Below are 72,089 nucleotides of genomic sequence, written 5' to 3'. Positions count from 1 at the left end.
AAAAAATTGCACTTCAAATGAACATTTCTGAGAAAAATGTTTAATCTTTACTAGTCTTTAATAATTAATATATGTCCAAATTAAAAACTTAATACATGCAAGTAATTATGACTGAAAACATCCAGCAACTAGGGAATACACAGCCATGGATATATGTTTATATATAGGGCTATACAGCCATCTACTGGTTACACAACAGTATTACAGATGATAAATGCTGCATGACTCCGAGGTAAATTTTTAGTACTGTAAAATCTCTTAAAACATTTATATAATTTGTTTGAAATAAATATTTTAAGTCTGCAACTTGTTACTGTATGTGGGAGTTCAAAGCAGTTTGTATTGTTAGATTATAATACATTTCCTCTCATTTTCCAGGGAGTGGATCAACTTTTCCATAAACAAAATTCTGATGCTGACATAGAGGATGGAGTGATAGTACCAGAGATCCACTGTCCCTATCAGACAATAATCTTACTTTGTTCAGACACATCACCTTTGAATGACTGGGATCTTGATCTTCAGACACCTGATTTATTTTATTTTAATATAAAATGGCAAATATTTTCATTTCCTATAGATTAAAACAAACACAGTTCACAAGTACACAAGAGGTTACACTTTATTCTTATTAGTCTATGCTAATCTTTGATTAGCATAATTGCATCCAAGACCTTCACTTTGATACTTGTGTATATGCTTTAGTGACAATAAAGAATGTAAATTTATTTGAAATCATATTTTCAATTACATTCATTTAACTGGTTGTATAAGTCACAATTGAAACTGTTGATGATTGTTAAAATATATTTACAATTTTAAATGTTAGAAGATAATATTAACTAAAGGAAATAACTAAATAAAATTATCAGCATGATAATTTTTTTTTTTTTTTTAAATGGCAACAAGAACATTCTTTGGGTGACATTTGTAATGAAATGCCCTTAGAGGTATGTATCATCTGACAGCAGGCCACGACTGAAATTTTCATATTGTTTAAATTCCTCTTATTTAAGTGATCATTAATTTTAATGGTGTAAATGCATATGCTAGCAATGAGTAGTGTGATGGCCATGGTTGCCTGGTTAAAGTGAAACTTTCTTGACGGCTGAATATATCACACACGTTTGTTAGTATTCTCTTTAAATTGTAACAGCTCAACCTAATCAGAGTCTAACATGCAAAAGAATCATCAGGAATAAACAAATATTCTCCGAAAACATTGGACACTATATATTTTAAGTATTATATACAGTACTTTAATGTACAATTACACCTGAATAGACTGAATAGATCACTTGCGCTCCTAAAAGCTTCTGTCGACAAAGTAGTAGCAGCAGGTAAATACAGATAAAATTAAAAAACAAACATAACTTAATATCACTAAAATGAAATAGAAAGCTGCGCTTACATACGCTCAAATCCACACATGTAAACACAACACTGACGTCTTAACTTTCAGGTCAAGAAGCTGTCAATAAAAAACTATGTGTCAGAACGGCGAATGAAAACTTCAGAAGCATAAATGAAAACTCTGGAAGCGCATTTGTAAGTTCAGATCAGCGATAGAATATGAGAAAACAGTTAGCAAAACATGCAGTGTATTAAAAACGAAGAAAAAAAGAAATTTTCCTGCGATTTATTCTTTTTCAGTTTCAAAGATATGTTTTTCAGTTTCAATTTATATTTTCATAAGTTTCTTGAAAAGTTACGTTCATTATTATTGGCCCAAAAGTAATTCCATACGTTTTGGCCTTACGTCCACACTGGGATGGCGTTTTTATTAATGAAAACGAAGGTTTTTGAAAACGCACTCCAAAGTGGATACATTTGAAAGCGCCGTTTTCACATTGAATTGTAGACTGTGAAACCAGTGGTATTTAAAAACGATGATGTAAATTTAGTCATGTAAGATATTTGTAATTTGTAGTGATTACAATTTAGCTCAAAGGAATTATTAATTAATTTATAGGGAATTCAAAAGAGTCACTTATTACAACCGAGCAAATGACTCGTTCGCGGTTCATTTGAACTGGCTGTAACTATCAACTCTGCAACGGATATAAATATCCGAACTATAGTGAAACACTATATAGTTAGCAAGGTAACTTAGATCAGAAGTTTAAGACATTAAATTTGTAAGCACAATAACACAAGTAATATTTCTCTTTAAAATACAAACAAGACTTTATTGATTATTCTAACACATACAACTAATATCTAACACAGACACACACATTCATACGCGTTGCAGAAAGAAAGAGAGTAAGGAAAGATTAAGTTTTAAGAGTGAGTTTAAGAGTGAGATGATGTAATCCCAAGTTTCTATGCACTTATAAAACACAACCTGAATGAACCATCAATCATTAGTTTAACCCTTTTATCGTTTCCTAGGTTATTAAATCTGTATCAACTACACCAGTTCAGCTTAAGAGTCTGGAGGCAGTACTTGCTTGTCTTTGCTTTTGGGGATTCCCTTTTGTTGCGTGTAAGGGGTTTTCCCGGTCCGTTCTTGGCTGGTCTCCTCGTGCCTGATGTCTGGGTCACGTGGTCAGTCACGTGGCGTGCTGGCGGAATGAAAGTCTTTGTTTGAAGCTGGCTTTGCAGAAGAAACGTGGCTCGAAATCTTGTCGCAAAACTTAACTTAGCACCGAGACTCACAACGGAAAAGAAAGGAAACTAAGAAAAGAAAGGAAATTGAGAGGAGTAGATGATGGCTTGAATGAAGCTGTTTAACCCATGTTCTTCAGATCTTGATTTGGGTTATTTCGTCTGCGCGTTTACATTGTTCCTAGTCTGAGAGAGCGAGAGCAGCGAGAGAGAGAGAGAGAGAGCTTTGTTTTTGGGTCTAAGGTTTTTAAACTAAAAGTTTGTCCCCCCTCCTGAAGAGATCGGACCAATTAGATACTGGCTTTGTTTGTCTCATCGTAAATCATGCATTATCTGGGGGGGGGGGGGGGGGTCTGTTCTCTAGCTCTTAAGCAGAGAGAACAGAGGCCACAGTTTAGACATGATTTCTAATTAAAAGAAGATCAAAACATATTACACAGATATCATTCAAGCCATCTTTTGAATCTCGGGCATACGATCATACTGATATGAAACACAACACACTTTCATTCAAACATCTAACAGTTATACCCATTAAAGGACTTACATGGGATATAATCTTATTAAACATGCATATAAGTGGTAGAAACAACACAGAATTATGTAGTTGCATGATGTTTGAGTATAAGTCCATCGAAACTGTTCTGGATGATTTTATGTATTGTTATAGGAAAAATCTCAGTCTTCTGGTTTGAAAAGAAGAGAATTGGTTTGTTCGTTCAGAAGTCCTTAAGGAGGAGGGGGTCTGGAATGTTGTGGGCTCGAGTTGTGTCATCTCTGAACCAATCATTCTTTTCCAAGCTATCTCACATTGACAAGTTCTTCCTTTAGCTGGGCTCATAAAAGTTCTTAGTTGGGGTTTTTCGCTGGCTGGCGTAGACTAGCTGGAGCCTGATTTTATGGCCCTGGATTGGTGATTTGGGTTCTGGAATGTTGAGTTCTGTGTGGGACCTTGGTCTCTGCCTTTCTCTTAACCAGTCAGTATTCAAAGCTAGAATTAACCAGTATACAAAGGTAGCATTGACCAGTTATTTTGTTGGTGCTGGGGCTCTTTTAATTAGTCAGACCGGTGATGCCGGACCCGATGACCAGATGGATGAGGATCATGAGACATTCTGAACAACCCCCCCCCCCCCATAGAATATCATCAAAAAGTTGATTTATTTCAAGAATTCAACTTATCAGGTGAAACTAATATATTATATAGACTCATTACATGCAAAGTGAGATATTTCAAGCCTTTATTTGTTATAATTTTGATGATTATGGCTAACAGCTTATGAAACCCACAAAATCAAAATCCCAGAAAATTAGTTTATTACATGAAATCACACAGTAATTACACAGTAATACCATGGTCATTGAACCAGGTTTTGGTTATTTTGGCAGTGTGGGCAGGTGCAAATCCTGCTGGAAAATGAAGGAAGCATGGAGTGCTCTGAAAATGTCCTGGTAGACGGCTGCGTTGACTCTGGATTTAATAAAGCACAGTGGACCAAAGTCCTCTTTTCTGATGAGAGCAAATTTTGCATATCATTTGGAAACCAAGGCCCCAGAGTCTGGAGGAAGAATGGAGGCACACAATCCAAGATGCTTGAAGTCCAGTGTGAAGTTTCCACAGTCTGTGTTGGTTTGGGGAGCCATGTCATCGGCTGGTGTTGGTCCACTGTGCTGTCCACTTAACGCAGCCGTCTACCAGGACATTTCCAGAGCACTTCATGCTTCCTTCAGCAGACAAGCTTTATGGAGATGCTGACTTCATTTTCCAGCAGGATTTGCACCTGCCCACACTGCCAAAAGAACCAAAACCTGGTTCAATGACCATGGTATCACTGTGTAATTACTGTGTGATTTCATGTAATATTCAAATTTTCTGGGATTTTGATTTTGTGGGTTACATAAGCTGTAAGCCATAATCATCAAATTATAACAAATAAAGGCTTGAAATATCTCACTTTGCATGTAATGAGTCTATATAATATATTAGTTTCACCTGTTAAGTTGAATTCTTGAAATAAATCAACTTTTTGATGATATTCTAATTTTATGACCAGCACCTGTACTATTCACTTTCACACTGTTGCTAAAATATTCTACATTGCACACTCTTCATATCACAGTCCTGCAAAGATGACAGAATTTATTCACATTTGCTGTCCTGCGGCAATACATGAGAGCAGTTGTGTTTTAGACCAAACATATGGTGACTGCGTGCGACCTGGACTGCATCAGTGAATGGTGAGATATTTTACGAAATAAAATTATCCTGTCAGAAGAATTGCGCGATAACTTCATTATTTATTTTTCCATTTGAATCATATCAGTGATCTTTTGTGGGGTTTTACGCATGCGCAGTAAGGTGAATTTAGCATTTTCAGGCGTTTTTCAAAAGTTTTTCATCCACACTGAAACGTCCGAAAACTCTAGTGTGGACGGAGAGTGTTTATAAACGAAAACGGCGTTTTCAAATGTATCCGGATTAATGTAGACGCAGCCTTAGTGAACTCTGTATTGTATGGTTCCGGCTGTAGTAGAGCCCGTGCAGCAGGGCGCTGTGAGACGCTGTAGTCGCGGGACAAAACACCGCTCTTCCGTTCCGATTACAACTTCAAATAGATTCTCCCCTCTCAGGGAAACACCCACTGTGAATACTGTTGAATGTTCCCTAGTTATTGGCGATTCTATTACACGGAACGTGAAAATAGAGACACCAGCAACCATAGTCACATGTTTTCCGGGAGCCAGAGCGCCTGACATCAAAGCAAATTTAAAAGTGCTGGCTAATGCTAATCGTAAATTCTCTAAGATTATTATTCACGTCGGCACAAATGATGTTCGACTCCTCCAGTCGGAGATCACCAAAATTAAAGTAAAAGAGGTGTTTGAACTCACAAGTACGATGTCAGGCACTGTAATTTGCTCTAGCCCCCTTCCTGTTCGCAGGAGTGATGAGATACTTAGTAGATTGTCCTCACTCAATGGCTGACTGTCTAAGTGGTGTCCGCAAAATAATATAGAATTCATAGACAATTGGAAAAGTTTTTGGGGCAGACTATCCAGTGTCCACAGATCTGCAACATTTACCATGGATTTACTGTAGTAAAACTAACTGCAACCATGGAAGTTTGGCAGGAATAGTAGGCTATAATGCTTTCAAGTAACATTATGTTGGTTTTATTTTGACATTATGAATAAAATTGCTGCCCTTAAATGTTAATCTGAACTAAAAATAGACCTTTGTTTATAACTACTACAATATTAGACTACATTTCATTTTTTCCAAGGAGCTGTTTTGTTTTATATGCTCAAAGTAAATCATACTTTATTATGTTAGTTTTAATAAAAAATAAAAAAACTGGCATTTCTTCACAAGTTCTTTTAAAGACTTTGTATTTAAGAAACACGTGCCCTTTAGTCATTATTTGGGTAGCACACACATATTCTGAATGCCTTCGGCAGAATTCAAATGAGCCATTTTAATCTAGATTAATCTAGATTAATTCCAAGATTACAGTGAGATTAATATAGATTTAAAAAAATAATCTATGCCCACCACTAGATATAATACAAATGAGCAAATGATAAAGCTTGGGTTGCTGAATATGTAAGTTTTTGGGGCAGACCTGACCTGTTGAAAAGAGATGGTATTCATCCCTCCTGGGATGGTGCTGCTCTTCTCTCTAGTAATATGGCACATAGTCTTAGAGCTCAAACATGACAATCTGGGGCTCAGGTCAGGAAGCAGACATACTGGCTAAACCGACCGTCTGCTAGCTGTCCTACCAAGGTCAGATAAATCCCATCACATAGAGCCTCTTTCATCTAGATATCATCATATAGAGTTCCCCAAATTAGGACAAACAAAAAACTTCCAAACCCATTTAAGGGTAAAAATTTAATTGATGTTCAACAAATAAAAAACATATATAATTAGTGGTGGGCCGTTATCGGCGTTAACGTGCTGCGTTAACGTGAGACTCTTACGATAAAAAAAAATATATCGCCGTTAATCTATTCTCAAAGTTGGGTTGGGAGCTGGGTATATACTAAGCAAGCTATGATGACTTTCACCTTGATATTTTAGCGCGGATTCGGTTCGGTGTTCGATACGCATTTTCAAACCGAACGACCAAAATTTCGCTATTTCAAATGTAGGCGGGTCGCGCGTGGCAAGCGCGCTCATAATGTAAGAGACGCTGGCGCGACCACAACATTGTCCGACATCAAATGGCAAACGTAATGCAAGCGGAACGAAACTGAGCTACTCATTATTGTGTGGTTGACGGACCGTTGTTTATCAGTTTGGACCAAAGAAGCGGGAGCCGATCTTGATCAAGAGATCCAATAAATAAATAATTTAAATTCGCTACTTAAGTAATAACATTGCTGCGAGATCTAGTGAGAAACATTCACATTTATCCGTTATTAACGGATCAAACAGTGCGTAAGCCAGGAAGAAACATTGTGCCATGAATAAACTATCCAGTGTCCACAGATCTGCAACATTTACCATGGATTTACTGTAGTAAAACTAACTGCAACCATGGAAGTTTGGCAGGAATAGTAGGCTATAATGCTTTTTAAGTAACATTACGTTGGTTTTATTTTGACATTATGAATAAAATTGCTGCCCTCAAATGTTAATCTAAACTAAAAATAGACCTTTGTTTATAACTACTACAATTTTAATCATATTGACGCTAAAGATTGCCATGTGCGTTCGATGTCAACGAAATGTCAAAAGGCGTCAGTATATGACACCCAAGGATGAGAATGCGTTGTAATATCAGGGAGAAAATTATAACCATGCAACCGTTTACTACAGTATCGCATCAGACAGTGCATTGTAGTCTCCCTAAGGAAAAATTTGATTAATTCATTGCTATAGAAGAGGAAGAATTCGTTAAACTCGTTAAATCATCTAAATCGACAGCATGTATGATGTATGTTAGACCCTATACCGACTAAGCTACTGAAAGAGATGCTTCCAGAGGTCATAGATCCTCTTCTTAATATCATTAATTCATCTTTGTCATTAGGATACATACCTAAAACTTTTAAGCTGGCTGTGGTGATGTAATCAGCCATCATAGGGTTAATTCCCAAATATGGTGTTTCCCGCGAGTATAAAAAGAGATGCGACAGACCTACAGTGACGAAGGTCTATGTGTGTCACCCTTATATCTGTATATTATTAGGAGTGTTTGGTTTTCTTTTGCATCTTCTGTTTTGTTTGTGTTGAATTGATTTTCTGTTTGTGAGTTTGGATGTGTGTTTGTCAAGAAATAGGGGACTGACCCATTATCGCCCGCTATCATGCTGATCACGGTCCACGAGCATCAGCTGGTTGGCTGGTATCGCTATTGAGAAAGACAGGCCTTTATGGCCGGATGTGATTATACGCGTCATTGACAGAGTTTTATGTGGAAAGTGTATGTGTTTTATGTGTTTTTGTTTATTGTTATTATATTGATTGTTCTTGTCTTTTCCCTTCAGAATCTGGGGTACCCGTGGTTCCTGAAGTCATCTGGGTGTGGTGGTGGTTTGACTGACAGTCTGCAGTGTTCACAACGGGTGGAGTGTTGTGAGAGAGCACGAGTGGTTGCTGTGTTGATCTGATGGTCAAATTTCACAGGTTCTGAAGTGGTAGGTGTGCGTGTGTGTGTGTGTGTGTGTGTGTGTCATGCTTGGCCTATATGACTCTACGATTTATTATTAAAGATCGTGTTGTATTTTATTAAATGGTGTTTTTTTGAATAAACTGTTTTGTACCATCATCGTTGTCTGTTATCTTACTCAGCCACTACGTATCTGCATGCTTTGTGTACCTGAACAATCTGTGGGTTCCCGGACTATTTCCGGGTGGCGTAGTCGGACTTAACTTAAAATTACAAACTGCCACAGATTAAACCGCTTGTTAAAAAAACGGTATCCTCACAACTATGTTCCTTTTTAGAAAGAAATTATATCTGCGTGGATTTCCAGTCAGGATTTAGACCGTACCTGTAACGTTGCTGGCTGAATGATAGGAGGAAGCAGGATCCACATGCAGCAAACTTTATTTAATAAACCTAAAACTAGACAAACTCAGACTCGGGAAACAGGACACAGGAACCAAACAGCCAACATACAAATACAAGAACTCACAAAGACTGAGACTAGACACAGGGCTTAAATACATGGGCAAACAAGCTAAACAAGATAACAAGGGGGCGTGGTTAATCAGAAACACCTGGGGAGACTAATCAACATAACGGGGAACTGCTAAACACGGGACAAGACAGAGGAACACAGACATGAATCATTACAGTACCATAGTACTGAGAATGCTCTCATTAGAGTTACAAATGATTTGCTCTTATCATCCGATCGTGGTTGTATCTCTCTATTAGTGTTACTCGATCTTAGTGCTGAATTTGATACTATTGACCACAACATTCTTTTAAATAGACTCGAAAATTATGTTGGCTTTAGTGGAATTGCATTAACATGGTTTAAATCATACTTATCTGACCGTTATCAGTTTATAACAGTAAATGAAGAGGTGTCTCATCGATCACAAGTTCAGTATGGCGTACCACAAGGCTCAGTACTAGGACCGTTGCTTTTCACTCTGTATATGCTACCCCTGGGAGATATCATTAGGAAGCATGGAATTAGTTTTCACTGTTATGCTGATGATACTCAGCTCTATATTTCTTCACGCCCTGACGAAACTTACCAATTCACAAAATTAACGGAATGCATAGGTGATATAAAAAATTGAATGACTAGTAATTTCCTACTACTTAGGGTAAGTGTACCCATTAAGCCCACCTAAATCTAAGTCTAGGTTTTTTTCATAGATATTGACATAGTTTATAAGAAAAAATATTTGTTAAAATGCAAGATTAATCTCTCATTTGAAATTGTATTAATTAGTTGATGAACATTTTAGAATATAAAATTAAGATAATTTAGGAATAAAGTCAGAAGTCTGGCATGGTACTTTTGGCACCATTTAAGCCCGCATGTGTTCCAAATAAGCCCACATCATCATTGATTCACAAAATATAAAAAAAAATAATGATTTTAAAGAAGTAAAACATCAATATATTTATTTAGTGACAGGGAAGTATTAAAAAAAAATCATTTTGCTAATGTTTGATTAGAGCCCTGGGTGGGATGGGTTGGTGTTAGTGGCCGGTGGTCTGGAGCTTTAAGTCGGCTTGACTGGAGTTGTAGCTGGAGTCAAGCTGGAAGTTTGACCGGGTGTATCTCGGGAGCCAAGCCAAGTTAGGGCTCCATACTCTGGGCTTAGGGGGGCCTCCTAGTGGGCACCCCACACATGGAGTCTGGAGCCTTAAGCCAGCTTGGCTCCCGAGTTATGCCTGGTCAAAGGTGGAAGTTAAACTGGGTGTATCTCGGGAAGGAAGCTGAGTTGGGGCTCCAGACTCTGGGGTTTCAGAGGGTCTCCTAGTGGGCCCCCCACACCGGGAGTATGCAGCCTTAGGTCGGCTTGACTCCGAGGACTGTGGGGAATATAGGGTCCCTCTGGGAGCTCTCCATGCCCGGAATATCAAGCCTTAACTCAGCTTGGCTCCCGAATTATGCCCAGTTATACATAAAGGACTTTAGGACAAAACGGGCTCTATCTCATTTGAATGAATGTGTGTAATTTGTGTGTAAGTAAGGTAAGGGTAAAAGGTTAGTAAGGTAAAAGCACACAAAGACACGTTATCATTAAACACTTTCAGAAAATGAATCAGTTTGCAATTAGAGGGATTCCTCATTGAAACACATCAGGTGGGCTTAAATGGCTCCACAGTGAGTAATGGTGAAAAAAGACAATGTTTTCCTTTAAAAATGTAAGATATGTTTACAAATACATGCATGGAGCTTAAATATACTGTGGACTAAGTATCATAGTAATTTTCATTGTGCCCACATTGAGAAATGTTAAGTTTTTTTCATTCAAGGTTAGCTTGTGTTGGCTCTAGTTTGCATGCGTTTTGTGGCACTGTACCATTTAAGCCCATCTTTAAAAAAAGTTAATTTATAAAATAAATCTTCTCTACAAAACAATTTATGATGTATTTATTAGTAAATTAATGTAAAATGAATCACAAAACATTTATTGTTTGCAGTTCACATGCTTAATTCTTTGGCAGTCTATCTTTCTGTAAGGCTAATGGTTTGATCTAGAGATTAGCTTTGAACGCAAGCTAATAAAACTCATCTTTCAATTTAAAAGAAAATGATATAAAATGATGAAGTACTATTTGTTCAAACACAAAAAACAATACATTTATCTCTTTTTTGACATAATATCAATGTAATTTCCAAAGAAATGGCTGAAAATTGCAGAAATGTGTTGATTTCTGAAGGGTCCAGAAACACCAAAGTTTTGAGGTGACTTTGTGTGAGGTCACCTGAGACCGCTTTCACATGGGTGGGGCTAACTCAACATTGCCAAATGTGATTGGTATGCAATAAAAAATGTCAGGGAAGTAACAAATCACTGGATTGGTTAAAATAATAAGCAGCATAAAATATTATTTTCTCTTTTTTTTATTTGACTTCAGAGTTGAAAGTGGGCTTAAAGGGTACATGGGCTTAATGGGTACACTTACCCTAATTCTGAAAAAAACAGAGATTCTAATTATTGGACAAAAAACTTCCTCACGTAATAATCTAGAATACTGTCTAACACTTGACGGCTGCTCTGTCAAGTCTTCATCGTTGGTTAGGAACCTGGGTGTGCTCTTTGATACCAATCTTTCATTTGAAAGTCACGTGTCTAGTATCTGTAAAAATGCATTTTTCCATCTTAAAAATATATCTAAATTACGTCATATGGTCTCATTGACAAATGCGGAACAATTAGTCCAATGCGTTCATGACATCAAGGCTAGATTATTGTAATGCTATTATGGGTGGTTGCCCTGCACGCTTAATAAACAAATTACAGCTGGTCCAAAACACAGCAGCTAGAGTTCTTACCAGAACCAGGAAGTATGACCATATTAGCCCAGTTCTGTCAACACTGCATTGGCTCCCTATTAAACACCGTATAAATGTTTAAATATTGCTGATTACTTACAAAGCACTAAATGGTTTAGCTCCACAGTACTTGAGCGAGCTCTTAACGCATTATAGTCCTTCATGTCTATTGCGATCTCAAAATTCTGGCCAGTTGACAATACCTAGAATATCAAAATCAACTGCTGGCGGTAGATCCTTTTCCTATTTAGCACCCAAACTTTGGAACAGTCTTCCTAACATTGTTTTGGAAGCAGACACACTCTGTCAGTTCAAAGCTAGACTAAAAACACATCTCTTTGACCTAGCATACACATAACACATTATAGACTTTTATAATTCAATGTTAGGCAGCATAGATTAGGTCAGCCGCAACCGGGAACACTTCCCATAAATCCTGATGTACTCGTTACATCATAAGAAGAATGGCGTCTACTCTAATATTAGTCTCTCTGTTTATCCCGAGGTTTACTGCAGTCCGCCTGATCTAGGCTGTATCCAGATCTGATGAAGGACCTCTGCCTGGATGCGACAACAGCGCAGTCCTGAAATGTCAACTAGTATCTCCCCTGTGAAGGCCTCACTCCCCTCCCTTTACCTCTCTACAGATAAAGCGTTGTTAGGATAATTCTAGTTCGCGTGGCTACGCGGAAGCGATAAATATTCTGTATTATAAATTTTAAGGCCAGACAAGTAGTATGTTGAGGGCTGATTTGTAGGGAAGGACTACACGCCTGCGCACATATATTCAAACGCACATTATGTGCATGTTCATGCCATTGGCGTTCTCACTGGTTCACTTTTTTGAAGTTTGCGCAGAAAGAACTTAAGAGTTTTCTGTTAAAATGGTGTCGTGTTAGCGGCCCCTAAGTTAATAACTAATGATCGTTGCGAAGGAAGTGAATCATTCAAACTAACTTTAGCTGGACAATAACTTTATTCTAGAGCTGCTATAAAGCCAAAACAATCTCTGTTACTTTAATTTCCTATTATCAATGTAAAGCTGCTTTGGAACAATCTACATTGTTAAAAGCGCTATATAAATGAAGATGACTAGACTTGACTTGACTTAATGGGAACGGTACAGAGAAACGTATAGGTCTGACAACGTTACAGCTGTGGTGGGAAAAATGCGCTTCTTTACAGAATATGAATGGTTCTGCAACTTTAGGGTGCGAAAGCAAACATTTCAGTATATTTGCGATGTAGTCTTCTTCGCATTTGACAGTATCACAAAACCACACAGCTACATGCAGCAATTCCTGGAGAGAGGATGGGGAATAATGATAGTGGGCTGGGTTTTGTGTAGGGCTGGTCCGAATACCATTTTTTGAGCTTCGAAGCTTCGGTGGTAATGAACATCGAATATTCGAAGCTTCAGAGAGAGGGTGCTGAACATATTCTTCTCTCTAATAACGGGAGTATTCTCTATGTGTCTGTATGTCCGTTTGCATTTTGATTATTTTGAGAACCGTTCATCCAGTCGACTTCACAAGGGAGTGCAGTGTCGCATTTGGTGCAATATAGATGGACATGCGAGACACGACACATTCAGAATTAATAAACTTTTAGTAAACTACAGAACAGCGCGAGCGGGAAGCGGCGCGCCTTACGTGGGCAGGGCTTATATGCTCCGAGAACGCGAAATAGTGATATAAAATGCGCGCACACTCACAGGTCTGTTAACTTAAGCAATACTTTTAAGGTAGTCTAATATTTTTTCTGACTAACAAATTACTGACACAGTAAAGGGTAGATTTAAATAAAGAAAAACGAAATTTAAATAAAGAAAAACGAAATTTAAATAAAGAAAAAACGACATTTAAATAAAGAAACCCGAAATTTAAATAAAGAAAAACGAAATTAAGTTAAATTAAAAACGAGATTAATTTAGATTGATTATAACGGGTAAAAAGGCTAATACATTTTGTTTCTATTATTTGATTTTCCACAATGTCAAAGTAACGCAGCTTAACCCAAAATATAAGCTCAGGCATGCACTTCGGTCCATACAAACTCCGCTATTCTGCGCTCTAGCCAGAGAACACTCCCGTCCAGTTGCTGGGGCGTCAGTTCTATTTCTAGCATGCACGCGTTTTCCGCGAGACTCGTGTCTCACACAGGCAGTGTGCAAACTCCAACCTGTTAACATGGGAGCCGAAATAAAAACGGACAAGCCATGCACGCAGCTTAGACACTCACGAATGAGAACCGTTTCGCGGGGGATCCAGGTGTGCAAAAAAAAAAAAAAAAAAAAAAAAAAAAAACGAATATTCGAATGCCAAATTTTCAAATCGAATACCAACCCACCGAACGAATATTCGAATATTGGAATATTCGGGTACAGCCCTAGTTTTGTGTGACCTCCACCTGTGAATGCAGACATGATGGCTGCATTGCGTTTACATTACACTGAGATCCGATCACAATGTGTCCTCGACTACCTCCGAACCTGGACACGCTGATCAGATAACATTCCGATCAGAAGTGCGTTTACACAACATCCGGACACAGTTCGTATGCTAATGCCAAGTGTAAATGCAGCCTCAGTTGCTGAATGTCGCGCATGGAAATGGAAAGCCATGAGGGTCGAAAACATGTGAATTTTAACACATATTTCACATGTATTTCACGTGTATTTAACGTATTAAATACGTGTTGTTTGCACGTGACAAATCAGCACGTTAGATACCATATTCAATACGTATAAATACGTGGAAAATATGCGTGAAATACACGTTAAAAATCAGTTTGAACGGGTCAGTGTCATTGGCTGCTGAAGACTTGGGTCTAACCATTTCTGTGAGCTTAGGGGGGTATACCGTTCATAGACTAGGCTACCAACACAAATCAACGCGTTAAATATGCATATTCAACACGTATTTTACAAGTGAAATATGCGTTAAATATGCCTTAATTACGTGTGAAATACAGGTTAAAAATCAGTTTGAACGGGTCAGTGTCATTGGCTGCTGAAGACTTGGGTCTAACCACTGTGAGCTTAGGGGGGTGTACCGTTCATAGACTAAGCTACCACCATTTAACATGCTATAGATCAGCTTATTCAGCCTATTTATTTTGTACTTTTTTTGTATAACCTATAGAAATAATATATTTAAACTGCAGTTTTATGAAAATTTAGATACAAATAAAATTGCATTGTTTTTCTCCACTCATGCCTTTTTGTAAATAAACACATAAGTGGACATTCTAGCTTTAACATCAAAGCATTAACATTTGTGTGGGGAAATCAGTTACAGTGGAGGTAAGCAATCAATGCAGGTTTAAAATACAGACCATTGTAATCAATATCTGTCTTAGGAAAACAAAGTGAGCTTTTGTGGTGCTTACATCTATCGCAAGCAGGTGGCGCTTATTGAAACCTTTTTGTTCAGAGATTGGGCACTCATCAAACAAACAGTAATTAGGTACACAGGTGATATTATCAATTTAAATGAATTTAAAGATTTAAAGTATTTAAATATGGTATTTAAGACTTTATATATAAGTATTTAAGACTTTCAGGATTAGAATGAGAGCTTGTGCTCAGGTCAGGACAGGTTTAAGAACTTGATTTGGCTTTCCTGACAGCAGAAGAATTCTACTGTACTAAAGTCCTAGGCCACCCTGATAATTGGTATTAAAGCTATTTATCTGTAAAAATGATGATCTGTAAAAAAAGGCAATTTGTTAAAGCACTTTATAACATTTAAATATACATATAAATATAAAAATACTAAGTAGCTTATTATGTTTGTTTTTTTAGAACTACACACAGTTTACATCTGCAAGTAATCTGGATTGTTACTGAGAAGCCTATTGTACACTTCATAACAGCTAGAATACATTTTACGCCTGCTTTTGTGACAGTTTATGTGCTTGTTTAGCAATGTCACAGACTTGATTGGCTTACTAAAAGTATTAAAAGGCTAGGAGAAGACTAATTGTACTGCACACTGCTCAAGGACCTGTACCATGAAGGTAGCTGAACAAACTCAGGGTTAAAGGATTAGTTTTGAGTTGACAAAACCAAAACAAAGCAATCAGGCTTTGTTGATGCCATGAAGCAGCTCATGAACTTTCTCTGTCAACTTTGATCTTGAAGCTATTAACCAAACCCCAGCAACAACTCAGTGTTATTGGCATCAGATCAAGAGAAAATATAATTCAAAGTTGTAAGTATATGTCACAGCCTTTTTTTTATTCATTTTGGGGGGAAAGTCACCTGCGTGTTCACTACTGTATACAGTGACCCTAATAAGGCATTGTCTAAGTGCTCGTTTTAGGGGTGACCCCGAATAGTCGAAGAATCGATGCCTCGATTGGAGGAGCCTGATTCGACTACTGATCTCACGGTCGAATCTTCGCAGAGGTGTTATGAAACGAGGATCATGCCACTTTGGCTATATGAGGGCGCTCAATGTCTGATTTCACATAGAACTACCAGTTTTCTGTCAATACGTTAATATTCAACCTATTATGATAATGCTGTATATAAAAATGTGCAAAGAAAGAAGCTTTTAATAAATATTTTTTAACGTGCGTGAATAAATCCAAACACCCCGTGACTGATTTAAGTTTCACTTTCAATCCGTGACCGACAGAGGAGCGTCTTGGCGGCAAGGATTTAAATCTTTAACAATGTCTGGGATAAGAAAATCTAAAGTGTGGATGTAGGCTACACCATCAGAAAGGATATTCTCCACGGCTGGATTTAGCATCACGAAAACCATGATCGCACTTCTGCCGGCCAACGTTAACAAGTTGGTTTTCCACGGGACATTCTAAAATGCTTAACGTGAAAAAAGCTTTTAAAACGCTTAAAAGGCACTTTAACGTGGCTTAATGTATGTACACAGTACACACTTTATTAAGAAACCATACTATGTGCAGATAAGCAGATGAACCCAGAATATGAATGCAATGCGTTCCTCCTATAGTAAAGCGTTTTCTTTACATAATTTGATATTTTAATTTAACTATTTTAGGAGATTAAGCAGTAAACGCTTTTCACGTTTTAGAATGTATTTTATCCGCGTGCACAATTTGAAAAGACTCCAACGGACACAGACAGAGTGAAAGACTGGATTTGTTCTCTCGATCAGGTAGGGTACAAGTGATTTCAAAACCTTTCAGCCGGTTCTAATTTGATTTTTGGATGCTGTGAACATTTTTAGCTAAAAAGACTGCCACTCCAGTTTAGCATTTATTGAGTTTAGCATTTATAAAGTTGAAAATTCTGGCTACTATCATTATTTTAATAATTTCTTTATTATTATTTTATTTATTGATCTGTCAGGGTTATCTAATCTAACTATTTGTGACTTGTGTTTTGAATATACGTTCCCCTGCACTTTAGACATTTTGCACACATTTTCTCCTCATCTTGTGACTTGATTCTGATTTATTTCGTTTTGTATTTTTATTCATTAGAAAGGTATATTCTGTTCTAATTTAATTTTGTAAATTAATTGTTTATTTTTTCGGTGCATCGATGTTGTGCTGTACTTAGAGCCTGCTCGCACAGGTAATTTAGCCGATTTAATTTGATTTGCATGTGAAATGCAAATCCTGTCTGCAGTGTGGCCTTTCTGGAGTTATTTATGTTATTTCTTAGTTTTATTGATCCAAAATGTTTTTATACATTTTCTTCTATATCTTTGTGTGATTTTCTGTACTATCGCCACTTTGAAATGTTAAAGCCCCGCCCCCAGCCCCCAGCCCCACCCCCATACACATGATTCGACTATTAGTTCACTATAGGCGAGACTTGACGATTCTGCTTCAACTATGAAAATCCATAGTCGGGGACACCCCTAGCTCGTTTTTGAGATATTCTTAAGAACATGTCCAGACAGAGCAATTGAAATATATTACTTATATAGACTATACAAAATAAGACAAAAAAGGACAAACAAATAGGCTGCATAAGCTGATCTATAGTATGTTAAATGGTGGTAGCCTAGTCTATGAACAGTACACCCCCCTAAGCTCACAGAAATGGTTAGACCCAAGTCTTCAGCAGCCAATGACACTGACCCGTTCAAACTGATTTTTAACGTATATTTCACACGTATTTTACGTGTATTTCACGCATATTTTACGTGTATTTAACGCATATTTGTCACGTATTTAACAACACGTATTTGACGTTAAATACGCATTGTTGACGTGTTAAAATTCATGTGTTTTTGGCCCTCTTGGCTTTCCATATTTATAAGACATTTCGGTTGTGTATTTTAAAGAGTGAGTGGTTCAATGGACTTACATACAAATTACATACAAAAATTAACTTATCACAACCCACATAACCTGCTGAAAGAGTGCATATAGAGACAGGGTGACACACGTCATAATCTGAAAGCCACGCCCACCTGGGGGAAAACAATCCAACCGTCTCCACTGACTTTGCATCACGAGAAGCTGCCTCCTTGTCATTTCTGACTTATAATGAGAAACAAAACAATGTCTAAAAGCTGCTATGTGACAAGGTGTACAGCAAACAAGCTAAAAAAAAAACAGAAATATGTTTTTATAAGCTGTCGACCCCAAAAAAGTGGATACAGGCTAGAACAAATGGGTAAATTGTGGGATCCTGACACTTAGTATGCACTAAAAATACACTAACTGTTACGTGTGCAGTAAACATTTTGTCCCTGTAAGTCAAATATCAACATATCAGTTTTATATATTATATTTCTGTAAGCTAAGCTTTCCTGTCGCCGATTACGTTCCCCTCCAGTGGGCGTAAATTAGTTCTCAGAGTAATATGACACGTTGCGCTCTGTCTCAAGTGCCTGTATCCACTTTTGTGTCCTTAAACTCTTGTTTTTGGTGGTCGACAGCTTATAAAAACTTATTTCTGTTTTTTTTAGCTTATTTGCTGTACACCTTGTCACATATCAGCTTTTAGACATTGTTTTGTTTTTTGTTATAAGTCAGAAATGTCAAGGAGGCAGCTTCTCGCAATGCAAAGTCAATGGAGACAGTTGGATTGGATTCCCCCGGTGTGGGCGTGGCCTAAATGTGATCTGTCTCTATAATGGTAAGTGAACAAATCCTTTGATGAATGGATTCCAAAGATTCGAGTCACTGGAATGAATCAAAATTGCCACCTGTATTTTTTTAAACACCTCTGTCACTCTCAAGTGAGATTTAGATTCCAGCCCCCAAATTTAACACAGTATTTGTATGCTGTTACCTGCTTGCATACTCAGTCCTACAGCCAGAGTAAGCACGGAAGCTGTATGTTCACTCTGGTGCTAGACTGCAGCAGTTAAACATTTCAGCAATGGGGAGTACAAAAGAACCAGCGGCTGTCACAGCGCAGCGTTCAACGGTTCCACCTAGAAGCGACCACATCTCCGTCCTGGAGGGACACAAGCTATTCGTCTGGGGGGGTTGCCAGGTAAGGTCTATAGGCAAATATTACATTTCGAATATTAGATAGCGTTTCCATCCACTTAAACACATAAAATGAGTAGGCTAGAACTAGTGTAAATTAAACTTGAGTTTGTCTGTTTGGGATTAGATAACTTTGTTTTTCCCTTGTCTGGATTACAGAGGGGGGGGGGGGACATCAAATGTAAAATGATGGTGTATGTATGTATGTATTTTTTTTAGTGTGTGGACGGACAAGAAACCTTTCTTCCCAGTAATGAGATCTGGCTATATGATATGGAGAATGGAGTTTGGTGAGATGCTTTTTTTTTTTTGGTGTTGTTGTTGTTGTTTAGAATGGACTGGTCTTATTTTTTAGCCAAGAAATTGCTTTTCCTGAATAGCTGACATCGCTAGCAATAAGTAGTCTATCTCTTCTTTATTGCATTCAAACTGCAGTTGTTCAGTATAATGAGGAAGCATATAGTTCCAGAGTTTCTCACTTGTGACTACCGTTGCCAACCCCATACAACAACATTTTCTCCAGAGTTTTAATTCCGTGTATGTGTGCGGCAGGTCTCGGAGGCATGTGGGCGGAGAGGTTCCTCCTGTTCTTTTGCAGACGTGTGGCGCATATCTTCAGGGCATTCTTTACATTTTTGGGGGATGTGATAACAATGACTACACCAACCTGGTGAGATGCTTTAGGATTGATAATATTATAATACAACTAAATCTCCAAGTACACACTCAAAGGCAGATTAAAGGGTTTGTCCAGGATGTGTTCCTGGATGTGTTCCCTTTTAACGATATTTTCCTCAGTGTTATGGGAACAAACTCTGCACATTTGACCGAGACTCTGTTTTGCAAATGTAGATATCCATAGTTTTTGTTCAGTGCATGCTGTAGGAAATCAGATATAAAATTATTCATAGTTTATTACTCTTAAATGAACATGACTGAAGCCTCGGTTGAAGAGAAACTCCACCTCCCCCAAAAAATTTGGAGAATGTTTTTCTTCCTTGTCTGCCACTGACATACAGAAAGAACAAAGTCATTATTATCATTACTCTTCCCTCAATACAAAACCTTTATTCTGCCTTTTCCACCTCTAACATGTCATCTTTTGAAACACATTCACCTAAAATGCAACTACCATGCAGAAGATTTAGGAAAACGTGAAAAACAGGTTTATGGGCTTCTGTTTTTAAGCTTCTGGTCATGCTTCTGCAGATAATTAAATTCTCAATGCTTCTATTTAAGACTTTATTGCTGGTTATATGTTATGACAGATGTATTTTGTTGATCTGTCGGATGAGGAATACAGCTGGGGAAAAGTGACAAACACAGTGGGAACTATACCCTCTCCTAGGGTTAGACATTCCTGCTGGGTCTACAGAAACAGGTAAGGAAAAGCAAGCACACTGCACTGGCTATACAGATACAACGATCAGCCACAACATTACCTGCCTAATATCGTGTTGATCTCCCATTGTGCTGCCAAAACAGCTTTGATGCATCAAGGCATGGAATCCACAAGACCTCTGAATGTGTCCTGTGGTATCTGGCAAGACATTAGCAGCCGATACTTTAAATCCTACAAGTTGCAAGGTGGGGCTTCCATGGATCTGATTTGTTGATCCAGCACATCCCATAGATGCTCAAGATCTAGGGAATTTGAACTCTTTGTCATGTTCCTCAAACTATTCCTGAACCATTTTTGCATTGTGGCAGGATGCATTATCCTGCTGAAAGAGGCCACTGCCATCACAGAACACCGTTGCCATGAAGGGTATGTGGGTATGTGGAACAATATTTAAAGGAGACATATCATGCTTTTAAATCGTTCCTTTTTACATATAAATCATACATTTGTGGTCTATATAAAGCGGAACTGCAATTCTTGGGTCTGAATTCCTCATTATTATAGCTCCACAGGCCCCTTTTCTACCCCTTTTCTGATGTGCGTCTGAGAGCAACTCGTTTTGGTGCGGTCTTTTTAAAAGCAAATGAGACACTTCATACCCCGCCCCCTCTCCAGGTTGCAGAGGTGACACTCGGTTCAACTCCACCCCGTTCGGCCATTTAAGTCTTATTTGATCGGTGAGTAATGTAGATGAACTGCCGCGCTTGTGACAGGGCGCATGTTTAACTGAAAGAACGAGCAGAGAGAGAGACCCGGTCGCAGCCAGGCGAAAATGTAAACAAGACTTCACCTTCTCCAAACTAAGCGCTGTCTTGCTCTCGCTCCCTCGCACATAGTAATCAAAATAAATCGACACGGTGGTAAAAGGTCGGAAGACCAAACTTTCATGTGGAGCATTCAGAGATCTTTTTTTCCTGAATTACCGTGTGAATTGTGCTAAATAAGTTGCCTTATCTTTTCTGAAAAGTGTTCCGGGTATTAAGCTGACATAGAACAACATTTTAATAAAACGAAAGAACTATCCAATGATGAAATGTTTTCTGTGTTGACACAAATCTTGGATGTCCAAAAGTTTCTGTGCCGCTAGATAAACCCTGTTGTTGCTGAAGTAGTTATCCTTGAAGTGCTTCGCGTTCGCGGCACACAAAAATGATTTTATGGGTACATTTCCGTTAAAAATAAAACTCAACCAGGCACTTCGAAGAGGTTCTGATGCTGGGAGACGGTGTAATAAAGTGTGTGGGTTACTACATCCAACAACCGAACATTTTGACTTACTCTCTCGTAACTTCTGCATCCTCGAGCTTAGACTACAAAATCACAGCGAGAAATAAAAATGGCGGATTGCTCGAAGTGTTGGGCCGGGAGTCGATGTCCTTATTTGGCAGTTCCGCTGCAAATACTGTGATGTAATTGTTCAAAAAACATAACAGAGAATAGAAAAATCGGAACAGGTTGCAAAATATGACCAAAACAGAATATAAAGATATCAACGAAGCACCTGAAGAGACTAATTTCAACTTTTCTGTACTTCTAAACACTCCAAATATACAACAAAATGCATTTAAGGGGTAAAAAAGTGGATTTAGCATGATATGTAGGTGGTACGTGTCAAAGTAACATCCACATGAATGCTCGGACCTCTGTCGGTGTGTTGGACTAGCCGTCGCTCACCACGAGCATCAGTGAACTTTGTGTGCTCATGCTAATGTTGGTTAATCGGTTCTCTTGCACCACTTTTGAACACTGCATAACAGGATAACCCCACAAGACTTGCATTTTTTAAGATGCTCTGACCCAGTCATTTGGCCATCACTATTTGGCCCTTGTAAAATTCACTCAGATCTTTTTGTTTTCTCATTTTTCTTACCGCCAACACATGGAATTTAAGAGCTGACTGTTCGCTTGCTGCTTAATTTAATATACCCCACCCCTTGGCAGGTGCTATTGATATAATATATTCAATATATTGCAAAATGTTGTATGATATAATCAATGTTATTCACTTCACCTGTCAGTGTCTTTAATGTTGTGGCTGTTCAGTGTATAAAACACATAAGTTGCATAATTTCCTCCTCAGATTTTTTGCAACAATTGCAACACCAAACTGGGTTGCCAGTCCAATGGGGCCATATACAGTAAGGGGAAAACAATGCTATATAATTGTAATATAATAGGAAGTTGGTAGGGCTGCTCAATTATGGCAAAAATCATAATCACGATTATTTTGCTCAGTATTGAAATCACGATTATAGGTGGGTGATATGATCAAAGTGTTTTATTTTATATTTGTTTATTTTATGATATGAGTCATTTTAAATGTCAGTGAAATTTCAAAGTGATCAATAATTCAGCAAAAACTAATCACAGACTAGATTAATTAATGTAAGTAAAAGTCCTCAAAATAGTTACAGAAGAAAAGTAAACAGTCAGCAATACAATAAGATCAAACAAAATAAATTACAAACAAAAAAACGTCAAAAAATACAACAGAACAAAAATACTAATTAAATAAATAGTGCTTTAGGTTTTTCAGGAAGATGTACTAACAGTGGTATTCAGATAAATGATAGCCTAAAAAAGATTTTTAAATTATCAAATGTAAAATAACACTGCTGTATACATTAAATATAGACTAATCCTTATTAAAACTACAGTTTATTCATTCAAGAGGCAGTGAATGATTTTATCTTAGTCTTTTGTTGTTTGATTAAGAATAATGACTGCAGCAGATTTATTAGACTGCTGACATTTTAAGAGCTGCACAGACCCAATATACTGTTACACACACTCCTTCTCAGTGTTTACATTCACTTAAGACATAACTAAAAGTGTTTACGAGGATCATTACCTAAACAGCATTTCAAAATATTTGTGTGTAGACTATTTGACCGTTCAGGCGCATATCTGATGCCCCGTCTCGGACAGGAGCGCACAGGAGGCCGCCTAGATAACAGTATCTTTTTCACGGCTTGATACGCTTTTAATAACACTGTGTTTATGGATGTCAAGTTTGGGCTTTTAGGGAGGAACGAAAGTGCACTGCTGTGAAGGAAAGGAAGGTGCGCGGGACAGAATGCGGCAGCGGCACAATAATCGCTTCACGCCGATTATCTTGTTTTCATAATCGTTTTTCCAAAATCAAAATCGAAAATCAATTACGATTAATCGCACAGCCCTAGAAGCAGGTGTTATGATGTGTCAGTTTTAAAACATCTGGTGTCATTCATAGGCTCATCTACTTCGGTGGATACGGGTGCAAAACAGTCCGAGAGGTCAACAACTCCAAGAGCTTTATGGTTGATGAAGCATCCTGGGTAAGCAGAAAGATCTTATAAATTTACAGCTACAGTTATTTTACAGAAGAACTGGACTTTATCTATACGTCTCTTTAAAGGCAACAATCGGATCAGAATTTTTCCTGTTTTGGGGTTGGAATAATGAAGTTCATATGTTTGAACCTGAGTCAGCCACATGGACTGAACCACAAACCCAGGTAAAAGAGCAAGGATAGACTAAGAAAAATTGGATATTGCAAATTAATTTTTCCCCCTTTTGTCTCAGCCACAAAAATTGATAGATGACAGTATACATTTTCTTGTTTTCCTGCTGTCTGGATCCACTTCTTGCAGGGCCAGACTCCAGAACCCCGGGCCTCACATGCCAGTGCTACTTTAGGTCATAAGGGCTATATCTGTGGAGGTCTGGTAAGACCTTTAAACCTTGATCTATCCAAACTGATATTTTCAGTTTTATTAAGCAGACCCTAGAGCAGAGGTGCTTTAGTAAAATAACAAAAGAAATCCCGCTGATAAATGGAGCAGTGGTGTGGAAAGTATGACAAGTGGCACTAGCTTTTGACACAATTAGCCCGAGTTCACTTACGCCCAAAACTCATTCTTCTCCCTTTTTTCATAGCATATCAGCAAAACATCCAAATTTCATTGTAATATTTACCACATACCTTATTTTCACACTGGCAGTTTAGTTCGGAACGGGGCACGATTCGCATGAAAAATCACTAATGTGAACACTATCATGCGGACCTCAAACTGTGCCGCGGTTCGCGTGAATGTGAGAGCAACACGGACTCGGGTGCACACTGGCATCATGCGTTTTAGCTGATTATGATGTATTTAGTTAAATAAAACACATGTAAGGGATGATAGTGTTGATGAATTATCTTGGATAGTGAGTCTGCAGTGTATTCGCTCATAATCAGGGCAAGAAATTAATGGAAATCCACTGTCTCCTCAAAAGAGTCCGTTTGCAAGCAGCAGAAAGCCACCTTATGCAACACACACACAGTAAACCTATGTTGTTCACTCAGCTGCGCATAATAGCATAAAATTAATTTAAAAAATCACAGTATATTGACCCGCGTTCTGTTTTCTATCATGCGCCGCGCACGTTTGTGATGATGACGTAGGATGCACGCAAACGCACCAGGGTTCGATAGAATCAAACTGAGTGTGAAACCAGACCAAAGCTGCTGGGAAACTTTCCATTAAAGGAAATCTTATTTTATATTGGAATATTCTTGATCACTCAAGGGTCACTTCAAAGCATCATCAGCTAAGCTCAAGGGATCAGCCCTTATGTTGTTTTAGGTTAAGATAGTCATAATAAATAATAATGAAGCAAGATGCCATGTTGAAAAATGGGAGATGTACAGTATGGTTTATTTAAACTGCAAAGGTAAAACATAAATAAGAATTATTGTGTCAGATGTGATGGGGGAGGAGAATTTATATGTGCATCAGGTTTTTCTTCAAGAAAGACTTCTGTAAAGGACAGGGGTTCCCAACCACATTCCTGGAGCCCCCCCAACACTGCACATTCTGCGTGCCTCCTTAATCAAACACAGCTGATTCAGGTCATCAGCTCATTTGTGGAGACTCCTAAACAAAGCCACTTGAAGTCAAGCTTGCAACCTTAGCCGAAAAAAAGTGCAACATTAGCTAACGCTGTGGTAAGCAGGGAAGGAGACAAGAGGCCGTTTTTTTTAATGGATGTCATTGGCTTCACTATGCTGAATAAATCGCTTTTGTGAGGAAGTAGCTCATCCTTCCTACTACATTTAATGAAGAGACAGCTTGTCCACTAATCTTCATCATGTTTTACGCTATAGAATACTTTTGTTGGCAACTATATGTATATTTTACTATGATACAATTTTTATTTTATAAGAGAAGGCAGAGCAGGGAAGGTCGAGACAGGACTCATTTATGGCATTGCCACCAGCAAATGTGTAGCAGTAGTAGTATTTAATAATAGGCATTGTGTAATATTGAGTGATATTGTATATTTGTCACGGTCACTGGTTTCAGCACAAAGGAAAATTGTCAGGATCTTGATGTAGCAGCTTCTTTTTATTAAACTTATTAAACAAACTCAAAACTTTACAAAACACTGGAGAATATCTGGAACAGGAATGAACAACCAACATATGTAATGGTGAGGACAGACAGAGAACTGAAAGAAACCCAGGGCTTAAATACACACCAAACAAGAGTAACTAATGAGACTAATTAATGAAAAAGAACTGACTTAATAAGTAGCCATAGAACCAAACAGGGAGAGAACTGAGGTGAACTGAACTAATATACAGACTAGAAGATTAACAGAGAAACTCAAACATGAACAGAACAGATCAAAAACAAACTCTAAACGTGAACAAGCAAACTCAAAACGTGACAATATTGTCTAAAGAAAATAATGTTTTAATGTTATAATGTCAATGTTTTCTTTCTTTGGCTTTCAGGTTTTACCAATTATAATACAACTTGAACTGGAATGACAATGACTGCCATGCCTTTGATGTAGATATAATGCAATTTAATGAATAAAGAGAAAATTAATAATTTAATTATAAATATTGTTTATAGGAGTCATCAATTTGAAGTATTGAGAAGCACCCTATGCACTTACACTCACCTAAAGGATTATTAGGAACACCTGTTCAATTTCTCATTAATGCAATTATTTAATCAACCAATCACAAGGCAGTTGCTTCAATGCATTTAGGGGTGTGGTCCTGGTCAAGACAATCTCCTGAACTCCAAACTGAATGTCAGAATGGGAAAGAAAGGTGATTTAAGCAATTTTGAGCGTGGCATGGTTGTTGGTGCCAGACGGGCCGGTCTGAGTATTTCACAATCTGCTCAGTTACTGGGATTTTCACGCACAACCATTTATAGGGTTTACAAAGAATGGTGTGAAAAGGGAAAAACATCCAGTATGCGGCAGTCCTGTGGGCGAAAATGCCTTGTTGATGCTAGAGGTCAGAGGAGAATGGTGTAACGAATATGACTTATAGCTCAAATGATTATAGGGAATCAAAATTATGAATCGGGTTGATTCATCTATGTTCTTACAATATTAATAAATTATTGAAGCTGAAATTTAGACTTATTCGTATACATCAATGTTCAATTACAATGAATTATAATTCAATCATTAATATACCAAAATGTCCCTCTTTCAGATCAATTAATCAGAGTAATTTTAGGGGAAATTAATATATTAATTAAACAGTTGTTTGTCCCGCAAACTGGTCGTAAAATTAATTCCATCAACTTCTCAACAAAATTATCTCTTTCTTATAATTCGAAGAAAGCTATATTTTCTGGCCATGGAAAATTACTTTCTTGTTCTTATAAAATGTAGGTTACTTAACAGTAGTGCATTTGTAAAGCGTAGCTTGATCTTTGTTTCATTGACTTGTAAAATGAACACTTATACAGAGACAATCTAGGATATAATGGGTTTTTAATAATTGGACTAATACTACATCGAACTAAGGAATACAAGTTCTACAATTTACATGAGTATGCATATAACAATACAAACAGTAAAAGACAAATACAAGACTAAACGGATAACAGATGAGAGAGGGAGAGGATGAAAGGGAGAAAGTGAAACTAAAGTTCAGGATGAGAGCGATCACCGAGATGATCTCAGCATGGCAAAATCACAGACAGTAACCCTTAAGAGACAACAAAGAAATCACATTGTAAGTTCAATTCAATAATCGATACTTGCATGGCACATGGTTCTCTTTGTATGAGGGAGGAAGGCAGGGTTCTGCGTGTCTTTAAAGCAGCGTGAGTCGTCTGAGGGGAGGTGTGCGCGTGCTGTGTCTTCCGGCGCGCGTGCGAGCGCGGGAGCTTCAAAGAGTCTCTTTCTTTGAGGTGAAGTTGCCGGGAATGATTCAGGCTAAGTTCATTCAGCTCGTGAATGAGCAGAGGCGAATAGGAAAACGAAAGAAATAAAAGAGAAGAAAAGAGAAGCAGGCCGAAGCCGGTCCATACTTGGGTTTTGGAGGAGGAAAAAGAGAGCGAGGATTGAGGGTTTAGACTTTTTATCAGTGTCCTGTGTACGCCTCCTTTTTCGTGGATGACGAATCAGTTTAGAGCAGGAAGATTGTCCTGGTGTGTTAATGCTGCCCGACCCTCGTGTGGAATCACGAGGGGGTAAAATGTGATATTATGCTCGGGGAATTAAAACGCATGGAACCATAACGTTTATCACAGTCTCTTATCAAAAATCTTCTTCGTCATGCAACGGGGATCAAAACATAGCAAAGATAGCAACATAGAGATACATTATTTTGTTGACATAAAGGCACTTTAAGATTACATTACTGTAATTCAAAAACACAACTACTCTAATATCATTCTGGGGAACATGCAAATCACCCAGAACACTCTTTATACCGTTGTAATAGTTGGTAAAATGAAATTTTTACTAGTGGAAGTCCATATATAGTAATGTGCGTGTCTGTGTGTATCTGTGAGTTTTGGAATGTGTGTGCGTTGGAATGTTGCGCCCCCGTTATCAATGAGATCGGGTTACAGGATGCGATTCTACTGGGAGAACATTCTTCAGAGAAAAATACATTTCAGAGCCAACACTCGAAGATCATAACTATATGATCACAACAACATTAATCACACATACATACAGGAAGTTCAGATACAAGTCTGAGTTACATACATTAAAAGGATATTAAGGTAAACACAACGGATGTTTGTGTGTGTGTGTGTGTGTGTATGTGTGTGTGTGTGTGTCACACCGAAAGTTTTGTTATCTCTCTGTGGTCCAGAGAGGGGAAGGGGGTTTGGAATGCAGAACTTTGCAAAGTAAAGAGAATGTATTGACTTTTTATCCTCCAAGGTGCAATTTATGTCGTAAAAGTCCATTTGTTGCCGACTAGCTGGAGCCAACACAACTGATTTACCTTCGGGGGTTCAGAGTGGGACAGCAAGAAGGAATGTGCGTTTATGTTCTGATTCAATGAGCCATGATTCATAGCCAATGTGGCTACAATGGGCCAACTGATTCAAGCTGATAGAAGAGCAACTTTGACTGAAATAACCACTCGTTACAACCGAGGTATGCAGCAAAGCATTTGTGAAGCCAACCTTGAGGCGGATGGGCTACAACAGCAGAAGACCCCACAAGGGTACCACTCATCTCCACTACAAATAGGAAAAAGAGGCTACAATTTGCACGAGCTCACCAAAATTGGACATTTGAAGACTGGAAAAATGTTGCCTGGTCTGATGAGTCTCGATTTCTGTTGAGACATTCAGATGGTAAGAGTCAGAATTTGCCGTAAACAGAATGAGAACATGGATCCATCATGCCTTCTTACCACTGTGCAGGCTGGTGGTGGTGGTGTAATGGTGTGGGGGATGTTTTCTTGGCACACTTTAGGCCCCTTAGTGCCAATTGGGCATCGTTTAAATGCAACGGCCTACCTGAGCATTGTTTCTGACCATGTCCATCCCTTTATGACCACCATGTACCCATCCTCTGATGGCTACTTCCAGCAGGATAATGCACCATGTCACAAAGCTCGAATCATTTCAAATTGGTTTCTTGAACATGACAATGAGTTCACTGTACTAAAATGGCCCCCACAGTCACCAGATCTCAACCCAATAGAGCAGTGGTTCCCAAACCTGTCCTGACGGCACCCAAACACTGCACATTTTCATTGTCTCCCGAATCAAACACATCTGATTCAACTCATCAGCTCATTAACCCATGTGATAATGAGCTGATGAGTTGAATCAGGTGTGTTTGATTAGGCAGACAAAGAAAACATGCAGTGTTGGGGTCAGGACAGGTTTGGGAACCACTGCAATAGAGCATCTTTGGGATGTGGTGGAACGGGAGCTTCGTGCCCTGGATGTGCATCCCACAAATCTCCATCAACTGCAAGATGCTATCCTATCAATATGGGCCAACATTTCTAAAGAATAATTTCAGCACCTTGTTGAATCAATGCCACGTAGAATTAAGGCAGTTCTGAAGGCGAAAGGGGGTCAAACACAGTATTAGTATGGTGTTCCTAATAATCCTTTAGGTGAGTGTATATTATGCACTATGTAGCCTACTAAACTGTCTAGTTGTCACATTTTGTGGTTAGCAAGCATGGTAAAGAGGACGGTAAACCCAATAATCAGTATTTATTGACTAAACAGACCATAAACGATAACACAAAATATATTACAATGGTAATATAAAGCTAAACCACATACATATAGATCAGAACCGACTAGAGACTGAAATAAACGGGGGGTATATATACACAGACTAAATGATTGAAATAACAAGGGATAGATGGACAAAAAAGGTTGCTATGATAACAAATAAGCACACAGAACCATGTCCCAATTCAGAGTCTGTGTCATTCCTACAGTTTGGTGGATTTTGGACTGAGCATGTTTGTTTTGCAACATTTAACCAACTTTAACCCTCTGGGGTCTGAGGTGTTTTCTGGGCCCTGGATGTGTTCTGACATGCTCTGACATTTGAGCTTATTTCAGTTACTTGTAATATACCCATGGCTATAGTCTGATTACACTGTATTTAGCACAAACTCTGCTACAATAATATGTCAGCAACATGTATGTAAAAGTTTGTAGTTTTAAGAAAATGACGTTTATGCATAGTTTGTGAAAAAACAAAATAAACAAAAACTTCACTGAAATAAGGTCATGAAACCCATACTGATTATTTGTTCACAAGACTTTTGAAAATTGTATCACGTAGCCTAGAATATTTGCTTTCAAATTTAGAATATTTGAAAATCATCCTCCCCATTCATTTAGATAAAACAATATATTGATTTAAAATTTGTAAGACATGTTTTGTGTAAGAAAGCTCTATCCGAGGAGGCATGAATCATGATGAATATTGATGTATTTCACACCTGGAAAGACAAAGACATAATGGCCATATCAGGTGGGACTGTGAGGGAACCAGAACAAAAAATGAGGAGATATTTAAAGGAGCCGTATGTAAGATTGTGGCCAAAACTGGTACTGCAATCACTTTCAAATTACTGTAGAGTGGGGTATCCCCTCCCCCTCCCCCCTGACTCAAGGTTGCCAGATAGGCTGGAATTTTTTATCCGACACGTTTGTAGCTGCAGCTGTGGTAACTAGAGCAGAGCTGGCAACCCGGATGCCGAAACACTACTGACTTCATGATTGGTAGATAGGTGGAGGGTGGAGCATCAGGCCAAAACACAACATGACAACATCAACATCAGTTGAGGGCTGCAACTTCACTTTTAAATGACAATATCCTGGCCGGACTACTGTTGTCAGTGATATAAGTATTTGAAATGAACATGATTTCTTAATGTCTAGTGACATATCAGGGCCATTTTATGATTAATTGAAATACATTTCTTACATACGGTTCCTTTAAAAAAGAATGGCTTTTTGATTGTTTTGATTTATGTTTTATGGGAAATATTCCCAAGTCAAGATGTGACAAGCTGATAGACTCCTATCCAAATAGACAGAGAGTACAAAACTTCTAATATGATTTATCTTTGTTTCCTTTTTACATCACAAAAAAACAGCTGTTTTAACAGGGATGTGTAGACTTTTTATATCCCCTGTAGGTTGCCTTTGAGCTCTGGTAAATATAAAATATAGGTTATATCAATTTATTTTTTTCCCTCATGGAATATTGAAAATTCTTTCTGTCATTACAGGAAACACAGACGATAGACATTCATTGTTTAGATTTGGTGACATGGACATGGACACAAGTGTAAGTAATGTTTTTTTCCCTGAGTGACCTGATAATGTTATTCATTGAAGAAAGAGCATAAAAAAGTGCAGCTCTTTTCCTGCACAGATAAAGGAGAATGCCTGCTGTGGAAAAGTAAATACCTATATGTTACCCTTACCAGTCAGCCCCAATTTTGGCAAATGATGCATACATGATATACCCAAAATAAAAAGGTCGCTGCTCATAAGTCATTCTGAATAGACACATATCCAACATATATTTATAAAGCCAACCCTTGAGAGTTTACAGTTCATCTTCTTGGATAGGGGCCCCTGAAAGGATGGCTCTTGAGGATGCCATGCCTCTGGTTGAATGAGCCCACACAGCCAAAGGTGAAGGCAAACTGCGCACCTGATAGGCCATAGACATATCCTGAACAATCCAATTGCTGATGGTTTGGACGTGGGAAGCCCCTTCTTGGGTGACCCAAAACACACTAGCAACTGGTCTGACTTCCACCATGAAGAAGACCTCTGAACATAAATTCTTAGAGCTCTGACAGGGCAGAGCAAATGAAGCCTTTCTTCATCCGCCGTCACGTGAGGTGGAGGATGAAAAGCCTGCAGAACCATAGGCTGTGCCACATTAGATGGCACTTTAGGCACATAGCCCGGCAGAGGTTCGAAGGGGGCTTCGACCAGCCCTTCGAGAACCACTGCCAGGTCCCATGTGGGAACTCTGGTACGAGTCGCAGGTCTTATCGTCCGAGCCCCACGGAGGAAACGTACGACCAGCTGATGTCTCCCCAGAGGCCCATCACCCAAAGGAGTGTGGAAAGCTGCAATGGCAGCCACGTACACCTTGAGTGTGGACGGGGTAAGTCCAGCTGAGAAGCGATCTTGGACAAACTCCAGCACTGAAACCATCGGGCCGTTAACTGGGTCCACCTCACGCTCTCTATACCAAATGGTGAAAACATTCCATTTTAGGCTGACAATTTCCTCATGGAGGGAGCTCTAGAGCTAAGTATGCTCTCGACTACTCCTGCTGACAGGCCGGCCTCTCGGTACTGTGCCCCCTCAGGGGCCAGACCCACAGTTTCCATAGCTCTGCCCGAGGGTGAAATATTGAGCCCTATGCCTGCGTCAGCATGTCCCACCTGATGGGAATCTCCCATGGAGGGCCCTAGGAGCGATATTATGTTGGAGAACCATACTCAGGCCGGCCACAACGGGGCTACTAGTAGTAGACAGACTCCATCACGACGGACCCTCATTAGAACTCCTGGGAGCAGAGTGATCGGGGGAAATGCGCAGCCTCGGCCACGTCTGCAAATAAACCTCAGGGTGGAGCCTCCATTACCCGGACCTCCCCTACCTCGACAGGATGTCTGCTCCCTGATTCTGATCCCCTGGGATGCATGTTGCTCTGAGAGACAACAGTCTCCTCTGGGACCACAGGAGAATCTGATGCGCCAGTCTGCATAGAAGGCAGGATCTCAGACCCCCCTGATGATTTATATAGGCTACCACTGACATATTGTCTAACCTCACAAGGATGTGGTGACCTTTGAGGTCTGGCAGGAAACTCCTCAGAGCTTGGAACACCACTAGCATTTCTAGGCAATTTATGTGCCAGGAGGAATGATGGTCCTGCCATAGACCTCTGGTAAAGCAGCCGTCCGTGACCACTCCCCAGCCCGTGAGGGAGGTGTCTGTTGAAACGGCTTTCCGGCGACATGACACTCCCAACACAGGACCTTGGGACAGAAACCAAGTTTTCTTCCACATAGATGGGGAACGAAGGCATCTGCGCGTAACCCTGATCATGTGGAATGTGGTTTTCAATCACCACTGCAGCAGGCCAAATGGAATGACGTTGGACGCTGCTGACATGAGCCCTAACACTCTCTGAAAATGTTTAACAGTGATGGCTTGGCCTAGCTTTATCCTGGTCACTTGTCCAGGATGGACCCGATCCATGCAGGAGACAATTGTGCTTGCATGGTGACTGAGTCCCACACCACTCCCAGGAACGTGGTTCTCTGGGCTGGTGCCAACACACTCTTTTTCGTGTTGAATCTCAACCCCAGGCTCTGGATGTGGGCAAGGACCACATCTCGAAGCCGAACTGCCAGGACTTGTGACTGGGCTATAATAATAAGCCAGTTGTCTATATAGTTAAGCACCCTGATACCCTGAAGCCTCAAGAGTCGTCTATATAGTTAAGCACCCTGATACCCTGAAGCCTCAACGGCACTAGAGCTACATCCATACATTTGGTCAATGTGCGAGGGGAGAGAGCTAAGCCGAACGGAAGAACCTGATATTGGAACGCTTTGCCCCCGAAAGCGAACCTCAGGAACTTCCTGTGAGATGGAAGGATGGATATGTGGAAGTGTGCATCCTTCAGATCTATTGTGACAAACCAATCCTCTGATTGAATTTGGTTCATGATGATGAGAATAGTGAGCATCTTGAACCTGAACCTCCTCAGATTATTCAAGTGCCTCAGATCTAATGTTGGACGCAACCCCCCATCCTTCTTGGGAACTATGAAGTAGCGGCTGTAAAACCTGGACTCTCTGTCCAGTGGAGGAACACATTCTATGGCCTCCTTTACCAGCAGGTAGTTTACTTCCTGTTCCAATACCAACCCTGCTCTGGGTCGACTGCAGTCCATACCACCCCGTTGAATTTTGGTGGGCGGAAACCGAACTGCAATCTGTACCCCTTTTGAATGGTGTGCAGGCCCCAAGGAGAAATATGCGTTCGATTTTTCCATGCATCGTAATATTTTACTAAGGGAACCAGCCTCTCTGAGACTTCTTAGACTTTGAGTGGCGAGGGAAATACTGCTTAACCCTCTGGGGTTGGCAAATACGCCGGCGCGTTTTGCTAGATTTTTTTCACATAGCAGCAAAATAGACTTAAAATACTCCGTCATTTATGGTCATGCAGACTTAAGAAATATGAAAAAATAAACTGTTAAATGTCTACTTTATTATGTCCACTTACAATCGAAACAAAACATTGTGCTTTTGTAAAATAAAGAAAATCAACAGGGTGTGATTTCTGCCTCTGCGTTTCCGTGAACTTTTTTTCTGGAGCTTGTCTCTAAACTTACACAAAACTCAGCAAATACTATTCACCCAGGCATGAGCTATATATCTTTATAATCATTTAAGTGTGTACTTTTAAATGATCTATCTGAAAATGAAATCAAAAATTCTCTGTTTATGTAATCTGTATGAAAAGAGAGAGATGTCAGTCGTTCTCATTTCAGCTCATTATCTGCTAATGTGAACAAGCCTACTGAGAGCGCGCACTATTCAAACGCAGATGATCTGAGGCAATCCATACAAACCTGTGAACGCCCACATCAGCTGGATAAAACACATCAAGTTTAATAAGAATCATGTACTTTACGTCGTCTTGCTATGCTGTGAGGAATAATACTATCGTAATAATAATCCTGGGAAATTTACCTCAGAAGTGCTGGTTTAGTTTCACTTTGAGGAGCAACGGATCCAGCTGAGGATTGTGAATAGTAAGTTCTTTATTCTTAAGTGCTTTGTTCTAATCGCAATATGGAATAGTGTATGTAAATCGCAAAAAGACTGTTTAAATATGAATCGCGTGTCTGTGTGTGAATGAATGAACGGCACAGTTGCGAGCTGTTGTTTACTACAGAGTAAACAACAGCGCACATCTGTGCTGTTCATTTAGACTCGCACTTAAATTAGTAAACATGTTATTTTAAAATGAACACATCTACTAGTTTAGCTTTTACTATACTATATTACTGAGATGAGTAAAAATAGGCTGAAATATGTTGAAATAAATTGTCTTTGTATAAGCAGCGTATTAAACTGCAAAATAAACAAAACAAAAAAATCATAAAAATGATATATAACACATGAAATATGAATGTTTAGACAAGATTTCGTTGATTAGTTTTGGATAGATTATAAAGTTTTTACTGTAAAAAAGACTTCTGCCACATCAAATAAGCTTTTGTTCGCCAATTTCTGCTCATATGTTAAATATATAGTATTGAATTATCAACTAAGATGTTATTATAGTGTTTGTTCCAATATTCAAACTAATGAATCCTTAATTTTGAAATACATATGATAAAATGTATATTTTTTACAAAGAAAGATTACACTTGAAATATTGTCCATCCATCCATCTTCTTCCGCTTATCCAGGGCCGGGTCGCGGGGGCAACAGTCTTAGCAGAGATGCCCAGACTTCCCTCTCCCTAGACATTTCCTCTAGCTCTTCCAGGGGGACACCGAGGCATTCCCAGGTCAGCCGGGAGACATAGTCTCTCCAGCGTGTCGTAGGTGTTCCCCGGGGTCTCCTCCCAGTGGGACACATCCGGAACACCTTCCCCGGAAGGCGTCCAGGAGGCATCCGGAACAGATGCCCAAGCCACCTCAGCTGGCCACGACCGAGCTTCTCACCCTAAGGGATTGCCCAGCCACCCTGCGGAGAAAGTTCATTCCGGGATCTTGTCCTTTCAGTCATGACCCACAGCTCATGACCATAGGTGAGAGTAGGAACGTAGACTGACCGGTAAATCGAGAGCTTCGTCTTGCGGCTCAGCTCTTTCTTTACCACGACAGACCGGTACATCGACCGCATTACAGCAGAAGCTGCACCGATCCATCTGTCAATCTCCCGTTCCATCCTTCCCTCACTCGTGAACAAGACCCCAAGATACTTGAACTCCACTTGAGGCAGGAACTCTCCACCAACCTGAAGTGGGCAAGCCACCCTTTTCCGACCGAGAACCATGGCCTCGGATTTGGAGGCGCTGATTCTCATCCCAGCCGCTTCACATTCGGCTGCAAACCGTCCCAGTGCATGCTGAAGGTCCTGGTCTGATGGGGCCAGCACGACAACATCATCCACAAAAAGCAGAGACAAAATCGTGTCGTCCTTGTCGTACATTTTTCCCTAAACCCAACTAAGTCCTATCTCATCTGACCTAAGTCTACCAGGGATGTCTCCAATCGGCGTTCTCCCTGGGCCATCTCCAATCAACGATCCCTAACGTCTTCAATCGACGTTTAATAAATAGTCTACCGGGGACGTCTCCAATCGATGTTCTCCCTGGGCCGTCTCCAATCGACGATCCCTAACGTCTCCAATTGACATTTAGTATAAAGTGTACCTAACTATCTTGCTTCCCTAACTAGCTTTCTTCCTGCGCAGGAATAATCGACAAACAGACTTTAGCAAATGTCCTTTAAATGCTTTAATCACGGCCAGGAGATCTTCCCGAGCAGTTCTCAGGGAATCTCTCCCAAGAAGCAAGGCCGGAGGATCTCAGACAAATTCCATTGAGAATCCCACCAGCTAAATCGAATACAACAGTTTTTATAGAATGGGAGCGATCATAATTTTGAGCAAAATAATTGTGATTATTAGTTTAACAATTATCGTGCAGCCCTAATGTTAGGCATGAAAAAGGAAGTAAGGTTAGATGTTAGAGACATGGTTAGTTTGATATAAAGTTTACTATTTTATCTATTAAAAATCCACCAAATCCCCAAACCTGACACCCTCCGGCCCCTGGCTGCACCTAGAAATTCTGTCCATAAAAATTATGAACAGAACCGGCGACAAAGGGCAGCCCTGCCGGAGTCCAACATGCACCGGGAAGAAGTCTGACTGATTGGTTGGGCAAACTCCCATGAACCCTCCAGCACCCTGGAGAGGGTATAGAGCTGGTCCAGTGTTCCACGACCGGGACGAAAACCGCACTGTTCCTCCTGGATCCGAGGTTCTGCTATCGGCTGTATTCTCCTATCCAGTACCCTGGCATCGACTTTCCCAGGGAGGCTGAGAAGTGTGATCCCCCTGTAGTTGGAACCACCACCCCTGCCAGCCCAAAGGTACTGTCCCCGACCACCACGCGATGTTGCAGAGGTGTGTCAGCCAAGGCAGCCCCACAACATCCAGAGACTTGAGGTACTCAGGCGGATCTCATCCACCTCCGGTGCCTTGCCACCGAGGAGCTTCTTGACTACCTCGGTGACTTCAGCTTGGGTGATGGACGAGTCAACCTCCGAGCCCTCAGCCTCTGCTTCCTCAATGGTAGACGTGTCGGTGGAATTGAGGAGATCCTCGAAGTATTCCTTCCACCGTCCGACGACATCCCCAGTTTAGGTCAACAGCTGCCCACCTCCACTGTAAACAGTGTTGGTAGGGCACTGCTTCCCTCTCCTGAGGCGCCGGACGGTTTGCCAGAATCTCTTCGAGGCCAACCGCTGGTCCTTCTCCATGGCCTCACCCAACTCCTCCCAAGCCCGATTTTTTGCCTCCACAACCACCCGGGCTGCAGTCCACTTGGCCTGCTGGTACCCGTCAGCTGCCTCAGGAGTCCCACAAGCCAGCCTGGCACGATAGGACTCCTTCTTCAGTTTGACAGCATCCCTTACTTCCGGTGTCCACCACCGGGTTCGGGGATTGCTGCCTAGACAGGCATCGGAAACCTTACGGCCACAGCTCCGAGTGGCCGCGTCGACAATGGAGGTGGAGAACATGGTCCACTCAGATTTAATATCTCCAGACTCCCTCGGGATCCGGTCAAAGCCCCGCCGGAGGTGGAAGTTGAAGATCTCTCTGACAGGGGACTCTGCCAAACGTTCCCAACAGACCCTCACAGTACGTTTGGGTCTGCCGAGTCCAGCTTCCTCCCCTACCATCGGATCCAACAATCAGTTGACAGCTCCGCCCCTCTCTTCACCCGAGTGTCCAAGACATACGGCCAGAGGTCGGATGAAATGACCACAAAGTCGATCATCGACCTCCGGCCTAGGGTGTCCTGGTGCCACGTGCAATGATGGACACTAGGCATGTGCCGGTATCAAATTTTCATGCTGCGATTAATTGATTGAGCTTTTATCACGGTATTCGGTATTATCACGGTATTTTAATTGCTATAATTATTAAAGGTTAAAAATGAACAAATTAAATTAAATATAATTTGGTTTTCATTATAATAAATTATGACACAAGTAAAAATATAATACAAATGTAATATAGTGCACATATATTTAGCAAGATACTCCTCTCTATAGCTATTTTTTCTAGTCAACTACGTGTTGGTCATTAAATGGCTTTCCTGAGGTAAATGTAACGTTCTGTGACATAATTGTTCACCTGCAGTTTTATTGACCTCTTTCCGTGGTTGAAAAACACTGATTGATCGATATTATTTGTGAGGCATAAATACCTTTCGGTAAGTTGTACTGTTATCTTTAAATAAAAAGTAACAGATGATCGTTTTACTTCGATCAGTCACGTCACATTTACAAGCACCAAAACGGTATTTATTGTCTGAATTTCGTAATAAAATGGACAGAACATTTTCAAAAGTAACCTGCTCTGTCTAGTCTGTCGATGTCAGTGTACTCTTTGCTCCGCGATTTTTCTCTGAGTGAGAAAATGAATGTGTGGCGGGAGAGCGTGTGAAAAGTGTCGATTGCGTGAGTCTCACACTGAATGCGTAGAGTTGACAGCCCTGCTTTTAGAAGGGGGATAAATCGTCGGCAGCGTTTCTCCTTCCGCCGTGCTTCTTCTCCATGTGAGGATTGTTTACATTAGACTAGAGTGCACACTGCGCCGCATGCACACAGCGCTTCATGTGGGGATTGTTTACATCAGAGTGTGCACGTGTTTCGCGCAGCATATACGCAGTGTTTGTTTAAGCGGTTGATGGAAAATAAGCTAATGCGCGTTCTATAAATATAAATTCTGATCTATTATTTTTCACGGTATTTTGAAGTGCCCGCGATAACAATGTCGTGCATATTCATTACCGCGATTTATCGCATTACCGAATACCGGCACATGTCTAATGGACACCCTTATGCTTGAACATGGTGTTCGTTATGGACAAGCTGTAACTAGCACAGAAGTCCAATAACAGAACACCGCTCGGGTTCAGATCAGGAGGGCCGTTCCTCCCAATCACACCCCTCCAGGCGTCACTGTCGCTTCCCACGTGGCCGTTGAAGTCCCCCAGTAGAACAACAGAGTCCCCAGTCAGAGCACTTTCCAGCACCCATCCCAGAGACCCCAAGAGGGCCGGGTACTCTGCACTGCCGTTCGGCCCGTAGGCGCACAAGACAGTGAGAGACCTATCCCGACCCGAAGGCGTAGGGAAGCGACCCTCTCGTTCACCGGGGTGAATTCCAACACATGGCGGCTGAGCTGGGGAGCTATAAGCAAACCCACACCAGCCCGCTGCCTCTCACCATGGGCAACTCCAGAGTGGTAAAGAGTCCATCCTCTCTCAAGGAGTGTGGTTCCAAAGCCCAAGCCGTGTGTGGAGGTGATCCCGACTATCTCTAGACGGTACCTCTCAACCTCACACACAATCTCAGGAATTTCCCCGTTAGCGAGGTGACGTTCCACATCCCTAGAGAGGGGTGAAATATTGTTAAAATTGTACTTGTTGTTGTAATTGTAACCTTTTTAATAAAATAGCAAAAAATATATTTACAAGGTAGATGTAAACAAAATTTTAATAGGTTAATATAAGCCTTCTCATTAAATTGTTTTTATTGTGTTTTATTAGTGACAAATTTGGGGAGAGGATACATATTCCAAAGCGTTCTTAAAATACAGTATGAGAATTAACTGCACGATTACTAGAAATATTTACCTTGTATATTATACAATTTGCATGCATACAAAATTTGTGGAAAAAGACTAAAAAAATTCAAGATGTTTCCAGCTCTAACTTTGAACCATATATATATCTTTCATCTTCTGTCCTCGCATTCTTTCTTGTGGTACCCTCTCAGTGACACACCTGAATTAAAGGCTCATTATGCAGGTCATTGTCTTCAAAGGTGTGAATCACAGCATTATTCATGATCATTCATGCCCCCCACGCATATTGCCTTTCCAAACAAAAAGTGTCTTACAAAATTTAAATCAAGGTATTGTTTTATGTGAATGATTAGGCAGGATGATTTTCAGATCATTTTGAAGCAAAAACTCTAGGCGACAACATCCATTAATCAAAAGTCTTGTGGACACATATTTAGTATGTGTTTTGTGGCCTTATTTCAGAAACTTTCATTTTTAGTTTTTTCAATAACCATGCATAAACATTATTCTCTCAAAAATACAAACATGTACATACATGTTGCTCACATATTATGGTAGCCATGTTTGAGCTAAATAGAGTGTAATGACACCTTTGCCATTAATATGTTTATAAGCAACTGAAAAAAGCACAAATGTCAGGGCATGTCAAAACATCTCAAGGACCCCAAAAACACCTTAGACCCCAGAGGGTTAACCCGGATGGACCGACGGGCCGAGGTGGAGTCCTGGTCCCGGAGGCCGGAGGCGGAGACCGGGGAGACCCGCATAGAGCTCACCTCACTGAAGGTGGAGTAAGGGTGAGCTGAGGGGATGACAGGAAGCAGCGGAGGCGTTGATGAGGAGATTATGATGGGAGGTGGGATAGGGAGGCTGGGTGGGAATTTAGGAACAGGCTCAGGCTCAAGAATCATCTCAGGAATCATCTCAGGTTTTTCAGGCTCAGGTTCTGGAACAGATTTAGGCTCGGGAACAGACTCAGGCTCGGGTACAGACTCATGCTCGGGAACAGATACAGGCTCAGGAACAGATACAGTTCTTGGGGGAGGAACAGGTCTAGGGACAGGAACAGGTCTTGGGACAGGAACAGGCTCTGACGTGGTGGCGGCCATCCTGGCTGAAGGCTCAGGCGGTGTGGCGTCGGTGGCCATCGTGGCTGAGGACTCAGGCAGCGAGGCAGCGGCCATCTTTGCAGAGGGCTCAGGCGGTGAGGCAGCGGCCATCTTTGTCGAGGGCTCAGGCGACGAGGCGGAGGCCATCTTTGCCAAGGGCTCAGGCAGTGAGGCGGCGGCCATCTTTGCCGAGGGCTCAGGCGGTGAGGCGGAGGCCATCTTTGCCGAGAGCTCAGACCGTGAGGCGACAGCCATCTTTGCTGAGGGCTCGACAGGCATGACGTGAAGAAGCTCTATAAGGGTGGTCTCAACGGGACGAGACTCTGGAAGGGTGGTCTCGGTGGGACGAGACTCTGGAAGGGTGGTCTCGGCGGCTGCTGGTGATGGTGGTTGTTCTCTGGATCGGGACGTGACGCTCACCAAACACCTGCTGATGGCTTTCCTCCAGTTCAGTCCATCAGTGTTTGGGAGGTCGATGGCCTGGTGGAAAATGATCCAGAAAAGCAGCTTGAGGGTTTCATCGTCAAGGGGGCTAATGACGGCGAAAAATTCTGTGCTCTCTTGAGCAATGGCGACAAAAATAGCCCTGTCGTCCATATGGACTGGTCCGATCTTCTGTCACGGGTGGTTGCAGGAAGGTAGACAGAGACGAGAATATATTTCCAAAACGAAGGTTTAATAGAAATTCAAAACAGAACAGCAGAACATGTAGCAACACACACTAAATATAATGGAGAATGGACAAAGACTGACAAAACATACAGAACTTAAAAACAAACACAGATTACACTGATTAATAGAACACAGGTGATACAGATGACAATGATGACTAAACAGGTGATACAACTGAACTGATAATGACAGTAACCATGGAAACGAAGGAGTGGCAGGAAAAGAACAAAGGAAAACAGGAACAAATCAAAACACAAACCGAAAGTCCAAACATACATTGACAAGTGACAGTATGTACAAGTTTGTAGTTTTGAGACAATGACATTTATGGACATAAAATCATGAAACCCATTCTGATTATTTCTTCACAAGTCTTTTGACTTCACGTAGCCTACAATATTTGCTTCAAAACTATGTGAAAATCATCCTGCGTACTCATTCAGATAAAACAATATATTGATTTAAAATTTGTAAGACATGTTTTGTGTAAGAAAGCTTTATGCGAGGAGGCGTGTGAATATTGATGTGTTTCACACCTGAGAAAGACAAAGACCCTCCCATAATGGCCCTATCAGGTGCTATCAGGCCCTATCATTATGAGGAACCTTGCACAAATAATGAAATATTTAAAAAAGAACGGCTTTTTGATTGTTTGGATTTATTGACAACACAACATAATCCAAAGATACACTACAAAGGACAAAAAAAAGCACATTATTGAACACACTGATCTAAAGACAGAGACTTGAACAGTCACACAACTTTGTGCCATTCCTGAAACATAGTACATACCTGTCATTTCCAAGGTGTGTCATTTTACCATGATCATATACAGAGACTCATGTGAATGTTTAAAGGTATAGCGGAGGATTTTCTTTTTCCGGGTGGATCATCAAGACTATTGGTCCTCCTAAGTGTCAATCATTCTGGTGATATGTTTACGTAAGGCCGTCGTACGTGCTCGTGCACACGATTCACACGATGACGTGCGCTCAAAACACAGGTTGGGCTTCCCACTGATGCCTCAGTCGCGAAGTTTCTACTTGACAGGTAAAGTTTGGCATGCTATTTGGAGAAATCCATTTAAAATCACTGCTAGTAAAAGTTAATGTAAGCTATGATTAGCTTGTGCATGCTCTCTCGTGCACACGTTTAATAGGCGTTCCCTCTCGGGAGCAGGTAGAGTGTTGCACATGTGCATTTTTTCAAAAAGTGGAGAGGGCGGTTCTTTTCTAAAATTCGGGAAAATCCTCCGCTATACCTTTAAGTCTGCAGGACTCATCAGTGGCATCTGGTCCCTATAAATTTAAAAAAAAAAAAACACGATACAACTGTGCACATGCTGATATCAATGAGAAACTATAGGGCTGCACGATTTTGGGAATACATTTTAGATTTTTCTGGTTAAAATTGCGAAATTTAAAATGTACAAAATACACACACACACACATATATATATATATATATATATATATATATACTGTAATGAACACCAGGTTTGTTGTGCCTTGTAGGCATATACGTGTAGGGCTGCATAAAATGATAATAACAATAGCCTATAGCAGGCGGCCTATAAATCGTTAAAAAGGAACACTTCAGTAACACTACACTAGAGAAAAATGTATGGATTACTTCAAATGTTTCCATTCGTTATGACGTTATGAAAAGAGATTGGAGCAAAAACATGAAGCCTAACGTTTGGCGCGTTTTGCTTTTCAAACACACAACGCAAGTTTACTGAAGCGTTTACTGAAGCATTTACTGAAGCGATCGAGCCGCTCCAAACAATGAAACATATTATTACCACATTATACATATCTACGTTTGAGCAGTATTTAACAGTAAACAAGAGTCTAAGTCAGAAGTGTATTGTGTCAAAACATTTTAGTACTTAAACTGAATTTTATTAGGTTTATTAGTTACAATGTTTACACGGTACAATTTCTGGTAAGCTATGTTTTTTTTATTATTGCTTGACACAAATTTCACGATTTCAATTCAATTAAATTCTTGTGATTTTATTTAATATTGACTCATTTGGATAAATATTAGGTATGCAAGATAGGCGTTAGTTTTTCTCAAGAAAACAAAAAACTCACCTAATGCTGTAAACATACAGAGAGCCTTATCAGCTGGTAGTATTATTTAAGGTTAAAAATAACTCAAATTAAATATAATGCATTTTTTATTATAATTTATAATAGCAACTTTATTTAATGATATAAGTAAAAATATAATAAATATGTAGTATAGTACACATATTTAGCAAAATACTCTCTATAGCTCTTTTTTTTTCTAGCCAACTAACGTGCTATAGCCTATATTATGCTCATTAAATGGCTTTCCTGAGGTAAATGTTATGTGACGTAATTGTTCTCCAGCTGTTTTATTGAACCCTTTCCGCGGATGAAAAACACTGATTGGTCGATATTATGTATGAGGAATATACATTTCGGTAAGTTGCAGTGATGCACGGGTCAATGTATAAACAAACCGCACCCGACCGACGTTTTCAACTAACCCGCCCGCAACTCGGACCGCAAAAAAAGAAATAGAAAATATTGTACCCGACCCGCTTCCTGACCCGCATTTTTTAAAAGTAGTAAATGTTCATCGTAGCGTCTTAATATAATTGAATATATTCTAATTTTGTCAAGAATTATAAAAAATCGTCAATAAGCTCATAATTTGTACTAAAATAGTCTAAATGTTTAGTTTTAAAAACAATTTTAAAAAGCTGGCTATGTCTATTTTGATGTTTCTGCGCAAGTTCAGCATACAGTGAGGTTCGGGTTTGTTCCGATCAGAGCTCGTGAGCAGAGAGCACATTTCTGAATATTCCGCTCCGCTCACTCATTCCGTAGGGTCGCTCGCCCAACCCAGAATGGCCTGCTGGTTCGAAAATATGTGGAATAAGGGCTGCCTCCTACTTTTTTTTTTTTCTAGTCGACTAGTAGTTGTTCATTTAAGCCATTCGTGGACAAATCACCCCTTTATATTAATTGAATTACTTATATAGGCTATAGCCTACAGGATAATAAGCGTTATGACCGCATGCATAAAGCTTGCCACAAAGAACCGGTTAAAGTAATGATTATGAATGTGTCTAAATTAGCAAGGAGACATTTAACTGTTTAGTAATAAACTGGTGTTTTCTGTGTCGCTGCAAAGATGAAGTTGACGATGCGGAGATTGCGGACTCGCCATGAATGCCAGAGAGAAATGCACATTTCATATGGATTACATAATCAGAGAGTAGCCTATTTATTTTGGTTTGAATATTTTCGTTTAAAAGTAGACATTTCAAGCTTTCTGTAATATATAGCCTATATTTCTCAAATCTGTGAGGCACAAGCTGAGTTTCGGCGCCCTCCAGTTCACATGCAATGCAAGTGATCGTGTCGGTGCCTTATTACATTGTCTGCTATATATTTGCTTCTTATTTATTAAATACGGGCAATTGATTGATAAAACATTAATCAAAATACAATTTAAGATACAATTTTTTAAGATACAATTTATACAAAACGAAAATCTTTTTAAAAGAGTTTTCTATAAAACAAAACTTAATGAAGTCGTCAAAATCATGTTTTACCAAAAACAGCGCCGTTGCTAGGAGGGCGCCAGCGCCTCTGCCTTTCAGCGCCTCTGCCTCGCGAGTGGATGATAGCCCTGAAGCCGCCTAGCAATGATATACCTTTAGTGGTAGTATACCTTTAGTTCAGTTATACCTTCAGAGTCTTCGTAGCGCGCTAAGAGACAATGTTATCGGAAAATCCAGCCCAGGTATGATGCGTATGATGCGTAATGGAGATTCCAAAGCGCTCTTCTTTGGTCAGAATCATGGAGAGCGATCGCAGATTTACTTTTAAAAATGCAACAAAATATTTAAAGAGCATAAAGCTATTAAAATCTATATTATGTATACGCACAGATAATATAACAGTAGGCTATATTAGTCAATATTTTTTTATTAGGTTAAGCAGTGATTGGATAACATTTTTTTTTTTTATTTAACGTTTTTAATTTAAGGCCCACCCACTGGCCCATCCAAAACTGGAATCTCTTGCCGCCTCCATCTCTACCTGCAGACTTAGCTCGTGCATCATCTTCGCGCCAATTATTCAGCCAATAAAGTGTAGGCCTATGTATTTCATAAAAAATTGTGTCTAGTACTATATAAATTACAAAGGTTTAATTGGCATCTTTATTTCAAACGACCCTACCGACCGCTACCCGAATATCATTAAAAATATTTTTGGATGACTCGTAACCACGGGTAACCGCAGGTGACCGCAGGCACCCGCTCATTTTGGATCAACCCGCGCATCACTGGTAAGTTGTACTGTATCTTTCAACAGTGCTGGAGAAACTGTACATGTCGTTGCTTTCATACGGATTACTTAAACAGAGAATATCTGTTTTTGATATAATTTACATCATTTAAAAATAGAGACTTCAAGCTTTGTAAAGACATGCCTCATGTCAGTGTGACAAGCATTCGTTGAGTTACATATCATTTTCTGTCGCATTTCAGAATGAATTTCACATTGAGAGAGACGGAAGAACGCGCATCATATTTATTTTCTTTATTTTACGAAAAACACAACATTTTTGTTTTTATTATGAGTGCACACAAATAAAAGAAGATATTTAACAGTTTGAATGATGTATAACACATATGTAAGATCAAAATCAACAGAGTATTTTGAGTCTCTTTTGCACTGATAAGAAAAAAAGCGAGCTGGTCTCGCCAGTGCGACCGCCAACCCCAGAGGGTTAACCCCCTGAGGTCGACGGTATCGCCGGCGATACCAGCTCACTTTTTTTTATCAGTGTAAAAGAAACTCATAAATACTCTGTTGACTTTGATTTTCCATAGGAGTTTCATACATCAATCGATTCTGTTAAATGTGTATTATTTTTGTGTATACTCACAATAAAAACAAAGTGTTGTGCTTTTTGCCAAATAAAGAAAAATAAACGTGATGCGAGTTCTGCCTTCTCTCCGTCAGTGTAGTCCATTCTAAAACGCGTCCGAAAAGGAACAATAACTCAGCGAATACTCAGTCAAACAGGCATACAGACACACAGGCATGAAGCTTGAATTCTCTTCTTTTAAATGAAGTAATTTATATAAAAAAACAAATATTCTCATCTTGTGAAATCTGTATTAAAAGAGAGCGATTCCAGTCAAGCTCATTACAGCTCATTCAAATGTAATGTGACTCCGCCCACGGAGAGCGCATGCTATTCAAACGCAAATGTCTGAGGCAATCCGGGCAATCCTGTGAACGCCCCATATCAGCTCGAGAAAACACAAGTTTATTCAGATCATTACTTGTTTACACCGTCTCGCAGCGCTGTGAGGAATAATAATAATGGAAAATGTACCTCAGAAGTGCGGGTATATCGAGGAGCGAGCTGAGGAATACAGTAGGCTAGTAAGTTTTTTTCCTTCTCACGTGAATCGGGTTTCTGTTTATGAATGAATGAACGGCAGAGATGCGCGCTGTTTACCACAGCTCGCAAAAAGACAGTTTAAATTTAAATCGCGTGTGTGAATGAATGATGATGTTTTAGCAAACTTTATTACTATACTGAGATGAGTAAAAATCGACTGAAATATGTTGAAATAAAATGTAGGCTATTTGTATAAGCAATGTATTAAACTGCAAATTAACATTTATATGCCCTAATATTTCATAAAAACAACGTTACAGTCAGGCGAAATATGAAAGACAACATTTTGTTGATTAGATTTGAGTACAGTTTTTACTGTAGAATATACTGCCACATCAAATAAGCTTTTGTTTAGCAATTTCTATATAGGTATATAAAATACTATTTTTGTCAAAAATAAAGTCATCAACTAAGATGTTAGCTGTTCCAATGTTGGCTATATTCAAACTAATGAATACATAGATAAAATGTAGGCCTATAATCTTTTTTTTTTTTTTACAAAGAAAGAGTACACTTGAAATATTGTTGAAATTGTAATTATTGTTGTAATTGTTGTAACCTTTTTATTAAAATAGCAAAACATATTTACAAGATAGATGTAAGCAAAATCTTAAATGGTCAATATAAGTCTTCTTCTAAATATACCTTTTGTCCTTGCATTGTGGCTCAGTCAGTGTCACACCTGAATGAATGGCTCATTATGCAGAGTCATTATGCAGAGTGGGTGGGACATTGTATTCTAAGGTGTAAACCACTCCTCGTTCAGGCCCCCTCGCATATTGGCTTTCCAAGCAAAACCTGTTTTACATCAATTTAAATCAATGTATTGTTTTATGTGAACGATAAAGCAAGACTATTTTCACATAATTTTGAAGCCAGAACTCGAAGGAACAACATCCATTAGTCAAAAGTCTTATTGACACATATTTATTATGAGTTTTGTGGTCTTATTTCAGCAACTTTCATTTTCATTTTTTTCAATAACCACGCATAAACATTATTCTCTTAAAAATTAAAAAATATACATGCATGGTGATCACATATTTTGGTAGCCCTGTTTGTGCTATATAGAGTGAATTTACACCTTTGCCATTAACATGTTTATAAATAACTGAAAAAAGCACAAATGTCAGAGCATGTCAGAACACCTCCAGGGCCCAGAAAACCGCTCAGACTCCAGAGGGTTAAAGGCCACCGACTGCTTTTTCGCCTCCTGAAACCTGTCGACGACTGTGTTAACGGAGTCACCGAACAGGCCAGAAGGCGAAATCGTGACATCAAGGAGGAGTCCTTTGTCTAAAAAGCCCAGTCTTTTTACCTTGATGCCCGATAAATTCAGCCAGAGGTGTCTCTCCGCAGCCAACATTGCTGCCATAGAATGCCCGACAGCGCGGGAAGTTTCTTTGGTGACACGGACAGACAAGTCGGCAGCCTTACGCAGTTCAGCAATATCTTTAAGGGTTGGTTCCTCGCCCTCATAAATGTCTTTAAGAAGGTCGGCCTGGTAAGCCTGCAGCACCGCCATAGTGTGCCCGACCCGCAGCCATATAAGCCCTGCCCACCAAATTAGATGCGTCATGGCAGGGTTTGGTGGGCAGCACCATGACATGAGACATGTCTTCAGGGATGACGCAGACATGTCTTCAGGGATGACGCAGTGTCGGGTGAAAGATAGCTAGCCAACGGCTCTTCCACCCGAGACATCATCCTGTAGCCATTATCTCTTGCCCCCAAGATGTTGCTTTAGTCAAGGACAGGGGGTTGGACAAACGAGATGTATATGGTGAGTTCCACGATTTACAAAACTTGCTGTATGTTGTTCCGTTGTTACATGTATGCCGTCACACGTTACGTTATGATGCAACACCAATCCCGATTGGCTTAGTTTCATTCATGCTTCAGAGGCGCTATGCTGGTGGGCTTTCTCCAAAGTGTCGTATCGACACAGTTCGAATTCCCTTGAAAGGGAACAAGCCACTCCCTCTAACTTTCTCATTCACTATTCTTTTTCATTCAGAAAATACGTCAACATTACTGTGGTAATGTCGGTCACAAATTCTGGTTCACGCTGACGCAAAGTCAAGACATTACAGACAGAAGGCTGTTCTAATTTAACAATATCTTACCTCAGTGTTCCTGGGTAAATATTTTCATAATAATATGTGCCGAGTGGAATAAAGAAAGTGGTCAGCATGATTGATATTCAAAATGGTAAGCACATGCTGCTTTGTTTACCATTTTGAATGACGAATACAGTCAAATGTATCTGCAGAAATAGACCTTGCACGATATCTTCTTGCACGCAGGAGCAGAACACGTGTGCTAGTTGACAGTAGCCTGTAGTCCTTCAGTGCGTTCAAGCACAGCTTTTTTGCCCTGAAACAAGCGACGCGAGGCGACAACACAGTCGAGTTTCATCAGCGCTAGTTCTTTGGTATCGCCTTGGTGTGTCCCTGCCTTAAGTCTATTCATTCTGGATCCATCCATCGTAAATATGCAAAACATTTAGGTAAAATTTTAAGACATTGAGGATAAAGCATTTGTGATAATTTTACCTTATAGAGTCAATGTTAAATTGACTCACTTTCATGTCATGATACTGTTTACTTGTATTATTAATCAGTCCAAATTGTTAATGAATCAAATAAGTATTATTAGTGTTTCTCTTCTTGAAACCAGTGAACATCAGGCTGCTTCTCTCCCACGGGGCCGCACTCTTCACACGCTGACCGCCATCTCAGATGACACACTCTTCCTTTTTGGAGGACTCAGTAATTCTGGGGAGGTTCTCAGTACGTTTAGGGGTCAAGGGTTTAGAAACAGCCATGTCTATAAATAACCATCACATTTTTTGCAAACATCCCTTTTCTTTTGTGCAGGTGATGTGTGGGAATTTGACACTATAACAGGAGAATGGATAGAGAAAGACCATGCACATAAAGACAAGCCCAGGTAAAATAGTTTTAGTATTACAGTATATTACAATATTACAGTATTGTGTAATGCGTTTTATGTTTTATGCTATTTTTAAAGGGATAGTTCACTTTGAAATTAAATTTTGGTATGTTTTAGCTTACCTTTAGGGCATCCAAGATGTAGGTGTCTTTTTTTCCGCAGTAGTTTCAATTTTGATATTTTTAGGTCAAACCGTTCTTGTCTGTCAGTCATATAATGCAGGTCTATGGTCACCCCCTCAAAGAGCATGCACAGTGTCCAAATTAAAACAATTCCCCATCGTCCAAGTTAAACAATTCCCCATCGTAAGTACACATTGATGGCCTAAGACACGAAACGAGCGGTTTGTGTGAGAAAATGAACAGTATTTATATAGTTTTTACCTCTTATAACACAGCCGAGTCCAAATGATCTGAGGGCGCGGGCGGGTATAGATATATACACTAGACGTCGCCTTGGCTACGGTTTCGTTCCAATGAACTGCAGTAGCCAAGGCAACGTCTAGTGTATATATCTAAATACTGTTCGTAACACACAAACCGCTCGTTTCGTGTCTTAGGCCATCAATGTGTACTTATGATGGGGAATTGTTTAACTTGGACGATGGGGAATTGTTTAATTTGGACTCTGTGCATGCTCTTTGAGGGGGTGACCATAGACCTGCATTATATGACTGACAGACAAGAACGGTTTGACCTAAAAATATCAAAATTGAAACTACTGCGGAAAAAAAGACACCTACATCTTGGATGCCCTTGAGGTAAGCTAAAACATACCAAAATTTAATTTCAAAGTGAACTATCCCTTTAATCAAACAATTTCTCAGCTTTCAAATTCTGTCTACTTAATACAAAATTTAAACAATAAATGTCTCTTTAACCCTCTGGGGCCTAAGGTGTTTTTGGGGTCCTTGAGATGTTCTGACATGCCCTGACATTTGTGCTTTTTAGTGCAATTTTCCACCGGACAAAATTGCGATTGTTAACTCATGATTTCTGTTCTGTCTGTGCGCACCAATCTTGCACTTCTATCTACTCCTCAACCAGACCACCTAGAGACTTCGGGTTTTCGGCATTATGTTAAGGAAGGTCTAATCTCGGGAACGCACAAAAAAAATCCAGGAAAAGATTTACTATCTCTTAGTGTTGTGATCCCATGACGTCAGAAAATTGCGCTAAAACACTCACTGAGTTTTTATTACTTGTTTCAGTTGCTTATAAACATATTAATGGCAAAGGTGTAATTACACTCTATTTAGCACAAACATGGCTACCATAATATGTGAGCAACATGTATGTACATGTTTGTATTTTTGAGAGAATAATTTTTATGCATGGTTAAAGAAAAAACTAAAAATGAAAGTTTCTGAAATAAGGCCACAAAACACATACTAAATATGTGTCCACAAGACTTCTGAATAATGCATTTTGTCGCCTAGAGTTTTTTTCTTCAAAATGATGTGAAAATCATCCTGCCTAATCATTCACATAAAACAATACCTTGATTTAAATTTTGTAAGACACTTTTTGTTTGGAAAGACAATATGCGGGTGGGCGTAAACGATCCAACACCATCATGAATATTGAGTAGTTCACACCTGAGAAGAAAATGGCCCACATAATTAGCCTTTCATTCAGGTCTGTCACTGAGCCACAAGAAAGAATGCAAGAACAAAAAAAAAAAAAAATATATATATATATATATATATTTATATATATATATATATATATATATATATATATATATATATATATATATATATATATATATATATATATATATAAAATTGGTTCACAGTTGGAAACACAGTTGTTGTTTTTTTTCACAAATTGTGCTTGCAAATTGTATAATATCCAAGGTAAACATTTCTAGTAATTGTGCAGTTAATTGTTCTAATACTGTATTTTCAGTAAGTTTTGGAATATATTCTCTACCCAAATGTGTCACTAATAAAGCACAATAAAAATAATTTAAAGAGAAGGCTTGTATTGACCTTTTAAGATTTTGTTCTATCCTTGTATATATATATTTTGCTATTTTAACCATTTAAATTTTTACAATATTTCCAGTGTAATCTTTCTTTGTAAAAACTAAAGTATACATTTTATCATACGTATTTCAAAGTTAAGGATTCATTAGTTTGAATATAGCCTACATTGGAACAAACACTATAATAACATCTTAGTTGAAGACTTTATTTTTGACAAAACATAATATATATATATATATATATATATATATATATATATATATATATATATATATATATAGATGTGGCAGTATTTTACAGTAAAAACTTTTTAATCTATCCGATTTTTGTAGTCGATTTTTACTCATCTCAGTATAGCAATAGAGTTTGGTAAAAGCTGTTCATACATTCACACACAGAAACGCGATTCATATTTAAACAGTCTTTTTGCGTGTAGCCTACAGACACTATTGCGATTAGAACAAAGCAAATATTGAACTGACCTATTCCTCAGCTGGATCTGTTGCTCCTCGAAATGAAACTTCCAGCACTTCTGAGGTAAATTTTCCAGGATTATTATTAAGATAGTATTATTCCTCACAGCGTCGTAAAGTACATGACTCTGATAACTCGCTGTGTGTGTTATCCAGCTGATGTGGGCATTTCACAGGTTTGTATGAATCGCCTCAGATCAGCAGTTTTCATTTTTGCAAATCATAGCCTACATTATTACGATAGATAGATAGATAGATAGATAGATAGATAGATAGATAGATAGATAGATAGACAGATAGACAGTTTATTATAAAAGCATACATCTAGCTTACACATTTGCCCAAATTATCATACGCCTGTTTAACCGAAGTTAATTTGGGTGTGTTTCTCCATCCCCAACTTCCCTGACGAGAACGTCGGTCTCCTCGGCTGTGAACCGCTCCTGGCGTGCATCTGGCAAATCCGCCGTTATAATAGGAATCCGCTATAGAACAAGCTCGCCTGCTCTTAAAGGGAATGTGAGCTGTCGCTCTGGGGTGCGTTTCCCGAAAGCATCGTTGGCCAACTATGGTCGCAAGTTCATCGCAATGTCCATTGATATCTATTGGTAACGACGGAACTTGCGACCATAGTTGGCCAACGATGCTTTCGGGAAACGCACCCGATTGGTTTATTTCACGTTACGCCCAAACCACACCTATGAATAATGAAGCTACTTCAGACCAACCCCTTTTAGATTTGCGTCGGGCGCAAGAGTCATTTATCCCGCCGGGAAAATAGCAACAGCGCCCAAGACCTGCCCACAAAGTTACTTGCGCTTTGCGCTTGACACTTGCATTTCAGATTGTTAAAATAGGGCCCAGAATATTTGTTTTTTTAATAAAAATTACTTCATTTAAAAGAAGAGAATTCAAGCTTCATGCCTGTGTGTCTGTATGCCTGTTTGACTGAGTATTCGCTGAGTTACGGTTCATTTTCGGACGCGTTTCAGAATGGAATTGATGTCCGCAAAGCGCGAGTCCCCATTACCACGCCCTGCCTTCGGGTGCCATATGGGGTGGGTGATAGGAGGATAGTGTTGGATGTCCCCCTCTGCTCCCCTCGCAGGCGGAGACAAGCGTCAGGTTTTCTCCCTGTGAGCTCGCGTCAAGGTTTGACGGTCAGAGCCTACAAAACTTCCGGGCAAGCCTCCTCCTCTTTGCATGCCATGGTGTTGTTGCAGGTCTATCAGGCCAAGACACTCATGGACATGCACGAGGGTAGTCTAGACCGTGCGCTCATGAGTGAGCTCCACACTGCTGCTGACCTCGCCCTCACGGGCACGAGTGTCGCAGCGTGCGTGATCGGTCTAGTGATGTCCACCCTAGAGGTCCAGGAGCGCCATCGTTGGCTAAGCCTGGTTGAGATGGCGGATGCGGACAAGGTTCGGTTCCTGGACTCCCCAATTTCCCAGGTTGGGTTGTTCGGCGACGTGGTGGAGAGCTGCACCCACAGCTCTCCACCGCCCAGGCGCAGACGGAGGCCACCCGACACATCCTGCCCCGGCAGCCCGCTGTTGCCTCCACCCCGCCACCGGTGGCAGTTTCTCCGCCTGCTCGTCGCCGAGGGCGTCCCCTGCTGCTGCCTCCAGTCCCGCGGGGCCCCTGCAGCAGCCTCCACCCAGGCCCCAGCGTAGAGCCAGAAGCAGCCAGGCCGCCCGGTCTGTAGACGTAGCGTCCCTGAGACAGGCCACCCAGGGATTGGGGGACGAGCTCTTCAGATGGTTACTGTTAAGCCACTGGCTCCCCGGAGTCCAGCGGTACCCAAATTGTTAAGAGAGCAAATTCCTCCATCCCTGGGTCCCAAGAGGGTGATGCTGGCGGTGTGCGACCCTGTAGGACAGCCTTGCACCCCTCAGCCCCCTCTTGTTCGCCAGCCGGCAGCATGGTGCGTTTGAGGACCCGGTCACACATCCCCTGTTGCCCCGTGGAGACAGGTAATTGTTGTGCCGCACACTCAGACCCCGCTTCGGGCCGCCCCCGGGCCTTCCGAGCCAGGTCCCTGTCCTCCACCATGCATCCAAAGCAGCTTCACGTGTAGCAGACTGCGTTCACCAGTAGCTAAAGGACAAGCCCGATTCCCCTATATTTGTTCTCGGAGACTTCAACCATTGTAAACTAGAATTAGCTCTTTCTGGATTCCAGCAATATGTTAAAAACAGCACCCGTAAGAATAGGACACTGGATAAATGCTATGGCAACATTAAAGATGCATATGCGGCCAGAATTAAATCTCCCCTCTCAAACTCGGATCATAATACCATCCATCTGATCCCCACTTTTAAGTGTGCCATTAAAAAAAGCAAACCTGTCTCAAAAACTGTCAGTGTGTGGCAGGATGAGAGCAAGGAGACGTTGAGTGGTTGCTTTCTGGTCACAGATTGGGATGTTTTCTACCAGGACAACAATATTGACAATATTGCGGAAACGATAACAGGGTATATTCATTTCTGTGTCGATACTGTTGTGCCAAAAAAGACGATCACTGTATATTCAATTAATAAAGACTACATCACACCAGAAATTAAACATCTGATCAGGAGGAAAAAGCAAGCATTCCGGAACAATGATTTAATAGAGCTGAGATCAATTCAAAAAGACCTGAGGAGGAAACTTAAGAAGGCTCGGGAGGAATATAGCACACGAGTTAGGGAAGCCTTTTCAACGAATAACTCGAAGAAATTTTGGGATACTGTGAAAGAAATGACTAACATGAACTCTGGACAGAAGAATTTTTTTTTATTTGATTTGATTTGATTTATTTAATTATATCAAGAAAGCCTCAAACATAAAACAAAAAGGCATCAGATACAATCGAGGATAAAAACACAATAAAGTCCAGGACTTATTTCCATTGTGGTCCTCAACACATAACATCAGGACAAGACACTTACACAATTAATGACATAACATACTGTACAAACATTTTCCTTAAATAAGCAAAAATATAGACGTTAACTGGCCCCTGGTCCTATTCCGCTACCCTCTCTAATAACCAGTCCTTGGTCCTCTTTTTAAAAGAGTTCATGTTTGAAATCACTTTAATTTGCCGGTCTAACTTGTTCCACTGAACTGCCCCTATATAGGCAAATGTTTCTTTCCCTAACATTGTCTTGAATGCATAAGGACAGAGGTATGATATACTGCCACGAGTGTAAATAGTGTGTGTGTCCTTCACCTTAGTAATAAGACACAACAAATAATTTGGGACATTACCATACAATATTTTATGGGTCATGGTCAGTCTTGACATAATAACACGCGACTCAACAGGAAGCCAGTTAAGCCCAACAAATTGTGACCTACCTATATGAGACCTATGGCCCATGTTTAGAATTACTCTTATTAATTTATTTTGTGCTGCTTGCAGCCTCCCTTTAAGTCGTTTTGTTAGGCCTTCAAACCAGGAAGTGCATGCATATTCAAACTGGTTTAAAATTAAGGCGTTAGCTAAAATGATCATTGTTGACCTATCTAAAAATGTAGAATGTCTGGCTAAAAACTTTGTAAGCCCGGTGACTTTACTCAGAACCTTATTGGCCATCTTCCTGTCATCCAAGTTGTTTTCTAGGATGCAACCCAGGTATTTTACTGACGTTTTTGTACTGACCTCAATATTATTCAAAATAACCCTAAATTTCGAGCATTTATTTAATTTATATTTTGAGCCAAACAAAATGGCCTCTGTCTTTTCAAAATGTAGAGACAGCATATTGTCAATCAGCCAGTTGTTTACAGAAGATAGCTCAGAGCTCAGGTTACTCTCTAGAGTGGATTGTTGTTTATGAGACATTAAAAGTGCAGAGTCATCCGCGTAAAGAAATAGTTCACATGAACAGGAGTCTGCCATATCATTAATATATGTTAAAAATAAGGACGGTCCGAGAATACTTCCTTGTGGAACTCCACATTCAACTATACAAGGGTCTGACAGTACTCCCCCTAAGACCACCAATTGTTCCCTCCCTGATAGGTAAGATCTAAACCATCTACAGGTGGAGCTGTCTGCCCCTAAGGCCTCAAGTTTGGCAATCAGTCTGTCATGGTTCACCGTATCAAATGCCTTTTGAAGATCCAATAACACCATTCCACAGAGATTTCTATTATCTATTTCCCTGTGTATGATGTCAGATAAATAGAGTAGGCATGATTCGGTAGAATGTGACTTCCTGAATCCGGATTGGAATTTAAACATGAAGTTGTTTTTATTCATGTATTCATTAAATTGCTCATTGACCAACCTTTCAAATAGTTTTGATACTGTGCATAAAATAGAGACTGGTCTGTAGTTACCGGGATCGTGGCTGTTTCCCTTTTTAAAAAGGGGGACTACCTTGGCCCTCTTGAGGCCATTAGGGAAAACACCAGTTTCAACAGACAGGTTAAAAATATGTGAGATGTATGGGGCTATTTGGGCAGCGGTATCTCGTAAAAACCGAGGAGATAACCCATCTAACCCAGGTCCCTTAGAGCAGTCTAACTGTAATAGCTTTTTTTCCATCTCCCCTACCTCAACCTTCCGTAAGGAAAATGAGTTTGGCAATGCTCCAAGTTTATTGTAGAATGATTTCACCCTATCAATATTAAAAACCCATAGGAAGGTTGAAGATTTGAGACCAGCTGTTCTGCTATAGAAGTGAAATAAATATTAAAATAATTAGCAACCTCTTTCTTATTGAAATTTAGGACACCCTTAATTGTTAGTCCTGTGCTTCTTGGTTTCAAAGTATTTTTCTTAGCCGCCCCCAATTCCTTTAAATTCTTCCATAACTTTTTTGGGTTATCTTTATTATTTGATATATCATTCTTGTAGTGGGTTGATTTAGCATCTCTAATAAGTTCCTGAGTCTTATTTCTTGCTTGTTTATATTAAATAAAATCAGCATGATTTTTAGTTCTATGAAAAAAATTAAGTGCTTTTTCCCTGGTTTTAATAGCATCATGTATACCTTTATAAAACCATGCACTAGAATGCTGATTGACTCTGATCTGTCTAAGAGGGGTCACTTTGTTGATGGTTTTTAAAAATATATCTTTAAATTGTGACCATGCTATGTTAACACATGAACAATTTGCAACAGGGGACCAATCCACCTCATCAACCAGCATCCTAAAAGTTTCATGGGAATAATGCTTAAATGATCTGGATAGTACAGTCTTGTGAGAGTAAAAGTTTTTTTTAACAATTTTTCTTGTGCAAAAAATTATATTATGGTCACTTATACCATAAGTAATAGTACCACTTTGAGATATTTTAGTTTTGTCTGATACTAAGATCAGATCTATAATACTCTCACAAGTCTTACTTATTCTCGTGGATTGTTTTACCAGCTGTTCAAGACCAAAACAGTGACACAGGTCCTCCAGTATTTTGCCGTAAGGATGGGCACAGCCTGACACATTTGTGTTCATATCCCCGATTAAAATCATCTCAGAGCTCTCTTTATTTGATAGTCTCAAGAGAACTTGTTCTAACTTATCATAAAAAGTAGAATGGCCTGGCGGTCTGTAGCAAGCCCCCAATAAAATAGGATTAGTTTTTGGTAAACATATGTCCATCCAAACAATCTCTAAATCACTAGCAATGTCATCTCTACAGTTAAAAGCCACATCTGAACGCACATATACACAGACCCCGCCCCCCTTTCTATTCCGGTCCTTCCTAACTATACAGTAATTATTAATGGCAATTTCCTCATCACTTATAGTTTCATCTAACCAACTTTCCGTTAAACAGATAACCCCGATCTTTAATTGTTTCACCAATTGTCTTATTTCCTCAATTTTTGGTAGTAGACTTCTAACATTAAGATGTAGGAAATGTAAACCTTTCTTACTAAAAGTTGATTTAAAGTCTGTGCGCTTATCCTCCGACATCAGGCCATCCACTGCTTTGCTGTTCGAAGATGCTGTCATGTGCTTATTGTCATGGTCTTCACTACTCCGGGGCATATTCTCAGTACCATTACGATGGTGGGCACCGGAGATAAGAGACGAGAAAACAGCAACATTGTAAGATCCCGATCCACGAGCTGCTGGACTGCCAGTGGCCTCTGTTACGTCCCCATTGACGACCGGGATGACGTCGCATTTCCGGTACGACGTGTCATCCGAAGCACCGTCTCTGCCACATTGAGGAGCCCCGGAAAACGTGGACAACGAGGCCACAGACCCAAACTCAAACCTCAACCCTGGATTAATCAGCTGGGAGGCTAAGTTTGTTAGTTCACTGGTAGATCCACTGACAGGTGGAGCTAACTGGAGATGTTGTGCTGTGTGGCTTACAATAGGATCCATGTTAGTAGACAGCCTGGGATGTGGTCCCGGATTTAGCTCGATATCCCCCGCCAACAGCAACATCACTGCTATCTGGGCGAGACCCTGGTTAGTTGAGTGTCTCTTGCCTTTGTCCAACGAGGATGGGGTGCTGGCATAGCCCTTTACCAGGAACTTTGAGTATAGTACGTGTTGGCTTCTTGCCGCAGGTGTAAACAAACACTCCTCAGCCCCCGAAGATAGGATTGTATGCCGTGTTTGAACAATTATCAAACATGCAATTATTACGGCAGTAACCATGCATCTATTATTCAACTGAGTAGATGTAGGTGATATTATAAACCTCGTAGACTGTTTAAACTGCAGACACATCTGCTGTTGTGCCTGGTCCGTGGCGGCCATCTTGGATCGATCCCTGTTTGAACACACGACACATAATTGAATGTGTGGAATGAGTTAGACAAGGCCAATGACCTGGATTCTGAAACAAATGTGACCTGCTGCAAAGATCTGTCTATGTCAATACCATGCAACCCAATACAGGACAGAATAATAATTAACCCTAATGCTGTCACTACAGTTATTAAAAAGCTGAACAGGAATAAGGCCAGTGGGCCTGATGGTATTTCATATTTTATTCTGAAAACATTTTCATATGAGCTAACTCCTGCTTGGAGCCCTCTATTCCAACTTTCTGTAGATACAGGTACCATCCCTACTATCTGGAAGATATCTGTTGTTATTCCGGTGCCTAAAAAATACTGCTCACAGCATAATGATGATTATAGACCAGTAGCGCTGACATCAATAGTGATGAAATCATTAGAATGTATAATGGTTGGTAATTTAAGGAGTGAGGTACAGCATCTTTTGGACCCTTACCAATTTGCCTATAATAATGGCAGGGGTACTGACGATGCCTTAATCACAACGGTACACTCTATCTTAAAGCACCTTGAAAATCCATCAGGTTATGTTCGATTACTATTTATGGACTCCAGCTCTGCATTTAATTGTATTCTTCCTCAGACAATGTTATGTAAACTACAACAGATGGAAGTGAACCCCTTCATTATTAGATGGTATGGTTCTTTTCTGACAGAGAGAAAGCAGCAGGTGAGAGTTAACTCTACTCTTTCTGATACTCTGAACATGTACAGGTGCCCCTCAAGGCTGTTTAAGCTCTCCCTTACTTTTTATAATATACACAAATGATTGTAGGAATATCAATAGAAATAATCACATTATTAAATTTTCAGATGATACGGCTATACTTAGTCTACTCACAAAAAATTCAGACATTTCTATCTATAAACAGGAGATAGAGGAGGTAGTGAAGTGGTGCAATAGGCATAACTTGCTCCTTAATGTAAATAAAATGAAAGAAATGATTTTTGACCCCAGGTCTATAGAAGATCACAGCACACTTCAAATTGAAGGTGTACTCGTTGAGCAGATAACAACATATAAGTATTTAGTAGGGGTGTAACGATTCATCAACTATATCGATGTATCGATTTATATTCCTATGATCCAACTACATCGATCTGTGCTCGGCAAGTTGGCCTTCCGGACGACATATATCGATCTAACATCATTTTAAATTCGATTGTATCGATACTAGGAAATAACGCATTGGATTTAAGCACGTCAGACTTTATATGGATGTTTTTTCTTAGCACTTTTAATGATAAAGGCGTTAAACGTTACTCGATTCAGTCTGCCTATCTGTGACGTCATCAACATGCGTGACGCGCCAGCAGCAGCGCAAAGACAACAAGCAGCGCAAAGTCTCTCACCTCAGAAAAACGGACTTTCCTGTCCTCTCAGCCGCTATACTGCAGTAGCGCGCACTATTCAATTGCACGCGCAAATGCGGCGGAGCACGCTGTAGGCTTTTATCGCTTCACTATATATAAAGCACAAAATAAACTACAAGCATGCAAGGTCGTTACGTTTTAAATTAGAAAAAAAAAACGTGTTGTCCAGATTCAGTATCTGCGGTCAGATGATGTTGTCAGGCTATATGTCCGTGTCATTATTCTATCATTATTTTCATAACTTGTAACGAAATAAAGTCTCTCACCTCAGAAAAATTAAATTTCATGTCCTGTCATCGTTATACTGTGCTCGTAGCATGCACTCTTTAATTGCACGCGCAAATGCGCCGGCGTGCGCTGTATCACTTCACTAAAGCGCAAAAGAAATACGAGCATGATATGTCGTTACCAGTGGCGATTTCTTTAAGACTGCAAGGGAAGCTCGGCTTCCCCTATAATGTCAAAAAATGAATGGTCAAATATGTACTATTGTATTAACATTTTATTGACTAAAATGCGTTAGAAAACGTTCATCTCAAAGACGAGTTCGTTCAGAATCAGTTACAGGTCGGCTGACTCGATTTCCTTCTCATACATTCCCGTAGCGTCACAGTGCATTTCCCTGTTGAAGCCCAGCGTCCGTTGACTTCAATGGGGCTGCTTCGAACAGTTTTTTTCAGCGCTTCGAAACTAGACGTTCATTGGATAAATGCTGCGATTATGTCCCGCCCACGGACGCTCAGCGTCTCTGGTGCTGCGTTCCAGTCCAAAACTGTCATGTCCTTCACTCGCAAACTTCCCTCCGTCTCGTTCACTCGGATGTACGTCATTGCGAGTGCCCACTACTGGCGGAAACTGCAATGGGCTGAACTGGAACGTCCTAAGCCCTTGATCACTTGGAATCAGCTGTGGAGTTGATTTATTATTTACATTTTTTTTTCCTTTAAGAATTTGTTTAATGCAGCATCCAAATGTTTATGTGTGTTTGGGTTGTTTTAAACAAAAAATATATATAATTAATATATCATAGAGTTGTCTGTTGTGGTGGTGATTAGATGAGATATGTGGTGACGTCACAATCGTACTGCATTGTGGGACATATAGGTGCCTGAAGTGTACATTTGAAGCAGACTCGCTCCCTCGGTCAAAATCGAGGGAACGAGGGTCTGTCCATATAAACTTCCCTCGTCCACTTCACGAAGTGGAACGCACTTCAAAATGGCGGCAGGGATTCCCCCAAGGGGAAGTGCTTAGGGAAGTTCGCAAGTGCGTGTCTAAAAGTGGACTGGAACGCAGCATGGGAGTGAATGGGGAGTGGGCTGGCCTGGACTCCGGGCTTCCGCGTGATGATTGGAGGGTCTGTCGAAAGGCTGCGTCTCCTTTTGATTGACAGCGATTTCATACAATAAAAAGTCGCTGATGTTGAAGCTGTTCAGCTCAGTCCCATCGCGGATTTTTCAAAGACAAACTGCAACCTATTTCTTGGTATTTGCTTGTCGAAATTGCTAGCCAATTTTTATAATGCATTTCACACAATTATACATTTATACCTTTATTATATTATCACTTATTATATTTTTTATATTATTATTATTAGTAATAATTCAAAAATAATTATTAAAATAATTAAAAATATACATTATTAGTAGCATTATTATTATACTTTATTATATTATTATTTATACCTTTATTATATTATTACATAATTTTTTCACAGAGCATTTTCTTGAAAAGGAACGTTGAATTTACGTATAAATAAATGAATTATTTTTATGATGTAGGCCGAAAATGAGCTTCCCCTCTTTGAAAGACCAGCAGCCGCCACTGGTCGTTACGTTTTAAATTAGAAAAAAAAAAACGTGTTGTCCAGATTCAGTATCTGCGGTCAGATGATGTTGTCAGGCTATATGTCCGTGTCATTATTCTATCATTATTTTCATAACTTGTAACGAAATAAAGTCTGTCTCTCACCTCAGAAAAACGAAATTTCATGTCCTGTCATCGTTATACTGTGCTAGTAGCATGCACTCTTTAATTGCACGCGCAAATGCGCCGGCGCGCACTGTATCACTTCACTAAAGCGCAAAAGAAATACGAGCATGCAATGTCGTTACGTTTTAAATTAGAAAAAAAAAAACGTGTTGTCCAGATTCAGTATCTGCGGTCAGATGATGTTGTCAGGCTATATGTCTGTGTCATTATTCTATCATTATTTTCATAACTTGTAACAAAATAAAGTCTCTCACCTCAGAAAAACGAAATTTCATGTCCTGTCATCGTTATACTGTGCTCGTAGCATGCAATCTTTAATTGCACGCGCAAATGCGCCAGCGCGCGCTGTATCACTTCACTAAAGCGCAAAAGAAATACGAGCATGCAACGTCGTAAATTAGTAAGTTACAAAATAAAAGTAAAATACCAATAAATTACGTTACTGTGGTACGCCATTGTGTGTTGCTATTTATCAGGAGCAGTTTCCATGTTTCTTTACCAGTTCTTCTAAGTATTGTGTATCACCATGGTAGCCTAATTGTTGTTTGTTTCCATAACAAAATGCCACTTACTGGTTATTTTGTATATTTTTATATGACTGTGGTGGCTCAAGATTGTATTAACAAAAACTAGTTTGGGACTGCTATTTAATAGCTTAACCTCGCAGTGCCTACTGTTTAACAGTATTTGTCATATTCTTACAATTTTTTTTGTATGTTAAGTAAAGGGGGACAGAACTTGTGTGTCAACAATTTTTCTGTAAACAAATGTATTATAATAGGCCTATTTAATTCCTAAAAAGGTGGGTCGTGGCTTGATGACCATGGGGAAATGTGGGTCCCATGGCCAAACTATTCAAAACATCATTCAATGTTGGAATAATCGTAATTAATAATCACAATTTCAATTTCAAGGGAATAATCGACAATTATGATTTTTGTCATAATCGTGCATCCCTACTTTATTCAAATGAAATGTGAATGCATTTGACATTAATTGTTGTTTACTTGTTTGTTTATATCCATAATTAATTACCTGAAGATACCTGATTCCCTTACAAGAATTTTTGGCTAAAAAGTCACTGAATTGATTTCAAGTCACTGAATCGTTTCGGATCGTATCGTTCTAAATGAACCAATATCGTCCTTGAATCATATCGACAACCACGAATCGCGATGCGAATCGAATCGTTGTTAAAACGAATCGTTACACCCCTAGTATTTAGGTATACAATTGGATTGTCAGTTGCAGAGGTCCCATCAAACTGGAGTATGTTTGCTCAAAGATATGTCAGCGTTTATATTTTTTAAGACGACTTAGAGTTCATGGAGTGGACAAGGATATCATCTTACTATTTTACAAGGTAGCCACTGAATCTATTGTGCGGTATAGTATTGTGGCATGCTTTGGTAACCTGTCCGTTAAATTAAAATCACAGCTCCAAAAATCGATAAATAGAGCTGGAAAAATAATTGGCCAAATGCCACCTACTGCTCTTCAGTAGCTTTTCGAGGAGGTGGTGAGGAAACAGGGTTTCAAAATCACAAATGACCCAAAGCACGTCCTGTTTAATGAGTATGAGCTGATGCCTTCAGGCAGAAGGTACAGTTTACCAAACTGCAAGCTTAACAGGTATAAATTCTCATTTGTGCCGCTTTCAATTAAATTAATGAATAATAATAGATAAGGTGTGTGTGTATCAGCTGCAGTCAGGGCTGGACTGGGACAAAAAATCGTCCCGGGCATTTTGGCCCAGACCGGCCCACTATATGATCATAAACACCACCCATCTTTGCACGCCCTTAATTATATGCATACCAACTCCTATTCATTAAAACCACTAATGCCATGTAATGAGTGAGTAGGAACGAGTGAACGAGTGAGAGTTAACAGATGAAATAAGTAAAAATTTGACATTTATTAATACAGTTGAACTATACTCCACAGTGGTGAACCTCGGTCCTTCTAGGGGGGTTCGGGGGCATGCCCCCCCCCCCCCGTGAGAAAATTTTGTGCATTTTAATGTTAAATTCATCAATCTGGTGCACTTTGAGAGTTCAAAATTAAAAGCTCCAACCCATATTCAGTGTGCAAATTAAACAAAGAAAAATGCAAACCTCTTTTAGTTACAGTGTCTATTTACATTACACCTACTACATAATAATAGTTATAATATTAATCCAATGACAGTAATAGCCATATTTTGTAAAACAAATGCACTAAAAAATAAAGGAAACTTTCATAATTAGTTTTGTACCAATTTCTATACTTGAAAGAGATAAGCACATGATCTTTTATTTTGACGCAAACTGCATCAGGCTTTTATTTTGGCGGAAAACATGGTTTACAAACGCCTCTCATTAAATTTCTAGTGAATTGTGGTAATCGTCAACTATGCAGATGTGGAAATAATCTGTAACTGGGTTATGGGTTCCTACACTCATGACAGTGTGTTTTGAAAGTAGTGTTTTGTGTTTTGAAAGTAGGCTAGTTCTGCTTACCGCAGGCTCTACACTTTCTCATCTCTCTCCTGATCCTCCGTCCTCACTATCATCATCTGCCACAGGAGCTGATGAAGGTCAGAAAACATATATTTTGACACATAAAGCGTCTGCTTTAAGGGCCTGGTTCTATTTTTTTCACGCTATTTATCTGCACATTCCTTGCGTTTCTTCTCCATCCATTTTGACAGATACACACTGACACTGCTGCACGCTCGCTCACTCGTTTTAAGGTTGTGATTGGGCCAGCCCAGTGTCAATCAAGGAAATAACCAATGGGCCGCTGATCTACGTGTTTCATGGGCTGGTCTGTCAGAAAAAAAAAAAAACTAACACTGACTTTTTTTGACCAATGCATTACACAGGCACAAACCCAGCGCCGCCAATTAAGCAAAACAAAACAAAACGAATGGGCTGTTAAAATATATATATATATATAATAATAATAATAAAAATTATGTATTTATGAGATACATATCGGGCCAAAAAGCACGTCGGCCCACCGGGAAAATGCCCGGTATGCCCAATGGCCAGTCCAGCCGTGGCTGCAGTGATGTATGTGTGACAAATACTACTAATCGGACTGATGTGATGTGGGTTTGTTTTGTTTTCTGTGAATGTGAGGAAGTTATGGGGGGTACTGTGTGTGGTTGTTGGATGTTGATTGAAGTTCTGTATGGGATATTTATGAGCATGTATTGTGTAAGTTAACTGTGTGTTGGGTGTGTGTATATACAATGTGTCGCCATTGTTCTCTCGATTGCCCAAGACGAATTTCTCCAACTGGAGACAATAAAGGCTTATCTTATCTTATCTTATCTTATCTTATCTTATCTTATCTTATCTTATCTTATCTTATCTTATCTTATCTTATCTTATCTTATCTTATCTTATCTTAACCAGGACGATATGTTTGGTTGACTGTAGTTAGCAATGCTAGAATACTTGTTTGTGTGTGTGAGGCGCCGGTGCGATCACAGGAATTTTTGTCCTTCTGAGGAACCTGTTACTCCGTAGTCTAATTCATGATCATATGGATAGAAGACATTATTCAAAACTGTAAAGCTTTTGTAAAATACAGAAAACAAGCAGGATGCTGTTTCTGCCATCTCTGTTTCTTTTCCGTGAACTTAGGAGACCGTCACAATGAACCAAAACCTTCCTTTTGTTTTGTTAATCTGTAATTAAGTGAAATATTTAGTGTATAGGCCTATTTATTAGTTTTATATATTTAGTTGTATTATGTTTTTATGGCTTGTATCGTGATATGAGATTTTGGTAATATCGCCCAGCCCAAATTCAGTAATTTAACCTAACTTATATCCTCATTTTATGTCAAACTAATTTAAAGGCTATTTAAACAGAAGTGACTGAGGAATCCAGACTCAAAATTAAGTTCATTTATTTAGAAAGACACAAAAATTAACAAACGATTAACCAAAAACATGAATAAAAATTATATGGCATTAAAAAATAAGCAAAAACAATATGACCAAAGTTTCGTCATGGCCACATAACTAAATTATGTTTTATTAACAAAGTTTCGGGAGGAGCATGTTCAGATAATCCAGAGAGGAGGCCTATGTACAATATATACTGTATAGCTGATTTACCTCTGTCCCATGACAGTTTTCCAGCATCCCTCCACCAGCCCACTCCTTACTCTTGATTGTTCCTATGGGAACAATGGGTTCGGGCCAAATTCCATGCTCGGAACTCTCCTCTCAGAGATCATGCCAAATATGCATGCTCATATGCAAATCTGATTATATGTAAGTGTGAACTCGTGGAGTTACGTCATGACAACCAGAAAAGTGAAAATCCTGGATTCATTGCCACAACTTTACTTTGTGACCATTTCAGTTAATAATTGTGACATGGCAAATACTATCAAAAGTATTAACATTGACAATGTTATGATGTTGACAATTGTGCAAATAGAGTGGGCTTGAACCATTATAAGGCATCCCAAATTCTGACTGCGAAGGGAGCGTATCTCTTTCAGCTGGCTCGTTTGGAGTGAAAGCTGACAATGTTATAACCTGGGTTATGAACCGTGTTGAGAACACCTTAGGTACATTACCCCTTTTTGGCTTGAGAACAGTAATTTGTGTCAAATTCCATGCAGAACTCATTAACTGGTGGAACATGCATGTCACTCACACATGCTCCGCTGACATGGAGGTTCTATAACACTAGGTTTGGGTGCGAGATTGAATTACCTGCATGAGAAAGGAGATCCTTTCTCAGCGGAATGGTCCAGGGAGATGCTGTCAACATCCCCACTTGGTCCAGAAACCAAGGCTTGGTGGAGCATTTCGGCACAACCAATAGCAATGATTTCCTCTCTTCTCTGATTAAGCATAGCACTTCATGCAATATTTTCACTGGTGGAGCCAGAGGGATGGACCAGGTGGGCTCCGATGGAGCAAGACTGGTCTGGGGTCAGAAGAAGCTAGCAGGGAGGTGTGTGTGGTCCTGGCACACAGGACAACCATAACATAGAAGGTGAATATGTCTCTCTTGGCCATAGCAGGACTGACAGGAATAGTCTCCGCTATTGTGCCAAGGAGAGTGGGTGACTTAGGAATGGCCTCTGTGGCCTTGATAGTGAAAGTGGACCACTTTGGGATAGCCTCCATGGTTGTGGCAGTGAATGTGCGGCTCTGTTACCTCTGGGACCACCAGACTTTCCTTCTTCCTCCGCTTATGAGGGTGAGGCAATGTGACAGGCTCGTTAAGGCTGTTGTTGAAAATGTCCTTTAGCATAGCATTGCTGATATTGAGCCCCTCCGCTACAAACAGGAACTGGTAACTAAACCCCTTCATGCTGGCCCATCTTTGCAGAAGAGAAAGGAGCTTGCTGTGTTGACCCACAATCTGATGAGCGGAGGGGCAGGGGTTGGGAGATGAGAACAGGAAGATACTGAGTCCTCTATTGGCCAGATAGCACTGTCAGGATTTAGTGTTGATAAAGGAACAAAGACTTAATGATGCAGAGTTGATAGGTTTTTATTTAATCAAAAATAAAACAAACAAAAATGACCCTGTGGGGGAAAGCATGACTGGCTGGACTAGGCAGGACAAGGTGGGAAACAACAGGGAGCAGGTAAACAAGATGCACATATGACGACGACCTGGCACAGGACTGAGAACATGGGGAGAATACCTGGTTAAGACAATAGAAAGACACCAGAGCACATGGCATGTAGAAACAAAGAAAATAAAGCCATGTGCTCACACAAAACATGACTAGAATACCCAGCCAATGAAAGTTCTCACTGACTGCGTGTCCACACAAAACATGACAACATGAAAGTATGTGGTCAATGAAAAAACACAAGCCGCATGCTACACAGAACACAGGAAGAAAGCATGCAGCCGATAAACACAAACCGTGTGCTCAGGGTTGTATGCTTGCTGCACGGGAGTTTGCATTTTCCTACATAATGAGAAACAACTTGTTTCTAAGCCAGTGATAAACGCTCTTGTCGTACTCCAAACACGAAGTAACATTAAAAAAGTGTGTGACATCTTTAGAGATAAACTGTAATTATGGAAAACAATATGTAAATGATGTTTGTGTGGAACTTGCATTCAAGTATTTATATGAGCAAACCTGGTAATATTATTTTAAGATGACGTGATAAACTGGGAATCAAAAACGATTAAAAACATTAAACTCACAAAATGTATCACAAGATCTCACTGCAGCTGGAGCTCCTATTAACTCTTTTTTGCTGCCGGTGGCTGGCAACTTTTTTTTTTAAACGCTGGCGGGGAAAGAGTTAATGTTGCTGAGAATGAGTGAAGGTACGCCAAGAATGAGTGAAGGTACGCCAAGAGTGTAGTCAGGCAACCATTGTTTACAAATCCAACACACTTGTAACATTTTTAACAGAAATGACAAAAATTATTTTAAAATTATATATATAAATTAGCCATCTCAGTAACAGTCATGAAAGATTAAAGTAATATCACAAGTGCCATTATTACTACCACTTTTATCTACAGTTTTGACTGGAATGCATCTCAGACCACCTCCTGAAGTGGTTTGAGTGATCAGATTTAAATCCTTTGCGAATGCGTTTCAGAGGGCATTTACACCTGGTCTTTTCACGATCGAATAGCTATCAGATCTCAGAAAACGCATAGAGGGGCCAGTTGTAAACAGGCCCATAGTCTTACTATCAGCTGTGAATTTTAGCTATAACAGTCTTTCAAAGGACAAAAACATGAACTTTAAAACTATTGCTGTTACATCAAGTCAGCAGTCGCTTTATTTTGGCATGAAGCCCAGTAGAGGCGCAAGGCCCTGTGCTGTCACACACTTGGAACAACCCTTGTGACTGTTATGTTTCTTAATTTCTTAGCTTATCTGAGCAAAAATTACTCAAAATGATGATGCAAGTCACACGATGATGGTGATATACATACTTGAATCAGTTTTACCCATCTCTACCCTCAGGTTATGGCATTCTGCTGATAATGGGAGAGACGGTGATGTAGTAGTTTTTGGAGGAAGCCAGACATTTGTCTTTCTAATGGATTCGGTATGTACAGTGCAATCTACAACAAAAGGCTTGTATTTGTGATGTAAAGAGTTACATATTTATTAATGGAATATTCAGACTCTGAATCTGGTTTAAAAGTCTGATTTATGGGTTGTTTTGTTTTCCATACTCCTTGGGTCTTGAGCAGTGTAGAATCATGTTGTGTACATAGAAAATGATGCATGCAGATCAAGCAGGGCTAAGAACATGAAACATACCAAATCTGACCTTAGAAACCCCCTAAATGAATGGATAAAGCTAATTTGTGAGCATTAACTCAACTGTGACACATTAACTCTGAGCTCTCTGCAGAATTTGATTAGCTGGTATCCATCCAAAATCATGAATTGGTTTAACACTTGTTTAATGAGTCACAATTAAAGCAGATGCACTGAAAGCTCTTGTTATCAAGCAATGTACTTGACATCATTATACTTTGCATTAAAGGAAATTGTATTAATTTGTATCCCTCTGTAGGTTGCAGTTCTCAAGTCTCCCTCTCAGAGTCATTGTGCAGATGTGCTGGTATTTCAGACTCAACCATACTCGCTGTCAAGGTAAAAGCCATTATATATACACTGCAACAAACAGCTCATCATAAACAAATTATAAAACATTTAAAATGTATTTTGAAGCAATGTTATATGATAAGGAAATATTTACCATATATTTGATTATTTCTTTGTAGATTATGTGAAGACTGCATAGGAAAAAATATATTTTCTGTCCAAGAGCTGGCATTGGGGTTACCGGCCAAACTTCAGAAGACAATTGGCAAGAGGATATCCTATTTCAGGGAAAATGCTCAACATATAGGTTCATAAGGACGGCATTTGTTTATTTCAATTAATGGTTTTAAGAATATTTCTGTCCAAGCATTACACTCATTAGAAACAGTTAAATGTAATAATTAACAAAATAATCTTTGGTGTTGCTTTAAAAAATTAATTGATGAAAAATACAACTAGACTTGCCTGTGACAGACTGTTACAGTGTCTTTTGTAACTGGTAGTGAGCTGTTACTCTGTGTTAAATCCTGTAGTAGGACAGTCATTAACAAAAAGCCACATTTGTGTGGCGGTGTCCAGGTTTTACACTGGATAAATTAATAAAGCAGTAGTGACACGTAACCTGGCAAGTATCTTCATTCACCAACTTGCAACACAGACCGCCTTGCTAAAACACACATGTGGGAGATGTGGAATGGATAAAAATAGCTCAAAAAATAAAAGAGGACTTTAATAAGCCTATTAATGGCATGTTTGAGTCATGCTCTTAACAAACTTTGTTTTCTTTCCTCTTTCCATATTGTGAATAATAAATGTGTATAATTTTAATTTGCTTGTTACACAATAGAGCCTAACTTATTGTAATAATTATTTGACGTAGCCTACTTTTACACTCAGAATTATTCCTTGGCATCCTCACGTACTAAACTGCATTTTTCTTAATTTTCAATCATTGCATTTGGTCAGAAATTAAATGAGAACATGCGTGTTCCCTTGTCAGTCAACGTGTTTGCATACCACTGTGCAGCCTATTCATGCAGACATCATATGGGGGGGGGGGGGGATGCGATTCGGTTATGAATAATTCGGTTCGAGAAATCTCCAACGGGGGGGGGGGGGGTGCGATTCGGTTATGAATAATTCGGTTCGAGAAATCTCCAACGGGGGGGGGGGGGGGGGGGGGGTGTTCTGATTAATTCGGTTCGAGAGTAGAGATAAAATCCCGAGGCACACACGCACACTAGCGCACACACGCAAGGTCTCTCGCTCCCTCTCTCTGCCGTGCGCGCGCTACGCTTGCGCGCTCTTGCTTCCGGGAGATTTTAACTGATTTGCGGGCATCAGGGAGCCGCTATCAATATGCGGGAGACTCCCGGAACTTCCGGGAGACTTGGGATGTCTGCTAACGCGCCACCCGTGCGCTCAGCTATTTTATTTATTTATTTTTCTCTTTGGTGCTTAAGAGAAAGCACCAAAGCACCAAAGCATTACATTAAGCATTGGTGCTTAATGTAAAAATATATAGTGTAAACGATAAATCACGTTTGAGATTTGTGCTGGCTACTGTATACAGGCCACCAGGGCACCATACAGACTTTATCAAAGAATTTGCGGACTTTCTATCA

The 72,089-nt window shown here is 39.8% G+C and overlaps 1 protein-coding gene across 1 annotated transcript; it reads left to right on the top strand.

Annotated features, from left to right (window-relative positions):
- Positions 1–18,922: 18,922 nt before the first annotated feature.
- LOC308706355 (kelch domain-containing protein 1-like) lies at positions 18,923–70,779 on the top strand (the record flags this gene model as incomplete). The annotated part of the gene is made up of 13 exons (XM_081391949.1): positions 18,923–19,039; positions 19,255–19,325; positions 19,588–19,705; positions 20,304–20,416; positions 23,670–23,754; positions 23,835–23,933; positions 24,070–24,144; positions 31,458–31,516; positions 50,036–50,148; positions 50,236–50,308; positions 69,871–69,955; positions 70,433–70,512; positions 70,644–70,779. The coding sequence occupies 13 exons, from the start codon at positions 18,923–18,925 to the stop codon at positions 70,777–70,779; spliced, it is 1,224 nt and encodes a 407-aa protein (XP_081248075.1).
- Positions 70,780–72,089: the final 1,310 nt, after the last annotated feature.

This window comes from Scardinius erythrophthalmus, assembly GCF_964197995.2.
Source record: "Scardinius erythrophthalmus genome assembly, chromosome: 18".
In the NCBI taxonomy this organism is placed as follows: Eukaryota; Metazoa; Chordata; class Actinopteri; order Cypriniformes; family Leuciscidae; genus Scardinius; species Scardinius erythrophthalmus.
This window is presented reverse-complemented; position numbering and strand designations above follow the sequence as displayed.